At 35.5% G+C, this 72,089-nt stretch overlaps 6 protein-coding genes across 6 annotated transcripts in view; 2 read left to right on the top strand and 4 right to left on the bottom strand.

Annotated features, from left to right (window-relative positions):
* LOC133668636 (uncharacterized) overlaps positions 1–3,907 on the top strand; it is a 6,913-nt gene extending 3,006 nt beyond the window's left edge. Inside the window, exons 1-2 of the mRNA XM_062088588.1 lie at positions 1–245; positions 466–3,907. The exon at positions 1–245 is cut by the window's left edge and continues 3,006 nt beyond it. Of these exons, the coding sequence (XP_061944572.1) occupies positions 1–245; positions 466–3,907 (3,687 nt within the window). The remainder of the gene's footprint in view (positions 246–465) is intronic.
* A 5,393-nt stretch (positions 3,908–9,300) lies between these two features.
* Positions 9,301–12,055, bottom strand: LOC133668637 (ankyrin repeat-containing protein At5g02620-like). Its single transcript, XM_062088589.1, has 3 exons — positions 11,323–12,055; positions 10,514–11,067; positions 9,301–9,867 (listed from the first exon to the last, which is right to left on the bottom strand). The coding sequence occupies exons 1-3, from the start codon at positions 12,053–12,055 to the stop codon at positions 9,301–9,303; spliced, it is 1,854 nt and encodes a 617-aa protein (XP_061944573.1).
* Positions 12,056–26,557: 14,502 nt separating this feature from the next.
* Positions 26,558–29,905, bottom strand: LOC133668745 (ankyrin repeat-containing protein At5g02620-like). Its single transcript, XM_062088728.1, has 3 exons — positions 29,080–29,905; positions 28,268–28,818; positions 26,558–27,234 (listed from the first exon to the last, which is right to left on the bottom strand). Exons 1-3 carry the CDS (start codon positions 29,714–29,716, stop codon positions 26,662–26,664), a joined length of 1,761 nt encoding a protein of 586 aa, XP_061944712.1. The 5' UTR covers positions 29,717–29,905; the 3' UTR covers positions 26,558–26,661.
* Positions 29,906–30,921: 1,016 nt separating this feature from the next.
* On the bottom strand, positions 30,922–31,476 carry LOC133668638 (ankyrin repeat-containing protein ITN1-like). Its single transcript, XM_062088590.1, has one exon. The coding sequence runs from the start codon at positions 31,474–31,476 to the stop codon at positions 30,922–30,924; it is 555 nt and encodes a 184-aa protein (XP_061944574.1).
* Positions 31,477–61,091: 29,615 nt separating this feature from the next.
* On the bottom strand, positions 61,092–64,247 carry LOC133668344 (uncharacterized). Its single transcript, XM_062088122.1, has 3 exons — positions 62,650–64,247; positions 61,412–61,485; positions 61,092–61,321 (listed from the first exon to the last, which is right to left on the bottom strand). Exon 1 carries the CDS (start codon positions 64,223–64,225, stop codon positions 62,894–62,896), a length of 1,332 nt encoding a protein of 443 aa, XP_061944106.1. The 5' UTR covers positions 64,226–64,247; the 3' UTR covers positions 61,092–61,321; positions 61,412–61,485; positions 62,650–62,893.
* Positions 64,248–70,353: 6,106 nt separating this feature from the next.
* LOC133706170 (UPF0481 protein At3g47200-like) overlaps positions 70,354–72,089 on the top strand; it is a 1,964-nt gene continuing 228 nt past the window's right edge. The window contains exons 1-2 of the mRNA XM_062131647.1: positions 70,354–70,501; positions 70,788–72,089. The exon at positions 70,788–72,089 is cut by the window's right edge and continues 228 nt beyond it. Coding sequence (XP_061987631.1) covers positions 70,810–72,089 — 1,280 coding nt within the window. The 5' untranslated portion in view covers positions 70,354–70,501; positions 70,788–70,809. The remainder of the gene's footprint in view (positions 70,502–70,787) is intronic.

Here is a 72,089-nt window from a genome sequence, read left to right on the forward strand (position 1 = left end):
GTATCTTTCCCAAGGGCTGTAGAAGTGATTAGATCTGGCATAGTGGATCTTCACATCAATACCTTGGAGAGCCAAGAAGAAAAACGAACAGAGGAAGCGGATCTGGAGATAAAGGATGAGGTTTTGCCACAGCTCTCCATTCACACCATTGATGAACCTCCTGCCAGATTTTTCGTGCGAAGATTGGCTGAAGGGGAGGTGTACCAGAACTGGAAGATGGAGCCTGCTCCTATTGTGTTTAAAAAGTAATTGTTCTTGTTTGATAATGTTCGGACTTGTTTGCCTTGTTTTGACTTGTGCTGATCTTGTCGGTATTTTTAGCCCATAATACCGCAAGAATTTTCTATGTTAACCAAGCACTTTTGTTTTAATGAGATCATGCATTTTCTTGTGTCCAATCGCGTGCTTGCATTTTTTCTATCTTTTCATCAATCACTCTTACACGAGCACGCCTTACACTTTCAGGAATTCTGAAAGTTCCATCAATCCACAAAATCATTGCACTAAGAATAATTGGCCAAACTTTGATAATATGATTGCGATGGATGATGAAGAATGGGAAGAGGAAGATCTAAAAGAGTTTACTAAGCTGGTAGAAAATTCAGAAAAAGCCTGGGAACCGGCCAGTGAGAAACTAGAAGTCATTAATGTCGGAGATGAACAAGATAGTAAGGAATTAAAGATTGGCACTCTTGTCACAACTGAAGAAAGAAATAGATTAGTCTCTCTATTACACGAGTATGTAGACGTTTTTGCCTGGACTTATACCGACATGTCTGGTCTAGATACTGACATAGTTGTACACAAGATTCCTTTAATCGAAGGGAGCAAGCCAATTAAGCAGAAAACCAGACGAATGCGCCCGGACATGTTACTCAAGATAAAGTCCGAGATACAAAAACAGTGGGATGCAGGGTTTCTAGATGTAGTCCAATATCCACAATGGGTAGCTAATGTGGTCGTAGTCCCGAAAAAGGATGGGAAGATTCGGGTGTGTGTGGACTATAGAGATTTGAACAAGGCGAGCCCAAAAGATGATTTTCCTTTGCCCCATATAGACATTCTCGTTGATAATGCTGCAAGAAATGCTACATATTCTTTTATGGATGGATTCTCTGGTTATAATCAAATTAGAATGGTTGAAGAAGATAAAGAGAAGACCACTTTTGTCACACCGTGGGGAACGTTTTGCTATAAGGTAATGCCATTCGGATTGAAGAATGCTGGAGCCACATATCAAAGAGCAATGGTTACCCTATTCCACGATTTGATGCACCAAGAAGTGGAAGTTTATGTGGATGACATACTTGCAAAATCAAAGAAAGAGGAAGATCATGTGCAAGTGTTAAGAAGACTATTTGAAAGGCTTCGAAAATTCCAGCTAAAGTTGAACCCTGCAAAATGCTCATTCGGGGTGAAGACAGGAAAATTATTGGGCTTCATTGTGAGTGGTCGAGGAATAGAAGTTGATCCTGATAAAGCTAAAGCTATCCAGGAGATGCCTGTTCCTAGAACAGAAAAGGAAGTACGAAGTTTTCTCGGGCGCCTGAATTACATAGCTCGATTTATATCCCAGTTGACGGTGACTTGTGAACCAATCTTTCGTTTGCTCAGAAAGAAGAATCCTGGAGTATGGGATGACGATTGTCAAGAAGCCTTCGATAAAATAAAGAGGTACTTACAGAACCCACCATTACTAGTACCGCCAACACCGGGGAGGCCTTTGATCCTGTACTTGACAGTAACAGAAACAGCTATGGGCTGCGTGTTGGGGCAACATGACGAGTCAGGAAGGAAGGAGCAAGCTATCTATTACTTGAGTAAAAAATTCAATGACTGTGAGTCGAGATATACAACAATTGAGAGGTTGTGTTGTGCCTTGGTTTGGAGTGCCAAAAGATTCCGGCAGTATATGCTATACTACACAACCTGGTTGATTTCAAAGTTAGACCCGCTCAAGTATATTTGTGAAAAGCCTTACCTGTCAAGTAGAATAGCAAGGTGGCAAGTGTTGTTGGCGGAATATGACATTGTCTTTATGACAAGAAAAGCGGTAAAAGGAAGCATAATTGCCGATCATCTTGCAGATCATGCCATGGAGGACTATGAGCCACTAAACTTTGACCTCCCAGATGAAGATGTGATAGTAGTTGAGAATGAAAGTGGGGAAAACGATCAGTGGACCCTCTACTTTGATGGGGCAGTAAATGTATCGGGGAATGGAGCTGGAGCTATAGTGATTTCCCCAGAAAATAAGCAGTATCCCGTTTCAGCAAGGTTACTGTTTGAATGTACCAATAACACTGCCGAGTACGAAGCCTGCATCATTGGCCTGGAGGCTGCTCTAGAACTTAAAGCCAATAAGCTCGAGGTCTTTGGGGATTCCTTACTAATCATCTGCCAGGTCAAAGGTGAGTGGCAAACCAAGGATGAGAAGTTGAAGTTGTATCAAAGTTATCTCTTGAAGTTAGCCGATGAATTTGAAGAAATCAAATTCACCCATGTGAGCAGAGATAAGAATCAGTTTGCTGATGCCTTAGCAACCTTAGCTTCGATGACACAAGTCGATTCTAAAAGCAGGATACAACCAATAAATATCGAGGCCAGAAGCTTTCAAGCCCATTGTTGCTTCATTGAAGAATCTCCAGATGGGAAACCATGGTACAATGATATCAAAGAGTTTCTCCAGCATCGGGAATATCCTAAAGGGATTTCCAAAACAGATGAAAAGACTTTGAGAAGAATGACTATGGGTTTTTACTTGGATGGGGAAATCTTATATAAAAGGTCATTTGATGGGACTCTGCTCAGGTGTTTGAATGAAAATGAGATTGAACAAACATTAAAAGAGGTCCATGAGGGGATTTGTGCTACACATGCTAATGGGCATACAATGGCGAAACAAATTCAAAGGGCTGGATACTTTTGGTTGACCATGGAGAGAGATTGTGTAGACTATGTGAGGAAATGCCATAAGTGTCAAATATATGGCGACAAAATAAATGCACCTCCGGCACCTCTGTTCAATATGATCTCGCCTTGGCCTTTTGATATGTGGGGTTTAGATGTTATAGGGCCAATCCACCCTAAAGCAAGCAATGGGCATAGATTCATTTTGGTGGCCATCGACTACTTCACCAAATGGGTAGAAGCCAGCTCTTATGCCCATGTAACACATAAAGTAGTCAAGAGATTTATTGAAAAGGATTTGGTCTGTCGTTATGGTCTTCCAGCAATGGTGGTAACTGACAACGCCCAGAATTTCAATGGGAAGCTGATTGACGAATTGTGCACCAAATGGAAGATTAAGCATCTCAACTCTTCCCCTTATAGACCAAAGATGAATGGGGCAGTCGAAGCAGCTAACAAGAATCTCAAGAAGATTATCCAGAAAATGGTGGTCACCTACAAGGATTGGCATGAGATGCTCCCCTATGCACTTCATGCGTATCGTACCACTGTTAGAACTTCTACAAATGCCACCCCATACTCTTTAGTATATGGAATGGAAGCGGTTGTGCCCTTGGAAGTAGAAATCCCATCACTGCGGATTCTGAAGGATGCAGAACTGGACGAATCAGAATGGGCAAGGTCAAGATTTGAGCAACTAAACTTGATCACTGAGAGAAGGCTAGCAGCTATTTGCCATCACCAGTTATATCAAAGCAGGATGGCCAAAGCTTACAACAAGAAGGTCAAACCAAGGGTGTTCAAGGAAGGGGATTTGGTGTTAAGAAAGATCCCACTAGCATCAGGAGAAGATCAAAGCAAGTGGGCACCAAACTACGAAGGGCCATATGTGGTGAAAAAGGCTTTTTCTGGAGGGGCTTTAATTCTGACTAATATGGATGGAAGGGATCTACCAAGGCCTGTAAACTCAGATGTTGTAAAGAAGTACTATGCCTGATGTACTTACCTATATCAATCAATGAAATTGAAGTTTGGCCAAGATTTCTTTAGTGTGTTCCCCCCTAAGAAAATTATGCATGATCCCATGTTTTGATAGAGATTTTTGGGAATTCAAAGTCTTAGTACAAGACTAAAATCAAAGAGATGTTTGTTCTAACAAACAAGTTCTGAAAATTCAAGTGATATCCTAACACTCACCTGAAAGACAACCCAAACACCATGAAATAACTTCAAAGCTGAGTTCTGACCGCATGAATAATGAGAAATCATTTTGCATGTTCACATGTGAGAAAGCAAAGCTTGTCGATCCTAAATGCATGCATTTGAGATGAAGAAAGGCCATCTTTGATAATCCTCTCACAATGCTGAAATATATCATTTGCAGTCCCCTTTTGAACCTGGTAGTGTTTTTTGGAAATAACCTTGACTAGGATCACGCCCTACACTGGGGGGCAAGTGCCAAAAAAAATCCTCAATGATTGAAAGTGCCCCAAACAATACTGGGGGGCATAAAAGCAAATTCTCAATCAATCGAAGGTGCCCATACAAAGCTGGGGGGCATGAAAAAAAAAAAAGGGTCCAAATGATCCAAAAATTTGGAGCAAAAAAGAAAGCCAATGCAATGATGCTCTAAATCAAATGATGAAAAAAAAAAGAGAAAAGAGCCCAAGCCCAACACTAGGGAGCATCGTTGGACCATTTTACAAATCAATTCCAAGGTCCAGAAATCTATGAACAAAAGAGTTTGGGATACAAGCACTAGTGATCCTTAGTCTTAAAGTCCCTTAAACACCTTTTGAGCCTATGAATATCCTTTTCTTCATAGCCAATAGCCCAAGCCTACATTACGTGCCTAATCAAGCCCTTTCTGATCAAAGGCAAGCAATCTGGATCGGTAGGCAATGCTTTCTCATGCGAAGCAAAATCATTATTCATGTAAATAAAATGAATGCTTTAAACACGGTTCTCAATAACCCCCAAATCGAAATTTCAACCTTTTTTGACCAACCCGATGTCACTTCATATTTTTCAAAATAGAAACAAAAAGTTTCCATCATTTCTGAAAACCTCTCCATGGGGATCACTTGAATTTTGTCAGAATGAGTTCTGCTTTGAATCGATGTCAAAATGATTTCTGTGTCTGGAATAGCTTTGAAATTCCAAAAACTCTGCAAGAAAACAACTCCTTGTCAAAAACCAAACTTTTCTTCACCTAGCCTCATCCTCAAACCTGATTTGAATATTTGGGGGCATGATCAAGCTGGAGAGCAATTCACCAAAACACATAGGGTTGGCTCCATGATTCCCCTTCTAAGAAAATAGGAAATGTTGGGTTAAGCTGGAGATCTCTTCAGATAAAGGTTTGAGGGAAGGTGTATGTTGATGTCATATCCTGCCCGAGGGTCAAGACCACAAGATGTGACTCGAGTAAGCAAGAGCGAAAAGAGACATCAAAGCTTACTATCAGACACTCCAACTCTTGAGAGAAGAGAGGCACCATGAAGAAGAGGGGACCTATATTTCTCAGGTAAGTATACATGCATATTGATCACGATGCATCCTCGACATATCGGTGTCTTACCATCACCTCCTTTTTGAGCGAGCATTGAGCCCCCATCACTCAGATAGTATGCTTTCTAGCCCTACCTTCTTCCCTTTGAGTGCGCCTTAGAGCCTTTAACCATCTTAGGTAGTGTGTTTTCTAACCATACCTCCTTTTAATGTGCCTTAGAGCCAACAGACACCTTAGGTAGCGTGTTTTCCAACTCTACCTCCCTTTGAGTGCGCCTTAGAGCCTTTAACCATCTTAGGTAGTGTGTTTTCTAACCATACCTCCTTTTAGTGTGCTTTCGAGCCATAACACCTTAGGTAGCGTGTTTTCCAACTCTACCTCCCTTTGAGTGCGCCTTAGAGCCTTTAACCATCTTAGGTAGTGTGTTTTCTAACCATACCTCCTTTTAGTGTGCTTTCGAGCCATAACACCTTAGGTAGCGTGTCTTCCAACCGTACCTCCTTTTTAATGTGCCTTAGAGCCAACAAACACCTTAGGTAGCGTGTTTTCCAACTCTACCTCCCTTTAAGTGCGCCTTAGAGCCATCAACCATCTTAGGTAGTGCGTTGTCCAACCCTGCCTCTTTTTAAGAGCTCCTTCGAGTCCTAACCTTTTAGGTAGTGTGTTTTTCCAACCTTACCTCCTTTCGAGTGCGCTCTCTAACCCTCAAAGAGAATTCATCATTCCTCAACAAGATGAGTCAACCATATCTCATCCTTTTTTCTTTACAATGCTTATTATCTAAAGTCTCTTACGAGACTTTTTACCATAAGCATTGTAAAGAGGGGGGCAACTGTCATCGCCCAATTTTGGGTGATTCCCCAAAATTCGTTTTTTCCAAAAAAAAATAATAAAAAAAAAATCAAAAAAATCAAAATGAAAAAATAAAATAAAGGCTGACAATGTGGAGAAAGCTGATCAAGAAAAACTGCCAAAATAGGCCGGGAAACCAAGTCGCAATTTTTGAAGGAAATTCAAGACCTATTGGCGCCCCATTGCGCCCAAAAATAGAAAAGTGCTAATTTAAAGGTCAAATTAAATGAGTATTGGACGAATTTGCATAAAAATTAAGTCTAATGACATAATTAAATTTTTAATGGGCCAATTTGATTTAATCATGGGCCAAATTAAATTTTAATTATGTTTAAAAATTAATTTAGGTCCAGATGAAGGAATTAATTAAGTGCAAGGACTTAATTATACTTTAAATGGGTCAAATTAATTTTATTTGGGGCTTAATTGGTGAAAAATTAAGTTTGGGAGCCTAATTTGGGCTTAATGGAGAAGATTGGAATTTTAAGAGACCAAATTTAATTTTTACCAAGTTAATTGATTGGAATCAGGGGTCAAATTGCAAGAAAATTGAAGTTTTAGGGCCAATTAGGGACTTAATTGAAGCAATCCGAGACCAAGGACCAAAACGTAAGATGCGCACAAGAGGAAGGATTGATGTGAAATCTGGCGCTTTGGCGCCAGTTTTCATTTAAATGAAACGGCGCGTTTTGGGAAAAACGACACCGTTTCATGCGTTAAAAAAAAAAAAAGGGGGCAGGACCAGGCGACGCGTCGCCTGGTACTGTTCATCTTCTTCTCCACTAAGCTGCCCGAGTGGCCGACTTCAAGCCTTGTTTTCGGCCTCGTTTCTTCCTCCAAATCCGACAACGCGTGCACCAAAATGTCCACCTGAAACCCCTTTATCCTCGAGAATGGTCCGGTCGGGTCGAAAAACCTTGAAACGGCTTCGTTTATTGGCCCAAAGTGGCCACCTCGTTCAGTCTGCAGCCTTGGATTGCCAAAATTTGGCAGTTCGAGGTGCACACTTTGGACCAACGGTTTGGATTCCTCGAGTCGAATCAAGGGCTGAGAATTTTTCCCCGTTGAAGACAAGATTACCCTCTTTCCAGCCCTATAAATAGGAGCCAATTCCACGCTCAGGGGATAGAGAAAAGGGAGCTCAAAGTTGACAAAAAAAACCATATTTTCTGCCCCGGTTTACTGAAAAACAGCCTCCCTCTTTCGTTTCTCTCTCCACCGTGGTCTCCTGCCGCCACCACTGATTTCGCCACCGTCCTTCCCACGAGACACCACATCCCATCCATCACCCGGCGAACGCGCCACAGTCACAGTCCCTCTCTCTCTCTCTCTCCATCAAAACGGTGTCCATTCTCCCTCTCTCCACCGTAACTCCAGCCGGCACCAGTGCACGCCACCGTCCTCGCCGTCTCCAGTTGCACCGCGCACCACCAGCCAGGTCGCCGACTCTCTCCCCTCCACGCCAGGTAACTTCCTTATTCCCCTCTCTCGATTCTGCATAGCCACTGCATGCAGAATTCATTTCTGCATGCAGTGGCTAATTAATTAGCCACGTAAACGGGCTGGGCCAGACGGGCCGGGTCTGGCCCAGCCCAAAAAAAAAAAAAAAAAAGAGAATAGGACCTGTGGGCCGAGACCGGCCCAACCCAAGGGTCCTGGACAGGACCAAGGGCTTGGCCCGGTCCAGCCCACCTTTTTTTAATTTTAATTAATAAATAATTTTAATTAATAATTATTATATATTAAAAAATAATAAAAAAAATAAATTTTTTTTTTTAAAAAAAAAATGTGTTTTTCTTAAATTTGGTTTTACCAAGGTTGCTTGATATTGGCTTGTATACTTACATGTTAAGATACAAGTTCGATATTAAAATACCCGGTTTTCTCCAAAAAAAAAAAAAATTAAAAAATATTTTATGCATACGGCCAAGTCCTAAATAATTTTCCAAGCATGCTTGTTTTCAAAAACAAAACCAAAAAAAAATTGCATTTTTCTCATGTTTTAAAAATCCAAAAAATGGATATCATAACTAGTTTATGATCATCCGTTAGGGTTTGGCCAAAATGTCAAAAACTTTTATTTCAACTTTTTTTTTTTTTCTAGGATCCAGATGTAGACTTTAATATTTGTGGGGTGTAAAATTACACGATAAAGTACACCCTCAGGTATTAAAGATACAAGGAGTAAACAAATGCAATCCTAAAATTTAGACTTTAGAACGGTTAGGATTTAACCCAATAAGGTAGAAATTCCCTCACGAAGGGAGATCTGCCTTGAACCTTAGAAAAGACCAACAAATAGAAACTCGACCTAGAAAAAATAATCAAACAACAATGCAGCTTACCTTAGGTAGGGTGCACTGGGGGTGATGCGTCTTCCCCTTGCACAACCAGTCCCTTACTCAAACTCTCGCAGACCATAGGTTCCTAGTGACCATAATACTAGGTGGCGACTCCAAAGAACCAAGCAAGACACAAATAACAAAATAATGAAAAAATCGCCAGCCGATGCCGCGCGGATTTTGACGTGCGACAATCGGCAAAGATGTCAGTCTTTATTTTCATCTATCATGGACAAGATACAATTTTGAAACACGCTCTTGTATATCAAGACCAGTCTGGTTTGTCAGGTCTGACTTGTTATCCAATGGAGTTGATGAGATTCTGCCTGCCTTACATGCACTTCATGGAACAAGCTAGCTACGAGGCAGAGGAGCCAAAGTATAATACTTTGCAAGTGCAATCTTGATTAATAAACAAACCATCAAAGCAAATTGTACTTGGAAAATAAATTTAGTTGTCCCAACTACAATTTGTGTCACTAAATTTTGGTCATGAAAAGGAAAAAGAAAATAAATAAATAAATAGTATCAATTAAAAAAAAAATGAGAACTGATTTGGCAACCAACTACCTGATCTCTGAACATATGACATCATAATTTTTTTCAAAAACATTAAGAATTTTAAAAAATAGATCAGAGTTTTATTTGATAGAAAATTTAGGATTGCTTGTTTCACTAGTAAATCTAATCTCGTAAATCCTTGTAAATGAACCCACACACCACATTCCCAAGGATGAAGAAGTTCATACCAATGAGACAAGTGCAGATGGCAAGCCCCAAGGAAGGTTCTAGAACAGCGCATGTACCCGTGATGAATGCGATAATCATTGTACCCATGCCAATCATGGTCAACAACGTGGCAACCCCAAATAATTTCTCAATGGTTTCCTCATCTATCTCTTTATTCTTCTCCATTTCGAAACCTTGAATAAATGCCGTTAAAAAGTGGATAAAAACAGCTAAAATAGAAAGCACCATTGACATTGCATCTGAGATGACAAATACTATAAAAGCAGCTTTTTTAACTAAAATTGCAGTGCCTTCATTTGGACCTTGGTCGTTCTTGTAACCACCAGGTAGGGTAAATGCTGCTGCAAATGTTACCGTTGCTATCAGCGCCGCAACTACTAGATGAGACTCTCTTGCTTTACTCATAGCTTCTTTTTCCTCTTCATTCTGTCCTTTCAAAACCTTGATCCGGCTGCCAAGCGGTCCACTGCGAACATCTTCAAGGGATTCTAGGATCTCTTCCTGCAAAACGTTTAGGGTAAAATATTGTAGATATCCATCATTTTTAGCTATTTAATAAATATCATATATTAACTTCCGGGCCTTTGTTTTTGTTTCCACAACTAGTTTGTTTGCAATCAAATCCTTTCTGTTACTGTATCTATTAGCAGGTAACAAAAACTAATTTGGTTGAAATTAAACCGCATGCTTTACATTAATTAGCCCAATTATCCCCAAAAAGAAATTTTACATCATTTCATTCTAAAATTAATTTCCAATATATTATTGTTTATTGGTACTCTCCTTAATTGCTTGTATGATTATGTCAAGTTTCTATTTGATTTTTCAATTTTAATTTTCAGATTTTTAAAATTTTAATTAATTGTATTTTTTTTCGTTCATTTGTACTACTTTTCATTTATTTATTGAATAATACATGTTTTTTTTAAGCAGTTATATGCGATTCATGAGCATAATATGTTATTGTAGATGAAAAACTTAACAAATTAAATCAATAAAATGACTTGATTTCAAATAAAAAGGGAGAAATTCAGACCCAAATTGAGAAATCGAGAAATTGAATCCTTATATATATATATATATATATATTGGGGGATTAATGGATGCATTAATTATCACAACAGTTAATTCATAGAGGATTGATTACCTGTATCTCCCCAAAATCTCCAAAATCTCCGAAATATATGTCCTTGACGCTTAGCTTTCGCTTATTGAGACCACATACCTCCCTTTTATTATAACAATATTTATATAAAACACGTCTCCATTGCTTCTTCTCGTTCCCTAAAGCTGCAATTAGATGGAAGGGCGTGTTTCCTTTGTCATCCTTCTCGGTTTGAAGTCTTGCAAGTTCAGGAATCCTCAGACATTCCTCGAATACTTTTCTATCTTTACTTGCCACAGCATAGTGAAGGGCATTCCAACCTCTGTTATCAACTACCTCACAACAAGCTGGACATCGAGAAACAATCTCTTTCATTACGTCTACATGTCCTTGAATGGCAGCAATGTGAAGTGCTGTTCTCTTCTTCTTCGTTTCAGCAATGTAGGCCGCGGACGCATCATATTCTAGTAATACTTTCACAACTGAAATATTTAACCTAGTAGAGAAATAGGCAGCGTAGTGAAGTGGTGACCAGCCGTTCTCATCGGTTGTTTTTGTCAATTTCTTTTCTTTTTCTAACAATTTTCTTGCTGTCTCTGAAACCAACAAAACGAGTAATAAAAGTTTTCCTTCATGAACAACAGAGATTTCACATAGTCTGTCAATTACTATATATCCAACAGTTAAACTAACAAAGAATTTTAGTGGTATAATTAATTTTATTTTTTCAAAAAAGCTAATTATGAAGCAAACACGGATATATAAAATCAAATATACGTGGATTTTAAACTATAGTTTACACTATTATATATAAATTATTTAATTCTCCAGACTTGAGCACAAAATCCTACCATCATCTCCCACCGCGCTTGCCGCGTGTAGAGCAGTTCTACCATTAGGGCCGCCGTAGTCTACTGAGATGCAATTTCCTAAGATTCCATCGACTACCTTTCCTCGTTCTTCGCTCGACTTCGGGATAATGGAAGCAGCAATATAATGTTTGGCTGAAATGCAATTAGTTAGGATTTCATCGATCACCTTTTCACGTACTTGAACCCAACTGGAAGCAGCAATATAAAGTGGAGTTTCTCCATCAACATTGGCGGAATATGGAAACTCAGGGTCCTCTTTAGTCAATATTTCCACCACATGGCTCTGGTTATTTCGAGCTGCCTCGTGCAACGCTGTATCTCGCTCTCCATTGGTCATCCTCAACATCATTTTAGCTTTAGTTACTCTGCTCTCCGGATCTGAAGGTAGACCTTCTGCACGTTCAATGAGGAGTTTTACCACATTGGCATGGCCATATCTTGCTGCCAAATGCAGGGGGGTTTCTCCTTTTTTATTGGCTTGGAATAACAGTGGTGGACACCTTTCAAGAATTTTATAAACGAAATCAGTGGATTCCGGCACCGTCGTTTGGTTTCTTAAGTAGACAAGAAGAATGGTGTTCTCGTCTGGAGTCAATAACTGATCAAGGCAAGTTTGACAATTCTCAAAGGGATCGATATTGCCTTCTTCCGCAGCTTTGTACAAGACAGGATCCATATAGATGATGCTATTCATTTTCTCAGAAGAATCCATTATGTAGCTTGGAGAACTCACTAAATGAAATGTAAACAAATGAAGGGGAGAAATCACAGCGGCACAAATGTAAGAGGTTACATTCCTCAACTGATCACAAGCTGCTGATTTATTTGGTTTGTTGCTTCCCCGGAGTTAAATGGTATTTAAGAGTATGATAGGTTGTTTTTTTAAAATGTGTTTTATTTGAAAATATATTAAAATAATATTTTTTTATTTTTTAAAAATTATTTTTAATATCATTATATTAAAATTATTTAAAAATATAAAAACAAATTAACTCATAACAAAAAAAAAATCAAAAAAATTAGTACGTTTTGAGCAAAACACAGATTATACCACGATTGTCTATATTTTATTATAGTTGGAGTTTTATTTTTTCAATTGGAACCAGATATTTTAATTTTGAAGCGTTTTAAAATATCAGGTTGTACTATTACAAGTTACTATCAGGTAGATGGCTGTATTAACTAGCTAGTAGATAAAATTGCATGAGATTTCAGTTTATTATATTTTTAAAAAATATTTTTTATTTAAAAATATATTAAAATAATTTTTTTATAATTTTTTTTAAATCAATACATCAAAACTATTAAAAAACACTAATAAAAACATAAAATTAATTTTTTAAAAAATATATAAAAACAAAAGCAATCTCTTTGTTATGGTTAGAATTACGAAGGACAATGTAGTTAATTTTAAAGGCATGTTTAAAAGTGTAATAAAGATTATTTTTTAAAGTATTTTTTTATTTAAAAATATATTAAAATAATATTTTTTTTATTAATTTTTAAAATTAAATTTTATATCAGTATATCAAAATGATTTAAAAACATCAAATATAATTTAATTTCAAATTAAAAAAATTAAAAATTTTAGAAAAATGTTTCACACATCTAAGACTTGAGGATAAGGAGATTGTGGTCCAGCTCTAACCAGAAGAAAAACGAGTGAAGACAGAAAAGGTGCAAGTGGGGAAGAGACATGGACGTCGAGGAAGACAAGCTAGGACAATCATACTGAGTATGTTCATACTTCAGTACAAGAAACAAGAATTATCTCGACTGCTTATATCTGGGCAAAAGACATTTTAACTACACAATGGCATTTTAAGAGAAGGCAGCTTTCGTTTTATGGCAGGTTGAGGAAACAATTTTTTGCGCTTATATGAACCTAAGCTGCATATATTTAAGCCATAAGTCCCAAACTTCTTTTATTACCCCAACTAAAAACAATAAAAAAAATTATAGCATTCTTTCTTTCTTTTTTTATTAATATCGGTGTCTAGGACAGTTTACGAGCACCTCAACTAATCCAACAGACCCTAAAATTAACTTTCATATAAATCTCCAATAATCTTGAGATTTATAAAACTCGAATTAGTGATTTTTAAAAAACAAATCTAAAACTTAACTAGTTAAACTAAACGGACACCCAATAAAACCTTCAGCATCCATAAAATCAGATCTTGGCATTTTATTTTTTAAACTATAACAATATATTTTAATTTTAAAATGTTTGGATGTGTCGATTTGTGGTTGTACTACTAAAAGTTACTATCTGGTAGTTGATTGCATTAACTAGCTACCAGAAAAAACTGCATGTGACTTGGGGTTCCTTTGGAAACTAATTGAAATGATATTTTTTAAAAAATTAAATTTTTTTTATTAAAAATAATTTTTTATGTTTAATTTTGATGTGCTAATATTAAAAATAATTTTTTAAAAATAAAAAAAATAATTTTAATGTATTTCTAAGTAAGGATACTCTTTAGCAGAGACCGGACTTAAGATATGAGTCAAAGCACACGAAGCGTTTGTCGAACTCAACGCATTTGATAGTCGAACAAAGAGGCTTCGGTTCCGAAATTTAGACTCCAAGCATCTCTGCCATAACCTTACCATACAGATCAGCAATCCCTTAATGCTGCTTGCTGTTCCGCTGATAAAATCCATAAAATCAGATCTTGGCGTTTTATTTTTTAAATTGTAACAATATATTTTAATTTTGTAATTTTGAAATGTTTGGATGTGTAGATTTGTGGTTGTACTACTAAAAGTTACTATCTGGTAGTTGATTGCATTAACTAGCTACTAGAAAAAACTGCATATGGTTTCTTTGGAAATTAGTTTAAATTGTATTTTTATAAATTTTAAATTTTTTTATTTAAAATATTTTTTTATGTTTTCAAATATTTTGATGTATTGATCTAAAATTTTTTTTTTAAAATAAAAAAAATATATTATTTTAATGTATTTCTAACTATGAATCTTTTTTACGGAGACCAAACTTAGATATGAGTCCAAGCACACAAAGCGTTTGGCGAACTCAGCGCATCCGATAGTCGAACAAAGAGACTTCAGTTCCGAAATCTAAACTCCAAGCATCTCTGCCATAACCTTACAATACAGATCAGCGATCCCTTAATGCCGCTTGCTATTCCGCTGATAAAATCTCTCTCAGAAAGGTACTCAAAAGTTGTAAGGGATTTCTGTCTGCAGGAAAGATATTAAAAAGTTGGAACAAGTTGAGGTCAACAACTTCTTTGACTTCTTCGGAATAGGATGGAAACTCTTCCCAAAGCTCTATTGTGTAGTCCCCAATTAGCGGATGTTCCGGTGAAGTCATCGGATTCTCCAACTCAGCATTTAGTGAAGTAGCAGAAGAGATAAAGTAATTTGAACTAGAACTGCTAGTATAATTTTAAATAGACTCTTAGTATATATTTTACGTTACAGTTGATGATAATTTTAAAAAATATTTTTTATTTTAAAATATATTCAAATAATATTTTTTATGATTTTTTTATTTTTAAAATCAATACATCAAGACTATTAAAAATCACTAAAAAAAATTAATTTGATTTGTTTTTAAAAAATATATAAAAGCAAAAGCAATCTCTTTCTGATGGTTAGAATTATTGAGTACAATGTGACTTTAAATACTTGTTTGGAAGTTTGTTAAAAATTAGTTTTTAAAATATTTTTTATTTAAAAATATATTAAAATAATATTTTTGTTATTTTTTAAAATTTAATTTTAATTGAGCGTATCAAAATGATTCAAAAATATCAAATATAATTAAATTTCAAATTAAAAAAATAATATTTTTTAAAAAATATGGTTAAAACATAACAAGTAGACTGTGGTCCAGCTATAACCATAAGAAAAACGAGTGAAGACAGAAAAGATGCAAGTGGGGCAGAGAAATTGACCTCGAGGAAGACAAGCTAGGACAATTATCATACTGAGTATGTTCATGTTCAAGAGACGAAGAAGGTCAAGCTATTTTCAAAAATTGAATTTCCACGAAAGTTGTCAGACAAATTTAAATTTTAGACTTGGATCCAAGGCAAGAATTAAAGAAACGGTTGGTAATTTGGTGTGCATCAATGTCATGATAAATAGGGTTTACATTAGTACTTTCTTTGTTATTTGGAGATTTTTATTTATTTGATGCTCATAATAGTTTTTTTTAATTGTTGATATTATAATTGTTTTTTTAATTAAAACTCTTGGAATTTGTTTAACATTTGAACATAATTGTTAGTTTATTAAACTGATTATCATATCACACATAATATGTCACTTTAATATTATGCATCTAGTTGTCACCTTTTTTTCTCTAATTTATATCTATCAAAAAAATTTATTGCCAATTTTAAGAATTTTAATACGGGTTAAAATTTTCTAGCAGGCATCTCGAATTTTTCACGTTGGCTTACTTGGCGCAGGCTAGGCAATCTTGGATCCGAGTTTGAGCATTTTAAGAAACTGTAACCTTAAGTTAACAACAGGATCTCTCTTAGACACTTTTAACCATGTGACGTGAAACTTGGAAGAGTACTTTGTATATTGGTGGAGTGTAGGTACTGATGAGAAAAATACTCAGTAATTACTGCATTTCTTGTTCCGCGTACTGGAAATGTTGATGAAATTGTTGTTTTGTTCATTTTAATTGTAATATATATATATATATCATCTTAGATACTTGGACATTTTTTTTTATTTAATGCTGATAATATTTTCTTATGCTTCAATACTATCTTGATTTTTATTATGAATCAAGATAGAAAGTGAAATCAAAGAGAAAAACACTTCAATAAAGTTAACCTTCCTCTCAAATTTTTTTTTTTGTTTTATAGCTTTGTTCTTGAGTTATTTGATTTTGCATTACTTTTTTTTTATTTTCTACAACACCTATTACTTTCATCCAACAAATAGTATTGAAGCTTAAATTTGATTATTTGATATGATCAATCAAAACTTTTTACTTCAATATTCTAAGTTGACAAAAAACAATTATAAAACTTGAAGTATTTGAGTAAAAGCTTGGCTGGAAATAGTTGAAAATGGTTTTGAGAAGCCTATAAATAGAGTAATGTTAACTTCAATCCAAAACAAGAACGTGTAAAAAGAATAAAAAAAAATCAACAATTACTCACAATCATCCACTAATATTTAAATAATGTTATTTTTAAGATAATGGATAACGCATAAACTGCTAAGTATGCATTAGAAGGTTCGTAGGAATCAACTGACAATATAAGAAATGTATACTTATAAAGGCTATGCAGTCACTTTGAAAAGTTACAAATGCTAAAATCAAAGAATATTTCAAAATACTATACTCTACATTATTTGGTGGGTTATTGTTTTGTACATTTTTCTAACAGAACTCAAGTTACGGCAATTGCCTCTTTTCTATACTATTTTTTATATATTGCAGTCACCATGCACCAAAAGGTTCGTAGATTTTCAATAGATATGGAATACAAACATGAGTTCAAGTCAACTATCTATACACGGATTCATTTTTCTGTTAAAAGACTGGTTGAAGAGTGTTGGAGTTTGCTTCAAGTTGCTGCTACTACTCTGTTCTTCAGTTACGATTTTTATGCTTTAATAAATAATTGTTCTATTTTTTAGGAATCAATTGATCAGTTAGGTTGTTAACAGATCATGGCACGTTAAGCTGCTATAAGTTAGCATTTCTGTTGCTTTTATTTCAATAAATATGTAAACGATTGCTGTGAAATATAAGCAATTCTGTATTCAATCCTTTTCTGAATATTACTGCAGCATCAATAATATTGCAGTTTGCTTCAAGTTGCTGCTGCTACTCTGTTCTTCAGTTACGATTTTTATGCTTTAATAAATAATTGTCCTATTCTTTAGGAATCAATTGATCAGTTAGGTTGTTAACAGATCATGGCACGTTAAGCTGCTATAAGTTAGCATTTCTGTTGCTTTTATTTCAATAAATATGTAAACGATTGCTGTGAAATATAAGCAATTCTATATTCAATCCTTTTCTGAATATTACTGCAGCATCAATAATATTGCAGTTTTTTACAATTCTCTTCTATCTTCTTTTCTTACATAATACTCAAACACATAAACACTTTCAATTGGTATCAGAGCCTTTTATTTCTTGAAGGGACCTGTAATGGAGGCTGAATTAAGTTTTTCTCACATATCTTCTCCTATCTTTGATGGCGAGAACTATCAACTTTGGGCATTCAAAATGGAAACCTATTTGGATGCCTTGGATCTTTGGGAAGTTGTTGAAGACGATTATGAAGTTCATCCGCTGCCTACTAATCCAACAGTAGCTCAGATCAAAAATCACAAAGAAAGAAAAACAAGGAAATCAAAAGCAAAAGCCTGTCTATTTGCTGCTGTTTCCACAACAATCTTCACCAGGATTATGTCTCTTAAATCAGCGAAAGATGTTTGGGATTATTTGAAGAAGGAATATGCAGGAGATGAAAGAATTCGTGGCATGCAAAGTTTGAACCTGATAAGAGAGTTTGAACTGCAACGAATGAAGGATTCTGAGACTATAAAGGAGTACTCAGACAGATTGCTTGGGATTGTCAACAAGGTAAGGTTACTTGGCACAGATTTCTCTGATTGCAGAATTGTTGAGAAAATTCTTGTAACAGTGCCTGAGAGATATGAAGCATCCATAACCACCTTGGAGAATACAAAAGATTTGTCCAAGATAATCTTGGCAGAGCTGATAAATGCCTTGCAGGCTCAAGAGCAACGCAGGCTTATGAGGCAGGATCATATTTCTGAAGGAGCCTTGCCAGCCAAGCATCAAGAGTATGGCAAGAAGAAATATTTCAAGAAATATCAACTTTCAAGCAATGAAAACACTGCCAGCAGCATAAATCAGAGCAAGGGTAGAAATTCAAAAAGAAGCTATCCACCTTGTCAACATTGTGGAAGAACAGGTCATCCACCATTCAAATGCTGGAAGAGGACAGATGCAAAGTGCAATAAGTGTAATCAGCTTGGACATGAAGCTGTAATCTGCAAAAATAAGTTTCAGATACGAGAAGCAGATGCTCAAGTTGCTGATCAAGATGATGAAAATCAGATGTTTGTGGCAACCTGTTTTTCAACCAGGAGCTCTTCAGAATGTTGGCTGATCGACAGTGGTTGTACAAACCACATGACATATGACAGAACCCTTTTCAAAGTATTGCAGTCCACTGAAATCACAAAGGTTTGAATAGGAAATGGTGACTATATTTCAGCAAAGGGAAAAGGAACCATTTCAATTACAACAAACTCAGGTACAAAATCTATTTCAGATGTTCTTTACATACCTGATATTGATCAAAATTTGCTAAGTGTGGGTCAGCTAATAAAAAAGGGATTTTACATTTGAAGATCATTGCTGTCTCATATATGATGCTGCTGGCTAGAAAATTTTACAAGTCAAAATGAAAGGGAAAAGCTTTTCATTTTTTCCAACTGAGGAGGAGCATACAGCCTATTCCACAAATATAAGCATCACTAAAACTTGGCACAAGAGACTTGGGCATTGTCATCTCCAGCGAATGTTGACAATGAAGAAGAATGAAGTGATAAGAGGATTGCCTGCTCTTGCTGATCAAATGCCGAATTGTCATGCTTGTCAATTTGGCAAACAAAGGAGGCTGCCTTTTCCTAAATCTTCCTGGAAGGCATCTCAAAAGCTGCAACTCATTCATACAGATGTAGCAGGACCTCAAAGAACACCATCACTGAAAGGTAGTCTCTACTACGTTGTGTTCATTGACGATTTTTCAAGGATGTGCTGGATTTTTTTCTTGAAGTTCAAGTTAGAGGTTGCTGGAATCTTCTGGAAATTCAAGAAGATGGTGGAAAATCAGAGTGGCTGCAAGATTCAAAGCATAAGATCAGATAATGGGAAGGAGTATACTTCAGCAACATTTAATATATTCTATGAAGAAGCTGGAATTGAACATCAGCTCACTGCTCCTTACACTCCAGAGCAAAATAGGGTTAGTGAAAGGAGAAATAGATATGTAATGGAGATGGCTAGGTGTATGTTGCATGATAAGGAGTTGCCTAAAGAATTCTGGGCAGAGGCAACAAATACAGCAGTCTTTCTTCAAAATCGACTTCCAACCAAGTTTTTGAATGAAAGAACATCATTTGAAGTCTAGTATGGATATAAACCTTCACTAAACTTTCTTAAAGTATTTGGCAGTGTATGTTTTGTCCACATTCCTCAGGTCAAGCGTGACAAGCTTGATAAGAAAGCACTTCCAAGCATATTTATGGGATACAGCTTAGTCTCCAAAGCATACAAAGTGTATCATCCACAAACAAAGAAGATATCAATTACAAGGGATGTACACTTCAATGAAGATGAGCAATGGGACTGGAAGAACCTTCAACAGAGCACTAATTCTGAAGATCAAATAGATCCTCAGTGGCAGAATGAACTAGAAGATGATCTTCCAATTAGAGGCACAAGGCTGCTGTCAGACAACCATCAAAGATGCAACATTGCATTTTATGAACCTGCTGGATATGAAGAGGCACTCAAAGACAGCAAATGGAAGAAGGCCAAGGAGGGAGAGCTGTCAATGATTCAGAAGAACAATACCTGGACATTAGTTGATAGACCTGAAGACATAAAAGTTATAGGAGTGAAGTGGATATATCGAACGAAGCTGAATGCTAATAACTCCATCAACAAACACAAGGCCAGGCTTGTTGTTAAAGGGTATGCTCAGATTTTTGGTGTTGATTATTCTGACACGTTTGCACCTGTTGCTAGACTGGACACAATCAGATTGCTGCTAGCAATCTCAGCACAAAAGGGCTGGAAAGTGTTTCAGTTAGATGTAAAATCAGCCTTCTTGAATGGAGTTTTACAAGAAGAAATATATGTGGAGCAGCCTGATGGATTTGTGATTCAAGGAGCAGAGGATAAGGTCTATCTTTTGCAAAAGGCTCTCTATGGGCTGAAGCAAGCTCCTAGAGCTTGGTACAGCCGGATTGATGAGCATTTGCTAAATTTAGGCTTTGTAAAAAGCTTATCCGAGGCCACTCTGTATGTCAAACTGAAGGCTAATGATGTTCTTATAGTGTCCCTTTATGTAGATGATCTTTTGGTGACAGGAAGTAATGAATTGCTAGTTGAAGAATTCAAACAATAAATGATGAATGTGTTTGAAATGACCGATCTTTGTATTATGACTTATTTTCTTGGAATGGAGGTCAAGCAAAGCAAGAATGAAGTTTTCATCTGTCAAAAGAAATATGCAAAGAAGATACTGAAGAAATTTCAGATGGAGGAATGCAAAGCAACCAACATACCCATGAACCAAAAAGAAAAGCTGTGCAAGGATGACAGTGCTGATAAAATTGATGAGGGTTATTTCAGAAGCATAATTGGTTGCTTAATGTATCTTACTACAACAAGGCCTGACATTTTGTTTGTTGTAAGTCTCTTATCCCGTTTTATGCATGGAGCTAGTGAATTACATTTAAGAGCTGCAAAAAGAATATTGAGATATGTAAGAGGTACTGTAAGTTATGGTGTAAAGTATGAGAAGTGCCAAAGTTTTAAACTGCATGGATTCTCAGAAAGTGACTGGGCTGGTTCCATTGAAGATATGAAGAGCACTTCTGGATATTGCTTTAATCTTGGCTCAGGAGTCTTCTCATGGTGCTCAAAGAAGCAGGAGACTGTAGCACAATCTACTGCAGAAGCTGAATTCATTGCAGCTTCAGCAGCAGTAAATCAGGCATTGTGGCTCCAGAAAATTCTACGTGATTTGCACATGGAGAAAGAAGAACCAACAAAGATTTCAGTTGATAATCAAGCAGCAATTGCAATCTCTCATAATCCAGTGTTCCATGGGAAGACCAAGCACTTTAACATCAAGCTTTATTTTTTACATGAAGTGCAGAAAAATGGTGATGTTAAGTTAATCTATTGCAAATCTGAAGATCAACTTTCTGATTTATTCACCAAACCACTTCCAGTAAGCAGGTTTGAGTTTCGAAGGACAAGGTTAGGAGTATGCAGCCCTTAAAGCAAGGAGAAGTGTTGGAGTTTGCTTCAAGTTGTTGCTGCTACTCTGTTCTTCAGTTATGATTTTTATGCTTTAATAAACAATTGTCCTATTCTTTAGGAATTAGTTGATCAGTTAGGTTGTTAACAGATCATGGCATGTTAAGCTGCTATAAGTTAGCATTTTTGTTGCTTTTATTTCAATAAATATGTAAACGATTGCTATGAAATATAAGCAATTCTGTATTCGATCCTTTTCTGAATATTACTGCAGCATCATATTGCAGTTTTTTACAATTCTCTTCTATCTTCTTTTCTTACATAATACTCAAACACATAAACACTTTCAAAGAGTTTCATTTTACCATGTATAAAGATGACCTTCGCCGTGATTATCCACTCGAATTGCCTCTGTACTTTTACTGAAACTGGTATTTTTCTGTTTTTATAATATAAGGTCCGTTAATTGGCCCTCTCTTAGAAGCTTACCACTGAGAGAGATTTGATGTTATCTGTGATGAGAAATTGAATATAATTTTGTCTGGCAGTCCTTTGCTGGAGAAGTTGGTTATTTTGGAGTGTAATGATATGAAATCCGTGAACCTGAATGGGAAGAACGTGAAGAGTTTGTGCTTAGGTTATTTAAAACAGTATGGGTGGAATGGTAAGGATCTGAAGATTTGCGCTCCAAATGTACACTCATTGTGTCTTTGGGGAGAAATGGACTTTGAGGGCTACATGATTGAAGATAGGTCCTGCACTTTCCTGGAGAGAGTAGAGCTTGGATTTGAGCTTAAGATAGAAAATCTTGTAGATGATGAAGCTCTTAAAAAAATGTTGAGAATTGCTGGTGATCTGAGTGAAGTCAAAGTTCTTTCAGTGAAGTATTATTGTCTTCAGGTATGCTTATTAATTTGTGGAAAAGTCACACTTCACATACCTTGTATGCATTTTTTGTGTGTTTCTTTTTTAAGAACTGTTGCTGCTTGAATTTCATTCAGAAAATAGGTCAGTTAATTTTCCCTATCAATTTACGCGAGTGTGAATCTCTGAAACATATTTTGATATAGTAGTGTCTGGGAAAGTGTTGCAGCTCCTATATCGTGGCCTTGAGTTTTTGAAGGCCAAACCTGTGTTGGAGATCACAGGATTTTCAAATACACTTTTTTTTAACTGAAATCTGGGAACAGAACAGATCCTGGACACAATCCCAAATGTGCCTATAAATCTTTTCAATGGTATGTTAATTTTAATTTTAATTTGCTCTCACTGATAAGTTAGACTACACATTCATAATCATTGTAGAGGAACTCAAGACAATTGTTTGCATACCAACTTTCCAATCATAAATGTGTATCATATCAATGTATGGTCTTGATATTTCTTCTTCACTTCGTTCTTTCCTGTCCTGTGAGCAAAGATGTTTTCAGTGTGTGAGACGATTAATATGTAATCCTCCATCTCAAGTCGCAAATGTTTGACATTAGAAACTTGGCTAAGGAAATGGGAGCTTCCAGGGATATTTCACTTGTTGAGGATCTCACCAGAGCTTGAGACACTGACACTTGAAGTCACATCTTCCTCCTATATGTTTATGTGAGAGCTTGTAACTTTTCACAGTTTGTCCTTTTCATCCATCTTTCTTTCTACTGGTACTTTCCTTCATTACAAGTCTAGAAAATTCATGTAATGTAGCAAATTGAATTTTTAGATACATTAAAGGTTCCGGAAGAAGCATCAATTCAAGAAAGGAGACTCCTTGGAATCACAAAAAGCCACTTGACAGAGTCTGTCTCCCAAGCTGAAGACTATCAGACTACACAGCATTATTGGCGATAAGAACAGCATGGAATCAAAGTATGCAGGGAGGGACAAAGACTGGCTTCCTAAGAAGTGTCGGAAGGAAATGGAGCTGCTGAGGTTCTTGCTAAAGCATGTTTGAAATTCTTTTCCAATTCCCAAGAGCCTCTCCTGATGCCAAATTTAAATTCTTGTAGGAAACTCTGCGATTTGTTATGCTTAATGTATGCTTAAGTTCTTTGTTTAATATTACCTTTATCTTATATAAGTTCTTTGTTTAACGTTACCTTCATCGGCAAAGATGTCAGTCTTTACTTTCATCTATAATGGACAAGAAACATTTTTGAAACACGCTCTTGTTTATGATCAAGACCAGTCTGGTTTGTCAGGTCTGACTTCTTATCCAATGGAGTCGATGAGATTCGACCAGCCTTACATGCACTTCATGGAACAAGCTGGCTACGTGGCACAGGAGCCGAAGAAGAATAAAACATGGCATATCCCACTTAATACAGTATAATACTTTGCAAGGGCAATCTTGATTAATAAACAAACCACCAAAGCAAATTGTACTTGGAAAATAAATTTAATTGTGAAACTAGTATTTGTGTCAGTAAATTTTCCAAAGAAGAGATGTCTTGGAATGTTTTAGAAAGGGGATAATATTCTCATATTCGCACCCGACTTATTAGCTATTACCCTTTCGCAGTTGTCCCTAACCTACATATTTAAGCAATTGGGTCCAAAAAGTATCTAGGAATTATCAATCTGATCGTTCCATCCTCAAATATACTTTGTAGTCATCTTTAGGTGTGGGCTCAGTTGAGAAAATTCTTAAGCAAATTTTTTGATGGACAAATCCAATTGAGAATACTTGGGACCAGTTCGTTGAAAGTTATAGAGATTGGGGACCAAATTTGGAAACGAATTACAGATAGGACTAATGTTATGTTACCCAAGAACCCGTAATATTACATTACCCATCTGATTGAGATGGGTTTTAACCCAGTTTGAGTAGGATCCAACCTAGTGGGGATATAACTTCACTCGTTTTTGTTTTTTTTTTTTTTTTTAGCATACAAATGTGTGTGCTTCGCCCAATTAATATCCAATTGGTTTTTATTTTAATTTCCTAAATATTCTAAGATTTTTTGTAACTTATAGTTTTCAATTTTTTATTTCCTTAATATTATTATAAAAAAAAATTTCAAAAAATTAATTTTCAAATTTCTTTAAGTTTTCAAACATTTTAGTAGCTAAGAATTTTACAAATTATTTCATTCGGTCATTTAATCCTTGTAAAGGGGTGATGATGATAGGTATTCACATGTCACGTTTTGATATTATTTATATTCAAATTATTGTCGAATCAAAACTTGATGCATATAAATTTTGAATACTAAAATTTAATCTAATTAAGTTTTAGTTATCGATTTAGATACTTAAAATTGTCGAATCAAAACTGATACAGTTAGGTTTATAAAAACTAAAGGTTATGATATTCTATAGTAGCGGTTTAGAATAGAAATAACAAGAGATTTGATAATGGGTCGATATCAAATTTTTGGAAGAGGTTCTATAAGTTGTTTTCCTGTGGGAAGCCACTCCATCATTCATAGGACTGCTTGATTTTGGTTCAAAAAGTTACTGTTTGGGTTAATTTTATTATTTTTTTTTAGATTTTTTGGATTTATTATTTTATTTCACATTTTATATTAATTTGTTTTATGCTTTTGAATTCAAAATTGTTTTCTTATAGAGATAGGGTTTTCTAATTTATTTAAAACGTCTTGCAGACATTTTAAGGAAACACTTAGTATATATTTATTTTAAAAAAAATAAAACTGTGAATTTAAATTTTAAATCTGCAATACATTTCGCTTATCAAATTCTTGAAGTGGTGGGGGTAATGACTGGCTCATATTATGCAGCATAAGTGGACTCAGATAAGTGTTTTTTTTAAAAAAAAATCAAAATTGTTGTCTTCTTCGCTTTCACTTGCAAACTGAGCACTTATCTCCAAAACCCATGTTTGCAAACATGGATGCAAAGAGTCAAAAGATGGAATTTATGATTAGCAATTTACGTGATGCACTCCTCCTTCACACACTCTCTTTTGTGAGATGCCCTTTCTGCTTGTAATTATTAACTAGTCCAAGTTTGATACTTTCCCAGAAAATTTCATCTTGAGCTCGCCGTAACTAATGTCAGAACGTTGATTAAAATTCATTTTGGGAATCGATGGCAAAATTATTTATCACAGGGATTAAAGAAACTTTATTTAAGTGTTTCTTCTATTTTATTAAAATCTTCAAAGTAAGAAATTCTAAAATATATATGATTTTGATAAGTTTTAACTTAAAAGAACAATACTTCTTTAAAAAAACATGTTTTTGTAACAAAAAAAAACACTAATAAAAAAAAAGAAGTTTTGATTAGATATATACATTGTTCACTCTTTATTTCAAATCAATACAATTTTTCTAATTTCTATTTTAGTTTTCTTTTTTTTATCCAATATTAAACTTTATTGCTATTAGAAAAGATATGTTTTTCAAATTTTAAAAAAAATAATATGAAAAGAGAATTTTAACTAAAAATATATTTTTTTCCAGAGAATTCAAATAACTATTTTTATTACAAATATTTACTTTTATTTTCATACAATTAAATAAAAAAATAAAAAGCAACCATGTTACTAGGTTAAATATTTACACTTGCATTTATTTTTTTGTTTTTTACAAAAGAAAAACCCAACTGTTTTAACCGTTCTTTATGTGATTTATTAATTCAAATATTTTTAATTCGTTTTTTAAAAAATGCAAACAGTATCTTTTCAATTTTCAATTTAAAAATATTATACCATCTTTTTTTTTTTCAGTATCTTTTTTTTCTTGTCTGATTTGTCAGGTCTGACTTGTTATCCAGTGGAATCGATGAGATTATTCCAAACTTACATGCACTTCATGGAACAAGCTAGCTAGCTGGCACAGCAGCCAATGAAGAATGAAACTTGGCATATCCCACTTTTCTTATTTTAAAAAATTGATTTTAATATTAATATATTAAAACAATTTAAAATTATAAAAATTTAATTTAAAATTTAAAAAATCAAATAACACTTTTTAAACACAAAAACAAACACAGTAAGAGTACAATCTTGATTAATAAACAAACCATCAAGGCAAATTGTGCTTGGAAAATAAATTTAGTTGTCCCAGCTAGTAGTTGTGTCACTAAATTTTAGTCACGAATAAGAAACAGAAAATAAATAAATAAAAAATTGTGTCAGAGGTTTTTACTACTTGACTTGTGATGCGTATCAATTACAAAATAAAATATAAAAACTTGACAATTTGAGAACCAAACACATGATTTCGGAACATATGACGTCACAAATGTTTTTCAAAAACAATAAGAATGTTTTAAATAATACATTGATTGTTTTATTTGATAGGAAATTTGCATTGATTGTTTCACTAGTATATATAATATTTTAGATGCTTGAGAATAAACCTCAACACTAAATACACAAGGAAAAAGAAGCTCAGACCAAGGAGACAAGTGCTGATGGCAAGCACCAAGGAAGGCTCTAGAACCGCATATATACCCGTGATGAATGCAATAATCATTGTGCCCATGCCAATCATGGTCAACCACGTGGCAACCCCAAATAATTTCATAGCGGCTTCCTCATCTATCTCTTTATGCTTGACCCATTCTAAACCATGAATCACTGAAATCAAAACGTGGATAAAGACAGCGGAAACAGAGAGCATCATTGACATTGAATCTGAGACGACAAATACTATAAAAGCAGCTTTTTTAGCTAGAATCGCAGTGCCTCGGTCGCTCTTGTAACCGCCAGGTAGGGTGAATGCTGCTGCAAATGTTACCGTTGCTATCAGCGCCGCAACTACTAGATGAGACTCTCTTGCTTTACTCATAGCATCCTTTTCCTCTTTGTTTTCCTCATCATCTCCTTTCAGAAAAAAGGGACCGCGTCCAATCGGTCCACTACCAACATCTTTAAGAGATTCTAAGATCTCTTTCTGCAAAAATATATATTTTGAGTAAAATATGTTAAGATGGGAAAGAGGTTTTGAAAATAATTTTATATATTTTCTAGAATATGTTTTTTACCTTATTCATATTTAATTTTTATTAATTAAAATATAAATGATGAGATTTGAATTTATAAATGTTTAATCAATAAGATTCTAATACTATTTTTAAAAAACCATCTCAATCTAAAAATTTAAAATAAATAATTCATCATTTTTAGCTATTTAACATATATCAACTTCCGAGCCTTTGTTTTTGTTTCCACAACTAGTTTGTTTGCAATCAAATCCTTTCGGTGACTGTATATATTAGAAGGTAACAAACACTAATTTGGTTGAAATTAAACAACATGCTTTACATTAGCCCAATTATCCCCAGACAGAAAACTAAGATGTGGACTTAATTTTATATACCATTAATTCTACATCATTTCATTCTAAAATTAATTTCCTCGGAGGGGTAATATTCCAATAATATATTATTGTTTATTGTTACTCTCCTTAATTGCTTGTAAGATAATGTTAATTAGTTTCTATTAGATTTTTCAACTTTAATCTTCTTTCTAATTGTTTGTTCAGAAAGAATCGGGGTCTAAAGTAATGATTTTGGTGTTTTTCTTGTTGGGTAAATATAAGCTGTTTAATTATTTCATTTGATTTTATTTAAATTTTTATCCATTTTTTATTTGTATTTATATTTTCAAAATTCTCGGATTCTTTAAATTTTAATTAATTGTATTTTTTGTTTGTTCATTTGTACTTACTTTTTGTTTTTTTATTGAATAATATATGTTTTTTTTAAGCAGTTACATGCAATTCACATGCATAATCTGATATAATAGATGAAAAACTTAACAAAATTAATAAAATGACTTGATTTCAAATAAAAAAGGAGATATTGAAAACCCAGATTGAGAAATTGATTCTTCTATGACCATCCATGTTATAATTGACACACAAACACACGGTTTTAATGGATGCATTAATTGTCACAACCGTCAATTCGTAGAGGATTGATTACCTGTATCTCTCCAAAATTTCCTTTATAAATGTCGTCGACGCTTAGCTGTTGCTTATTAAGACCATATATCTCCCTTTTACCATAACCATATTCATCTAACATAACTCTCCATTGCTTCTGCTGGTGCGCTAAAGCAGCAATTAGATGGAAGGGCGTGTTTCCTTTGTCATCCTTCTTCGTTACAAGTCTTGCAAGCCCTGGAATATCCAGATATTTCTCGAACGCTTCTATATCCTTACTTGCCACAGCATAGTGAAGGGCATTCCAACCTCTGTTATCAACTAGCTCACAACAAGCTGGACATCGAGAAACAATCTCTTTCATTACGTCTACAAGTCCTCGAATGGCAGCAATGTGAAGAGCTGTTCTCTTCTTCTCTGTTTCAGCAATGTAGGCTGCGGACGCATCATATTTTAGTAATACTTTCACAACTGAAATATTTAACCAAGTAGAGAAATAGGCAGCGTAGTGAAGTGGTGACCAGCCGTTCTCATCGGTTGTTTTCGCCAACGTGTTTTCTTTTTCTTTTTCTAGTAATTTTCTTGCTGTCCCTGAAACCAACAAAACAAGCAATAAAAGTTCTCCTTCATGAACAAGAGAGATTTCACATAGTCTATGTGAATTACAAAGTATGTCCAATACTTCAACTCAAAGAATTTTAGTGGCTTAAAATTAAAAGAAAAAAGAAGAGCTAATTATGAACCAAACACAGAGATATATAAAATCAAATATATATGTGTGGCTTTTAAATTATAGTTTACACTATTATATATAAATTATTTAATTCTCCAGACTTGAGCACAAAATCCTACCATGATCTCCCAGCCTGCTTGCCGCATGTAGAGCAGTTCTACCCTTAGGGCCGCCATAGTCCACTGAAATGCAATTAGTTAGGATTTCATCGATCACCTTTCCTCGTTCTAATTCGCTCCACCTCGGCATAATGGAAGCAGCAATATAAAGTGGAGTTTCTCCATGAACATTGGCGGAATATGAAAACTCAGGGTCCTCTTTTGTCAATATTTCCACCACTTGGGCTTGGATATTTCGAGCTGCCACATGCAACGCTGTATCTTTCTCTTCATTCTTCATCCTCAACATCATTTTAGCTTCCGTTACTCTGCTCTCCGGATCTGCAGGTAGAGCTTTTGCATGGTCAATGAGGACGCTTACCACGTTGGAATGACCATATGCTGCTGCCAAATGGAGGGGGGTTTCTCCTCTCTTATTGGCTTGGAATAACAGAGGTGGACACCTTTCAAGAATTCTATCAACAAAATCAGTGGGTACGGTTTTACTGCTTTGGTTTGTTAAGTAGACATGAAGAATGGTGTTCTCGTCTGGAGTCAATAGCTGATCAAGGCAGGTTTGATAATTCTCGAAGGGACCGATATTGCCTGCTTCTGCAGCCTTGTACAAGACAGGATCCATATAGATGATGCTATCCATTTTGTAGCCTAGAGAAACTCACTAAATGAAATGTAAACAGATGAAAGGCTAGATAACAAAGGGAAGAGGTTGCACTCAGCTGATCACAAGACCTTTTTTATTTCTTCAGTTTTTAAAGAAAGAAAAAGCCTAGCTAGCAGCTAGCGTTGACATGATTACATTTATTTTCCTTTTTGATTTTTTGTTGCGATTTCATTTCTTTTGCCTGCTGGAAAGTTCTGCTTTTAAAAAAGAAAAAGAAAATTATTTGTTCTTCTTCAATGATCTCTACAATAATAGAATATAAATCTGCTATAGTTACTAACTAGTTTTGTTATCATGTGTAATAGATTCGTTGCGGGTCAAAATAAAATAAAATTGAAACTGTCGAGCTAAAAGTCAACGATTTTCCAAATCAACCAATCAGATCATATATATCATGTATTGTATCTATAGCCACCCTAACATTATATATTAATATCTAACTAAGTTCATCGGCGAGGCATAAAAGCTCTTAAGACTACCAGATTTTTTTCGTAAAAGCTTGATAATTAATATCTCGATGAATCATGTTTAGGATTATTATTTTTTAATCATTTCCACTCTATTATTAGAAAGGCTAATCCACGAATTGTGCACTACATTATTTTTTATCTAATGTACTTAGTTTTCTTGTTTGAAGACATGGGATTTGTTTGAAGATATGGGAAAATTCTTTAGTTTCTTCTGGAATCTGAGTTTCATATAACACGTACGTAGCTTTAATGATAGAGAATTTGATGTGATGGAACAACTAAGTTATTTTAAGATTCTTATTTACTTCCTATTATTAAGTAATTTTTCTCAAAGTTTTGTAATGAATCATTTTATCTTTTTATATTATTAATTTTTTTATTTAAATTATTTATCTCTCTTATTTTATTGACTCTCTTTATCAAATTACCATAATAATTTCTCTTCATTAATTATTAGCTTTAATTATAAAAAAAACCTAATATTTTGGTTTAAGTTGAAGTTTTTGAGTTAAAAAATTATTAAATTTTAAGAAACTATTATGAAATAAACTAATCAAAATCCTTAATTCATGGACTTGACAAAAAAATAGGATGGAAAAAAAAATCTTTATAGGTCAAAGAATTATAAATCTAAATCCAAGCCTATAATAGATTGTAAAAAAAATCTTTTATAGCCCAAATATTAATTTGTAATAAATTCAAATATATGCCTCAACTTGATCCTAAAAGACAATATACAACTTGATCCTTATTCAGAAGCTCCTTAATGTTATGCGGCTGGAGCACATCAACCATGGCTTTGAAAGCCTCAAACTGATTATTTCTCAAAGCAAGGTGAAATGCGGTTTCCCCTTTGAATGTCACAATGTCCTTGCTCGCAGGACAAAACTTGAGCAATTCCTTGATCACATGTACCATCCCATTTATAGCAGCACAATGAAGAGAAGTTCTACCATCACTGCTTTTAAGCCTGCCAAGCTCGCTGTTAACCATCAATAGCTCTCTCACTATCTCGACAAACCCATTTGCAGAAGCTATGTGTATTGGGCTAAACCCATCTGGGTTGAGCCTTGTAGCTAAATCTGCTTTCTTCTTCAGTAGCTCCTTCACGAATTCTGTTCGTCCGGCTAAGCAGGAAATATGTAGGATTGTCTCGGAGGAGTCATGGAGACAACTTCTTTCTAGAAGGTAATCGTTTACTCCGAGCAGCTCCTGTAGTTCAATGACATCTCCTCTCCGTGCTGCCTCCAACAATCTTGGATCCATGTTATTGATGGAAATAATCGCAAACTGAGCAAAGTTATTAATGACACGTGAAAATTACCAAACAAAAATTTATAGAAATGTAACTGTGAAAAAAAATGTTGTTCAAAGTTAGTAGACTAAATAGTGACAATATAGAAGTATAATTTATATACATGCAATATAATATCATCATTGTTGTCGCGGGGTGCGCGACGTCGCGGCGATCGTCCACCCTCAGGGGTGTGTGTAGGGGGGATAAATCTGGTAAATATGGAGAGACAAGGAGTTCTTTGTCTCTTAGCAATAAAAAAAAAAGTGTGGGAGTCGCCACCTAGTATTTTGGTTACTAGGAACCCTAACTGGTCTCAGAGATCGGGCACGGAGACTGGTTGCATAAAGGGAAGGTATTAGCACCCCAAATACGACCTACCTAAGGTAAGCTGCTTTGTTTGTTTGTCTGATAAAATTAAGGTCTCGTTGTGTTTCCTAGTTGTTGGTCCGTCTATGGTTCAAGAAAAGTCCTCCTTAATAAGGAGGTCCTTATCTTATCGGGTAAAACCTAACCGTTCTAAAAAAATCTATGTAAAAACCATATTTTTAATATCAGGAAAAACATTTTATGTATAAATTCGTAATCCCGAATACTAAAGAAAACAAAAAGAATTTTTTAGAATTTTTGAAATATTGGCCTAGTTCTCATGGCTTGAATAAACTGGTTATTAAAGCCAAAATGCATGCTAATACATATATCGTTTTGAAATTTTCTTTGTTGTATAAAAAATATGATGTTGTAATATTTATATATATATATATTGGAGAGACTAGGCCGTATTTTAAAACAAAAAAAAAATTAATTACGTATATTTTTTTTGATGTTTTGACGCAAATCGGGTATTTTAATACTGGGTTGGTATTCTTACGGTATAAAAAATATAACCAAATATTAATCCACTTTGATAAAAAAATGCAGAAAAATCAACAATATTTTTAAAAAATATTTAGGAAATTTTTGAAAGCAAAAAAAACATTTTTATTTTGAAAATCTTTGATGTTTTGACGAAAACCGGGTATTTTAAAACCGAATTTGTATTTCTATAACATAAAAATACAAACCAAAATTGATCAAAATACAATAATAAAATTACATAAAAATCACATATTTTCTGAAATAATTTTTGAAGAATTTTGGTAAATTTTTTTATATATATATATATATATCTATATATAAATAATCTAAAACAAAATAATATATAATATATATAATATTAAATGGGCTGGGCTGGTCCGGCCCAACCAACTGGGTTGGGCCGGACTCAGCCTTAAAATGGATTGGGCCGATTTCGGCCCAAAATGGATTGGGCCGATCTCGGCCCGCACAATTATCCTCTTCTGGGCCAGGCCCGGCCCAGAAGAGATGGCTGGGCCAGGATCCGCCTGGCCCAGCAGCCTAAACCGGGCGGGGGGAATTAATTTCCCCCCACCCCTGCATGCAGAACGCTATTCGTTCTGCATGCAGAGAAGGAAAAAAAAACTATAGATATAGGGGAAGAAAGGTTACCTGGCGGGGCTGTGGCGGAGCGTTGCTGGTCTGTCGGCTTCGCTGGCGGTGCTGCGGCGGAGGCCGGTGGCGGTGTCGTGGCTCACGGACGACGGCTCCAGGCAGCAGCGGCGGTGCTCTGTTTTTCGGTATTTTCCAGTGACCCTCCCCGGTTTGGTTTCCCTCAAGTTTTCAACTCTTCCTTTGCTCTTTCAATGTTTCGGTCTTTTTTCTTTCTTCCCTTCCCTCTCTTCTCTCGGTCTGTTTTCTTTTTTTTTTTTCTCTCTTTTTTTTTTCGCCTCTCTTGGTCCTCTCTCTCGGTCTTCCCTTTCTCTCCTCTGTTTTTTTCGTTTTTTCTCCCTCTTTCCCTCCTCCTCCTTCTTCCCTTTTCGGGTCCTTTTTATAGAGCCAAAGCCATGGCCTTTTTTACAGCTCACATGGGGGGGGGCAGCCGGCTGGTCGGCCATGGACGCGGCTGCCGAGGTTCGGCGGGTGGTGCGCGGTGGGTGGTCGGCCATTGTGCCCGGTCGGTGGGCTCCAGGCGAGAGAGTGGCCGGCAAAATTCAAACAAAAGGCATCCCTTTTTCCTTTTCTTCCCCGCTGCATGTTCGGGGGGGGGAAAGAAGGAAGATGAACAGTGTCGTTCAAAACGACACCGTTCTGCCCCTTTCCTTTTTTTTTTTTTTTTTTTTTTTGAATGGATGAAACGGCGTCGTTTTGGATAAAACGCGCCGTTTCATTTAAAACCTGCAAAACGCCAAAACGCGCCAAAGTCCAAATCAGCCCTCAATCATCTTTTGTCCCTTCAATTGCATCCCTGCCGAATTTCGGTCTTCGCCCCCATAGTTGGCCGTGTTTTTCACTTTGGTCCTTGGTCTCTGAATTATGCAATTGAGCCCTCAATTGATCAAATAACTTCCAATTTCTTCAATTAGGCCCCTGAATCAATTAATTCCAGCCCCTATACTTACGCGCCTTCTTCAATTTGGTCCCTGGTTTCGGATTTCTTCAATTAAGTCCCTAATTGGCCCTTAAACTTCAATATTTATGCAATTAAGCCCCTGATTTGACTTAATAAATTCCTAAAAAATATATTTTGGCCCCATAACTTAAATTTCTTCCAATTAAAGCCCAAATTGACTTAAAAATCAATTTTTCTTGCAATCAAATCCCCTATAAATTCATTTAAAAATCCAATTAAATCCAAAAACATCCAAATTTGGGCTTTTCTCCTCCAATCCAAATTTTCGTTCTCCACAGGGCTCTCCTCCTTCAATAATATACTGTCAAAAATTCAATCTTCATATTTTTAACCTCATTGAACAATTTTCCGATAATTTTCCGAGCGCTTCTGCCTCCTGTTATTTTTTCTTAACCTCCTTTGGCTATATATATATATTTATATATATATATTTTATGGGGGACCCAAAAATGGGTTACAACAGATGCCCCCTCTTTATAATGCTTACGGAGCAAGGATTTTGCGCAGTAAGTTTTATAAAGATAAACCCCAAAACAGAACTCCCGGAACTGATCTGGTTGAAGCTTGATTGATCTGATGCTTGTCTTTTATAGCAATCTCAACTTAGAATCTCATCTGGCGATTCCTTTATTTATCTTCTCCCTTTTTTTTTTACCAACATGAAAATACGAGGTCCCATCTGGCGACCCCCAAATAGTGAAACACGAGATCCCTTCTGGCGATCTTCTTTAACCAACTTGGAATCCCATCTGGCGATTCCTTGTAACCAACATGAAATATGAGGTCCCATCTGGCGACCTCCTGTGACGAATATCGAAATACGAGATCCCTTCTGGCGATCTCTTTTAATCAACTTGGAATCCCATCTGGCGATTCCCTTTTTTCTTTTTTTTCTTTTTTTTTCTTTTTTCTTTTTACGAGGTCCCATCTGGCGACCTCTAAATAAATGAAACACGAGATCCCTTCTGGCGATCTCCTTCAACTTGGAATCCCATCTGGCGATTCCTTTTTATTCAAACGAAAAATGGGGTCCCATCTAGCGACCTCCAAACAGTGAAATGCGAGATCCCTTCTGGCGATCTCCTTTATTCAACTTGGAATCCCATCTGGCGATTCCTTTTAACCAACATGTAATACGAGGTCCCATCTGGCGACCTCAAATAGCGAAACACGAGATCCCTTCTGGCGATCTCCTTTAACTTGGAATCCCATCTGGCGATTCCTTTTATTCAAAAATGAGGTCCCATCTGGCGACCTTCAAAATAGTGAAACACGAGATCCCTTCTGGCGATCTCTTTTAACTTGGAATCCCATCTGGCGATTCCTTTTATTCAAATGAAATACGAGGTCCCATCTGGCGACCTCCAAATAGCAAAACACAAGATCCCTTCTGGCGATCTCCTTCAATCTTGGAATCCCATCTGGCGATTCCTTTTATCTTTCCTTTTTTTTCTTTTTTCGAGGTCCCATCTGGCGACCTCCAAATAGCGAAACACAAGATCGCTTCTGGCGATCTCCTGCAATCTTGGAATCCCATCTGGCGATTCCTTTTATTCAAAGCTAACATACGAGGTCCCTTCTGGCGACCTCCTTTGACAAATATCGAAATACGAGATCCCTTCTGGCGATCTCAAACAACTTGGAATCCCGTCTGGCGATTCCTTATTACCAAAGCTGATGTCGATGTCGTTCTTCCTGATGGCAGGGTTCAAAACTTTTCGTTTTCTCTCTTTGTCTTGTTCTTCTTGTTGTCCCAGAATCCACTATAGTTCGAAATCGTGATTCTTTGCTATCGCCCACTATGATTCTTTCTTCGTCTCCAATCTTGCTGGAATGTATTAAGAACTCCTCCTGTAATGATCCAGAAAGCATATATGCAATGATTTATGATTAGATGTCATGCATGCATTCGTACCTGGTTTTGAAACATAGGCCCCATCTTCTTCTTCTTGTTCTCCTTGGCCGCTTGCTTTTGACGTCGTATGCTGGATTCATCTCTAGTGTTGTCTCTGACTTTCTTCAAGTAGTCCTTTTTTAAAAAAGTATGACTTGTCATTGCCTTTTTGTCATGCTTTTGTCAAATGCTTTAGCTTGGTTTTCAAATCTATAGGCTTCCGTACATTTTAAACACGGAAAAATTTCATGAAAACATCTCTTATTGCCCCCAGTGTAGGGGTGTGATTATAGCCTAGGCTTTTGTATGGAGAAGAAATTCGTTCAACCGATGCTAAACTTTTTAGGTGTGATAACAACAAGACATGCACTACTGGGATTAATGCAAAAATGATTGTTGTGAGATCAATGCAAAAGAGAAAGAAGTCAATGGCCAAACTTTGCTTTATTGATTTAGGAGCCTACATCAAGCATAATATCTTTTTACAGAGTCAGAATTCACAGGTCGAGCTAGGTCTTCTCCATCCATTCTAGCCAACTTCAGCGCTCCTCCTGAGAATGCCTTCTTTACTACGTAAGGACCCTCATAATTTGGTGCCCATTTGCTTTGATCGTCTCCAGGTAACGACAATATTTTCTTCAGTACTAGATCCCCTTCTTGAAACAACCGCGGTCTAACCCTTTTATCATATGCCTTGGCCATTCGTTTCTGGTAAAGTTGGTGATGACATATTGCAGCTATCCTCTTTTCGCTGATCAAGTTTAGTTGCTCATATCTTACTTTGGCCCACTCGGCCTCCTCTAATTCTGAATCTATCAACACTCTTAACGACGGGATCTCCACTTCCAAAGGCATCACTGCCTCCATACCGTACACCAGAGAATATGGGGTAGTCCCCGTCGAGGTCCTGACTGTAGTGCGGTATGCATGAAGAGCAAATGATAGCATCTCATGCCAATCTCTATACGTGACTACCATTTTCTGAATAATCTTCTTGATGTTCTTGTTGGCGGCTTCTACTGCTCCATTCATCTTTGGTCGGTATGGTGAAGAATTCGAATGCTTGATTTTCCATTTGGCACACAACTCTGCTATCATTTTGCCATTGAAATTCTGTGCATTGTCTGTCACTATCTTTTCCGGAGGACCGTATCGACAAATCAAGTCCTTCTCTATAAACCTTTTCACTACGTTCTGTGTTACGTGGGCATATGAACTGGCTTCCACCCACTTTGTGAAGTAGTCAATAGCTACGAGGATGAATCTATGACCATTGCTAGCTTTTGGGTTAACAGGACCGATCACGTCGATTCCCCACATTACAAATGGCCAAGGGGATATTAGATTAAATAGAGGAGCTGGCGGCATATTGACCTTGTCACTGTAAACTTGACATTTATGACATTTCCTGACATAGTCGATACAGTCTTTCTCTAGTGTCATCCAGAAATAACCAGCCCTTTGGATTTTCCTTGCTATCATATGTCCGCTAGCATGGGTTGAGCAAATCCCCTCATGGACCTCCCGTAATGCCTTTCCAGCATCTTCCTCATTCAAACACCTTAACAGGGTTCCATCAAATGATCTTTTGTACAAAATCTCTCCATCTAAATAGAAGTCTATAGCCAACCTTCTCAAGGTTTTCTTATCCGTTTTGGAAGCTCCCACCGGATATTCATGATTTTGCACAAGGTTCTTGATATCATAATACCAAGGTTGTCCGTCCATCTCTCCTTCAACTAAGCAACAATGAGCTGGGTCGTTTCTAATGTCAATGTGTACCGGTTGTACCTTGCATTTGAGATCAATGGTAGTCATAGCAGCTAACGTGGCCAAAGCATCCGCAAAATGGTTCCCTTCCCTTCCCAAATGGGTGAATCTAATTTCTTCAAATTCCTTTGCTAACATGGATAGGTATTCCTGGTACGGCCTCAACTTTTCCTCCTTGGTTTGCCATTCCCCTTTAACCTGACAAATAATCAACATTGAATCTCCATATACATCTATCTTCTTTATCTTCAACTCTAATGCTGCTTCTAAACCGAGGATACAAGCTTCATACTCAGCTGTATTGTTGGTGCACTCGAAATGCAGTTTAACCGAAACTGGATATTGTTTCTTATCGGGAGAGATTATTACTGCACCGGCCCCATTACCATATACATTCACTGCACCGTCAAAAAACATCGTCCACCAATCTGTCTTCTCTTCTTCTTTCTCTATTGACAATATATCTTCATCAGGGAAGTCAAAATCCAAAGGTTCGTAGTCTTCAACAGCATTATCGGCCAGATGGTCCGCGATTGCACTTCCTTTCACGGCTTTCCTTGTCATATATACTATGTCATATTCTGCCAATAAAACTTGCCACCTTGCAATTCGACTTGAGAGAAAGGGCTTGTTACAAATATACCTCAGAGGATCCACTTTTAAAATTAACCAAGTGGTATAGTATAACATATAATGTCGCAACCTCTTTGCTGCCCATACCAATGCACAACAAAGCCTTTCTATCTCCGTGTATCTAGACTCACATTCAGTGAATTTCTTGCTTAAGTAATAAATGGCTCTTTCCTTCCTTCCGGTTTCATCATGCTGTCCTAATACACATCCCATGGCTGCTTCAGTTACTGTGAGATATAATACTAAAGGCTTTCCTGATACCGGAGGAATTAGTAAAGGTGGATTTTGTAAATAATGCTTGATTTTATTGAATGCCTCCTCACACTCCTCATTCCAGGTTCCAGGATTCTTTTTCCTTAGTAGTCGGAATATAGGTTCACACGTTGTTGTTAGCTGAGCTATAAACCGAGCAATGTAATTTAACCTTCCCAAGAATCCTCTTACTTCTTTCTCCGTCTTGGGTGATGACATGGCTTGGATGACCCTTACTTTATCTGGATCCACCTCTATTCCTCTGTCACTTACCACAAATCCTAACAGCTTGCCCGACTTAACTCCGAATGAACATTTTGCAGGATTAAGCCTTAGTTCATATTTCCTCAACCTCTCAAACAACTTCCTCAAAATTTCAACATGATCCTCTCCCCTTTTAGACTTGGCAATCATGTCGTCTACATACACCTCAATTTCCTTGTGCATCATGTCGTGGAATAAAGTCACCATTGCTCTTTGATAGGTTGCTCCTGCATTCTTCAATCCAAATGGCATGACCTTGTAGCAGAATGTACCCCAAGGTGTGACAAAAGTTGTTTTCGCCTTATCCTCTGGAGCCATTTTTATCTGGTTGTATCCTGAAAAACCATCCATAAAGGAATATGTCGAACTCCGGGCAGCGTTGTCCACTAAAACATCTATGTGTGGTAGCGGAAAATCATCCTTAGGGCTAGCTTTATTCAAATTCCGAAAGTCCACGCACACTCTAATCTTCCCCTCTTTCTTAGGCACCACAACAATGTTAGATACCCATTGTGGATACCTAACTACTTCAAGAAAACCAGCATCCCATTGCTTCTCGAGTTCTGTCTTGACCTTCATCCAAACATCTGGGTGGGCCCTCCTCAGCTTCTGCTTGACTGGCCTACAACCTTCCTCCAACGGTATCTTGTGTACTACAATATTTGTATCCAAACCAGGCATATCTTCATAGGACCAAGCAAAGACATCTGAATATTCTTGTAATAGGGCGATCATTTTTATCCTTTGTTCAGAATTAATTAGGGTACCTATTTTCAACTCCTTCTTGACCTGATCACTACCTACATTGATGGTTTCGAGTTCCTCTGCAGCAGGTTTCCAAGTCTGTTCCTGTTGTTCTACTAGCCTGGTGAATTCACTGATATTGCTTTTATCCCACTCTTCTTCTTCCATAGCTATCACATGTAAGTTTGGCCATTTATTCTTGATGCTAAATGTATGTGATGTTGTAGGAGATCCGCTTTCAGGATTCCTGAAAGCGGGAAGTGTTTGGTGTAAATGCATAAGAAAAGAAGGCAATTTGCGAAAAGTGCATGATCTCATAATTTATTTGAAGAAAAGGTAGGCTCCATGACAAACACGGAATCTAGCTGACAATTGAGCCTTGATTGTCGACTAGAGAGAAAAAACCAAACAAAGCAATGACAAAAGCATGTTAAGACAACCAAAGTGGGTTTACATTTTAAAAACTACTGGAGCTTCTTGGATCACCCAGTTCTGAAACTTCTCGTCCGGAGCCAACTTGCGCACAAAGGTCTTGGCGGAGACGTCTTCTATGGTGTAGACCGTTAGTTGTGGGAGTGCTTCATCTCCCTTTCTTGCTACTGCCTTCTTGTTATCTCCTTCCACCTTGTTTTCTCCCAAGGTATTTATGCTCATGTTTGACAGCTCTTGATCAAGGCTTTTAGCTTCTCTATCATGTTGCATTATGTATGCAGCTTTTGGGAATGACACGCTAAGAGGAGGGATTTCTAGCTTTTCTTCCTCAGGCTCTCTTCCTTTAATTCTAGTCATCCTTCTTGCCCTTCTTCGACCAGCAGCCCACCGATAATCCTCTTGGCTGGGTTGATACCCTAACCCAAATCTTTGAGCAGTATTTTTCATCATTGTCGGACTAACCCCTTCTGGTATCCCGATAATGAGGTTATACTGAAATGGGATCCCGCGGTCCAAAAAGCATAGACTTGCCATCCTTGCTGCTTCTGAGATCCTTGGCCTTCTTAGCACTGTGTTCTCCGGCACCCAGTCAGTGTTCACAATCTCAAAGGCATGGATATTGTTATCCTTGCAATCATCTGCTTCGATAAAAGGCACAGCCACATTCTTTATCATGGATACTGTCTCCTCGGCCTTGACAGTTACCAACATCCCGTTCATGATATACTTCAGGCATTGGTGCAATGACGAAGCTACTGCCCCTGCTGCGTGAATCCAAGGTCTTCCTAACAACATACTATAGGAAGGGTGGATATCCATAACCTGAAGTGTTACTAGGAACAATTGTGGTCCCACATATAGCTCCACTTCTAAAGTCCCAATTATTGGCCTAGGCGAGCCATCATACGCTCTAGCCATCATAGTACTTGGCTTTATATGGGATTCATCGATCGGCATTTCTTCCAGAATGTGCTTTGGCAACACGTTAAGGGCCGAGCCATTATCAATGAGTACTTTTCCTATGAGGCAGTCCTTGCACCTAACCGTAATGTATAAGGGCTTGTTATCATCAAGTTCATCAGCCGTGAAGTAGAGGTAGTTAGTTGCATGGATCCTCCCTACTAGATGTTCCATGGTTTTATGCTCAATGTCTTGGGGTACATATGCCTCATTCAATACCTTTTGCAAGGCGTTTCGATGCGGCTCAGAGCTGAGTATTAAGGACATCAGGGAGATCCTAGCTGGAGTCTTCTTTAGTTGATCTACGATGCAATATTCGCTGTGCTTGATCAACTTCAGGAATTCATTCGACTCCTCTTCCGTTACCGGCTTATTAACTTCTAGTGTCTTGTCCAGATCTACCACTTCTTTGCCCTTTGCCTTCCTCAAATCTTCGGGCGTAAAGCAACGACCACTCCTGGTCAAACCACTTATCTCAGTCTGGAACAAAGGAAGAGGGGCTCGAACGTTGGAGGTATAACCATAATTATAAGGCATGGCATTGTGATTCCCTTTGGTGTAGGATGGTTTAACCAAGATTAGCCTTGGGGGCCCACTAGCCGTTTGTTGGATCCTGCATACTCTTGTCATCTCATCTTGACCTTCCATCATGCTTACCTCACCCCTACTCTCCATGGGTTCAATTCTCAATTGCCCCATTTTTAACATTTTGGCAATCTTTTCACGAAACTCGATGCAATCTTCAATATGGTGTCCATCTCTTCCATGGAACTCACAATAATCACCTCCCGCCGGATGGCTTCCCACATTCGCCTCTAGAAATCCTGATCGTACTAACATGTCGTACATCTTTTCCATAGACACCTTCAACATCTTGCATTGATTTCCCACCTCTATCATGCATATTCCACTACTGCTTGAGGCATGTTTAGGCAACGGGTTTGAATTAATATTGGGCTTGTCTTCAAAGGATACCCATCCTATCTTAATAAGCTCCAACAATCTTTTCTTGAAAGCGTAACATGTTTCAATCCCATGCCCGGGATTACCCGCATGATACTCACAAGTCAACTCGGGCTTGTACCAAATTGGGAATGGTGGTTGTAATGGTAGTGTAGGGATAGGAGCGATGTGCCCAATGCTCAATAGTTTGGCGTACATGTCCTTCAAAGGCATGGGTAGTGGCGGTAGTTGTTCTGAAGGGTATCTTATATAGGGTCTTTGGTAGTGATTTTGGTTGTTTGACTGGTTATTTGTTCGATTGGGGGAAAAAGGTTGGTTAAAGTTCATGTGTGAGAATTGAGAGGTAGGTACTTGTGGATTGTGGGAATCTACTTTCTTGCCCCTATACCCGCCTTCCAAGTGGTTAATATCACCTTCCCTCTTTCTTCCAATAAAACCCTTCTTTTCTACTGGCATTGCTATTCGCCCAGCTTTAATCCCTTGTTCTATCCTCTCAGCTATGCGTACCGCATCATAAAAATGTTGAAAGGAGCTACCCATTAGGTGCTCATAATAAGGTGCCTTGAAGGTATTGGCAAACAAGCTCACCATTTCTGTTTCTATCAAAGGGGGTTGGACATGCATGGCCTCATCCCTCCATCTTTGCGCATAAGCCCTTACCGACTCCTGGCTCCTTTTCTCCATTGCCATTAGACTTGTTCGATCAGGAGCGATTTCCATGTTGAACTTGTACTGTTTGAGGAAAGCCTCCACCAAGTCTCTCCAGCTTTTGATCTTGACACTATCCAACCTCATGTACCAACTCAATGCGGACCCTGAGAGACTATCCTGAAAGAAATAGATTAGCAGCTTATCATCGCGGATCACTTCTGCCATTTTATTGCAGTAGGAACGAAGGTGGGTGTTTGGACATTCCAAACCAGTGTACTTAATGAACTCTGGTATCCTGAAATCTTTTGGTACCACGATGTTTGGTACCAGACACACTTCAGCTGCTCGCATAGGGTCAAACCAATCATTACCCTCAACTGCCCTTAATCTTTCTTCCAAAGCAAATAACTTGTTCTGGTCCATCAGACTGGGAGACCTATTATCTGGGGTTCCTTCCGCTGTTAAGTCAACAGTGACTGGAGCATGAGTTGGTAGAATAGGAGTAACAGGTACAAACTACTGCTCATTGGCCGAGTTTGCCCCCTGATTTTGAGATGTTTGAGGAATGTGAACTGCTGGTACTCCTTCAAGCTGTTGTGCTGATGTTCCCTCCCCATTCTTAGCTCTTAGAAGTTGCTCCAGTAAGTCGGTTAGCCGAGAAACTTCATTCTTTACGGACTCCAACTCGGTCTGATAATGTGACTCTAAGTGAGCTCTCTCTTCGTTCTCCATTCTTGCTCGAGACCGGGTGTTGTGGATTTTGGATGTGGGACCTATGTTTCACGGTCTGGCGTGTATGGAGAAATGTAAATGAATGTATGATAAAGAAACAATGTATGAATGCATATGAATTTTTTCAAAAAAAAACGATCGATGGCCAACATTCCTCTTGTATAATGGGCATGGACTCTTTTTGTCGCATTCCTTATCAAGAGTAATTTCTGCTCAAGCTGCTGCTTTGGTAGGCTTATATTTTTTACAAAAGATGGGTCAAAGCCCCTTTTCATTAATATTGGCTAATACATCTCTTAAAAAGATGGTACAAAATAAAAAAGAAAAATACATCAATCTTCCTCTTCATTCATATCTCTAGCCACTGGTAGAAAAGCGAGACCTCGATTCTCAATTTTCTCTAAGAAGGCGTCCGTCTCAGCCAAGCTTCGTCGATAACGAAAAATGTCCCTTCCTACCCTTCGAGCATTGGCTCTAATAATCCGTGCGTGAATGGCAGCTTCATCCATTTGCTCATCTACTTTGGCCATCTTCTCTATAAGCAACATGTTGTTACGATTCAAGGTATGGTTGTTGGTGTCGATCTGTTCTTTATGTTTTTCTGAAACTTCCAACTTTTTGGTCAACTGTTTCACCTTTTCTCGTTCTTTGTCAAACTTCATCTTCAGCGTTCTAATTTCAATTTTCTTAGCTGCCAAATCTGCCTTCAAAACCTCCTCTTCATTCCCCTTTCTTCCGAACTCTTGCAATTCAGCTAGGTGACTCTCTCTCATCACGTATTTCTTGTTTAACTCATCATACTTCTCAATTCGGTCCAACAACTCCGCTTGAACATGCAAGAATTTGTCCTCGACATTCTCTTGATATCCGTTGAAGTCGGCTTTCAATGCTTCCAATTCAGAGCTGCTTTGCATCCAATCTAAAATCAGTTTTCCTTTTTCTTTCTCAGATTCTTCTATTACAGCCTTTCTTTTGCTCAATTGCAACTCCAACACCCCTATTTTCGCATCTCTGGATTCGAGCTGTTCGTTTAGAAACACTCTGCTTTTATCTCCTTCCATCATCATCCTTTCTAATGCTGCTTTATCTCCCTTGCTCTTTCCCAATTCTATTTGGAGCCTTTCTAATTGCTCCATAAGGTCTTCCTCATTACTGACCTTTTTTCTTTTCAATGTCCCTTCTTCAATTCGTGAAGACCCATCTTCTGGACATGGCTTTTTCGGAGCGGCAATCGGGGTCAAATTCCTCCACCTTTCATATCCTTCACTTGAGCTCGGGTCTCTCAAACTTTCTGACTCCTTTTGAATCATAGTCAAATGGCACCAATCTTGTTTGATGGTTTCAAGAACTTCTCTCGCGGATTGATCCTTGAAAAACCCAAAAAATTCAGCAAGTCCCACAGTTCTTGGGATGTGTTGTATGCCACCTAACTGTCTTATCACCAGAGCCGGAGCGTAGCTGACATAACCTGTGATCCCAATTAAAGGTACCCAACATTTTTGTCCACAACTTACTATGACATCAACTGATTTAACCCAAGGGGCCTTCCAACTAAAGCTGCTACTAGGTAACTCTTGCAGTTTTTCCATCCAACCTTGATCACCCAGGATTCCCCATTCTTCTTCCTCCACTATCTTCAAGGGTTTTTGGTTAAACCACCAAAAATTATTAAAGATCGGCTTCTTGGTTTCAACATGGCTCACCATCCAGATGTATAATAACTGAGTACAACATCTTACTGCGCCTTTCCCTGTCTTTCTAAAATGGTTGAGGGTCAGCAAAGTCTCAGCTAATATGGCAGTTGTAGGGTTGACATGAGTATTTTCATATTCCACGAATGCAGCAGCAGCTTCTAGACTTATAACCCCTTTTAAGCTTGGAAACAACACAAGACCATAGATCCCCAGAGCGATTAACCTGTCTCTTTCCAGCACTGAGTCGTATTGTTCTTTTTTCCTTTCTAATTCAACTTCCAAAAATTTCCACTTTAAACCGCTGCCATTCTTCTCTAAAAATCTGCTCAGATGTGGAATCTTCAATAATTTCGACAATTCAGGAATCACCTTTTCATTTCTCAAAGGAAAGTAAACCCGGTGTAGGTGTTTGGGAAACTCCATCAACATTCCATACTCCTCTATAGTGGGACATAAATCCACATTTCCAAAGGAAAAACATCTGTAATCGGGATCCCAAAAATTAATCAAGGCTTTGATTGCTGGGTTCAATACTTCTATCCTTGCAATTTCTAACAATCGCCCATACTTCCCAAAAAATGCTGCCTCATCAATGTTCTGACTATGGCCTAATATTTTCTTCATCTCATATGTTATGCAATTCAGATCTTTGACTACTGGAAGCTTCCTTGCATCATATCTAGAGCAGTTTCCTTCTGATAGTTGTGACAATTCAGAATTCTGCCCATATTCCACAGTAGAAAATTTGGTAATGATGGCCATCTTTTCGTTTCAAAAGACCTGAAAACCAAATGCTTTATGGTTTAGATGGTTTTATGCAAAATGCATTTTGTGGAGCATACACCCTATAGTCAGTTCTAAAATTTTTTTTTGTGCTTTGACGAGGGTAGGTTGGCTATTCAGTCTCTAAAAAGGGTCTCTTGTTGTCCCAGTGATTGCCCTCGTGGAGGCAATATGGGGGCTTGTAGGCAATGAGATGGCACATGTACCAACCATTACTAGTCTAAGCACTCAGCGAAGAGTTGGGGTTTACACAAACTTAAACCTTGACTAAAAGTCGTAAGGTAAGCTGCTAGTTCCCCACTTAACTTAAAGTTTGTGTGTGCTCTCAATAATCAAAATATGTGATGCATGTGACAGTTCTATACAAATGCATGAAACAGTTCTATACAAATGTATGAACAATATTGCGTAAAAAAATTTAAAGCATATAAGCAAATAACCAAAGGAAAGGTAAATTAACAATAACGCATGAAGACACAAATAAATCAGACAAAAAAACAAAGCTTAGTCCACTTTTTCCCCAGTGGAGTCGCCATTCTGTCGCGGGGTGCGCGACGTCGCGGCGATCGTCCACCCTCAGGGGTGTGTGTAGGGGGGATAAATCTGGTAAATATGGAGAGACAAGGAGTTCTTTGTCTCTTAGCAATAAAAAAAAAGTGTGGGAGTCGCCACCTAGTATTTTGGTTACTAGGAACCCTAACTGGTCTCAGAGATCGGGCACGGAGACTGGTTGCGTAAAGGGAAGGTATTAGCACCCCAAATACGCCCTACCTAAGGTAAGCTGCTTTGTTTGTTTGTCTGATAAAATTAAGGTCTCGTTGTGTTTCCTAGTTGTTGGTCCGTCTATGGTTCAAGAAAAGTCCTCCTTAATAAGGAGGTCCTTATCTTATCGGGTAAAATCTAACCGTTCTAAAAAAATCTATGTAAAAACCATATTTTTAATATCAGGAAAAACATTTTATGTATAAATTCGTAATCCCGAATACTAAAGAAAACAAAAAGAATTTTTTAGAATTTTTGAAATATTGGCCTAGTTCTCATGGCTTGAATAAACTGGTTATTAAAGCCAAAATGCATGCTAATACATATATCGTTTTGAAATTTTCTTTGTTGTATAAAAAATATGATGTTGTAATATTTATATATATATATTGGAGAGACTAGGCCGTATTTTAAAACAAAAAAAAAATTAATTACGTATATTTTTTTTGATGTTTTGACGCAAATCGGGTATTTTAATACTGGGTTGGTATTCTTACGGTATAAAAAATATAACCAAATATTAATCCACTTTGATAAAAAAATGCAGAAAAATCAACAATATTTTTAAAAAATATTTAGGAAATTTTTGAAAGCAAAAAAAACATTTTTATTTTGAAAATCTTTGATGTTTTGACGAAAACCGGGTATTTTAAAACCGAATTTGTATTTCTATAACATAAAAATACAAACCAAAATTGATCAAAATACAATAATAAAATTACATAAAAATCACATATTTTCTGAAATAATTTTTGAAGAATTTTGGTAAATTTTTTTATATATATATCTATATATAAATAATCTAAAACAAAATAATATATAATATATATAATATTAAATGGGCTGGGCTGGTCCGGCCCAACCAACTGGGTTGGGCCGGACTCAGCCTTAAAATGGATTGGGCCGATCTCGGCCCGCACAATTATCCTCTTCTGGGCCAGGCCCGGCCCAGAAGAGATGGCCGGGCCAGGATCCGCCTGGCCCAGCAGCCTAAACCGGGCGGGGGGAATTAATTTCCCCCCACCCCTGCATGCAGAACGATATTCGTTCTGCATGCAGAGAAGGAAAAAAAAACTATAGATATAGGGGAAGAAAGGTTACCTGGCGGGGCTGTGGCGGAGCGTTGCTGGTCTGTCGGCTTCGCTGGCGGTGCTGCGGCGGAGGCCGGTGGCGGTGTCGTGGCTCACGGACGGCGGCTCCAGGCAGCAGCGGCGGTGCTCTGTTTTTCAGTATTTTCCAGTGACCCTCCCCGGTTTGGTTTCCCTCAAGTTTTCAACTCTTCCTTTGCTCTTTCAATGTTTCGGTCTTTTTTCTTTCTTCCCTTCCCTCTCTTCTCTCGGTCTGTTTTCTTTTTTTTTTTTCTCTTTTTTTTTTTCGCCTCTCTTGGTCCTCTCTCTCGGTCTTCCCTTTCTCTCCTCTGTTTTTTTCGTTTTTTCTCCCTCTTTCCCTCCTCCTCCTTCTTCCCTTTTCGGGTCCTTTTTATAGAGCCAAAGCCATGGCCTTTTTTACAGCTCACATGGGGGGGGGCAGCCGGCTGGTCGGCCATGGACGCGGCTGCCGAGGTTCGGCGGGTGGTGCGCGGTGGGTGGTCGGCCATTGTGCCCGGTCGGTGGGCTCCAGGCGAGAGAGTGGCCGGCAAAATTCAAACAAAAGGCATCCCTTTTTCCTTTTCTTCCCCGCTGCATGTTCGGGGGGGGAAAGAAGGAAGATGAACAGTGTCGTTCAAAACGACACCGTTCTGCCCCTTTCCTTTTTTTTTTTTTTTTTTGAATGGATGAAACGGCGTCGTTTTGGATAAAACGCGCCGTTTCATTTAAAACCTGCAAAACGCCAAAACGCGCCAAAGTCCAAATCAGCCCTCAATCATCTTTTGTCCCTTCAATTGCATCCCTGCCGAATTTCGGTCTTCGCCCCCATAGTTGGCCGTGTTTTTCACTTTGGTCCTTGGTCTCTGAATTATGCAATTGAGCCCTCAATTGATCAAATAACTTCCAATTTCTTCAATTAGGCCCCTGAATCAATTAATTCCAGCCCCTATACTTACGCGCCTTCTTCAATTTGGTCCCTGGTTTCGGATTTCTTCAATTAAGTCCCTAATTGGCCCTTAAACTTCAATATTTATGCAATTAACCCCCTGATTTGACTTAATAAATTCCTAAAAAATATATTTTGGCCCCATAACTTAAATTTCTTCCAATTAAAGCCCAAATTGACTTAAAAATCAAATTTTCTTGCAATCAAATCCCCTATAAATTCATTTAAAAATCCAATTAAATCCAAAAACATCCAAATTTGGGCTTTTCTCCTCCAATCCAAATTTTCGTTCTCCACAGGGCTCTCCTCCTTCAATAATATACTGTCAAAAATTCAATCTTCATATTTTTAACCTCATTGAACAATTTTCCGATAATTTTCTGAGCGCTTCTGCCTCCTGTTATTTTTTCTTAACCTCCTTTGGCTATATATATATATTTATATATATATATTTTATGGGGGACCCAAAAATGGGTTACAACAATTGTAAGATTGCAATAAAAGACAATATACAACTTTCATATTAAGCATGTATTTAAATAAAAACATGTATAGGATATTTACTTGTAGAAATACTTAAAAAAATATTTATCTAAAAATTTATTGTTGTGAATGATCAATCTTTTGTATTTAAAATTTTATTACTTTTCACTAAATACAAAAAAGTTGATTTTAATAAGTTTCTTACGATTTCAATAAAAATTATTTTGTTTAAATACACTCCTAAATAAAATCAAACAAACTCACTAATTGTATTCAAATATCTCTCATTGAATCTAAGCTTTTGTGTAGAAAAAAAAACCTAAAAAATAACACAAAGCTTAAAACTGAGTAAATTATGCTGAAAATTAAGGTGAGAAAGAGTATTAAAAATTTACAATTTTTTCTGAACACTATCCAAAAACAATTAGTAAAAAATATTATTCTTCAGTCCATTTTTACTAAGGATTTTGAAATGAAAATTTTTATAGAGTTAATTTTAATAATTACCATAATAATTTCTCATAAAAAAATTTATTAACGTAGGTGTCCGGGTTAGCTTGTGTGCACTTCAACTACTCTCATGGGTCGTGAAGTTAACGACCATGTAAGCCACCAGTGGCCTTCAGAGAACTTTAACTCGTGATCATTGAGGAGCAAATTCAAGACCTGACGAGTTGAACTACCTCTCAGGGTTCATAATAATTTCTCAAAATTGATTTTTAGAGTCGATGTGGAGTCAGTTTTATTGACTTGAATTATAATAAACATTTCTTAATTAGCTAGCGTGGACTCTAAGTCTACAGTCATATTTTAATTCTCATACTTAGTGTTAGAAAATAATATAAATAATATATTAGGTCCTTACCTAACAGCTTAAACTTTTAGGTTGAGATGGTTCTTTGATATGGTATCAGAGCTTTGATGACTAAGTGGTCATGAGTTTGAATCTCATCACCTTCATTTATTTGATAAAAATCAAGCACAAGGTAATGTGAGACTGTGCAAGTTTTAAGTACAAAGGCCTTTCACTCGAGGGGATATGTTAGAGAATAATATAAATCATATCTTTGGACCTTACGTAACGGTTTAAGCTTTTAGGTTGAGATGGTTTTTTGACATGGTATCGGAGTCTTGATGACTAAACAGTCATGAGTTTGAATCTCACCAACCTCATTTAAGTGATAAAAATTAAGCACGAGGTAGTATGAGCATGTGCAAGTTTCAAACCCAAAAGGCTTACACTTAAAGGTGTGTGTTAGAAAAAAAAAATATAAATTATATCTTAGAACCTCACTCAATAACTTAAGTTATTGGGTTGAAATGGTTTATTTCAAGCAAGTTAAGAATTCTTTAATTAATAATTCCTATTTATACAAGGGTCTGCATTGATTTTTTGGAGTCATTTTTAATCTCTTAAATTGGAGTAAAGCTTTCATAATTAACTGGCGAGGAATCTGTCTGGATTCGTTATTTATTATAATAAAATTGTGATGTTTTGAAAATAAATTAGTAGGAAATGGCAACCAAGCCCTTGGTGGCTTAAAGAGTAAGTATTATTAAACGAGGGGTATTGTGGTAATTGAATAATAATTGATAAATATAAATAGGAAGAAAAAAAACACAAAGAACAAAAAGAGGGAGCTGTGTTTTTTAGAGCAAACCGTGAGAGAGAAAGGAGAAGGAAGAAAAAGAAGAAGAAGAGAAAAGAGGGAAATATAAGGAAAGGAGAAGAGAATTGGAGGAAATAAGTTTAAAGGTAAGATTATGTATAAATGTGTGTTAATTAAGTTTTTAATTTCTGTTTTGATAAATGTTAGGGTTTTGAAGATTGTGTTTTGGGTTTGATTGATGAATTAATTGGAATGTTATGGGTTGATTGTTCTGGGTAATTGGTTAATTAGTTGATTGTGAGAGATTGAAGGTAAATATGATGATTTTGAGTTATGATTTTGTTTGAATGGTGAAATTGTGTTAGGAATCAGAAGATGACAGTAGGTAATCTGTGAAATTCTGGGTTTGAGGTTGAAGATGACAAAAATTCAAGGCATTTGAGATTAATGCTTCAAACTCTAAGAGATCATCAGTTGTATGGAAAGTTCTCAAAGAGTGAGTTCTGGTTAGGGAGTGTTGGGTTTTTTGGGACATGTGGTGTCCAAAAATGGGATAGAGGTTGATCCACAGAAAATGGAGGCAGTTAAGCAGTGGCCTAGACCAGTTACAATATCTGAGATTAGGAGTTTCTTGGGTTTAGCAGGATATTACAGAATAAATGAGTACTTAGAAAATAAGTAACATATATAATTATTCAAGAAATTAACGAGTTGTACTCATTATATAATCAACATACATATTTACTTATCATATATGCATATTAAAGATTATCCCACTCACCTGGAAATATAGAACTAAAAGGAATGTCAGACGAAAAGACCCGAAATCCTATTGAGGATTGTTAGAACCTACAATAAATATAGGAAATATACTCAAAAGCAACTCAAAGCAACACAAATAAAAGATTCCAATGCATAAATGAAAACCAGGTTTAGTCTCCTAGGTTTAGGGACTAAAACGACAATTTTCCAAAACAGGGACCAAAACGTAATTTTACCAAAATTGGACCAATCTGGAAAATACATAACTATACTGAATTTTCACCCATAAACCATCCTTAATTCTGTCTAGAACGAACTAGGGACCTAATTGTAATTTTCATAAAGTTCAGGGACTAAAATGTAATTTCCCGAAATTGAGGGACCAAACTGAAAATATTCCAAATCAATTATCAAACTCAGATTCATCATCCTTAACCTCATAATAACATTGTCCAGAATCTCAAAATAAAATTAAGGGTCAAATTATAATTTCCCCAAAGTTTATGGACTAAACTGTAATTTCACAAATTGAGGGACCAAATTGAATTTTCGTCATCTTCAACCTCAAACCCAGAATTTCACAGATTACCTACTGTCATCTTCTGATTCCTAACACAATTTCAATATTCAAACAAAATCATCATCTTTACCTTCAATCTCTCACAATCAACTAATTAACCAATTACCCACAACAATCAACCCATAACATTCCAATTAATTCATCAATCAAACCCAAAACACAATCTTCAAAACCCTAACATTTATCAAAACAGAAATTAAAAACTTAATTAACACACATTTATACATAATCTTACCTTTAAACTTATTTCCTCCAATTCTATATACATATACATACTAAACATATCAAAACTTCTCATAGTTATGTTGATTATATGTAAATGCATTCTTTTAGGAAATATGCCGAGAGCTAAACATGTGGTTAATACCGATTATGTTGGTAATGATCAAGAGGACATTCCTATCGCTCAGCTTAGGAAGGAGAGGCACAAAAAGAGGGTTAGGACCCCTTCACCTCAACCAATGGAAGCAGAAGTTCAGGATGAGGTGGAGTTTGAGGGAGACTATAGTCTGGATGTTGGTAAGAATCAGGAGCAAGGATCCCAGGATAGGGTGTCTTATACTGATAGTGCTTTGGATAAGATTGGACAGGCAATGCAGACCCTAACTGACCTTTTAACTGAGAGAGAGAAAAAGAAGGATAAGAATGCATCTTCGACTTCCCATACTGTGCATGGGGTGAAAGTGCCATTGTCAGAGTTCCTTAAGCTAGCACCTCCTACATTTAAGGGTGTTGATAACTCTGAGGACCCACAACAGTTTTTAGATGCAGTATGGCGTAGGTGTGAGGCCATGGGGTGCACGGAGCATCGTGCAGTGACTTTAGTATCTTTCAGGCTAGAATGAGAGGTGGTTGTGAACTGGTATGAGTCCAAGAGGGGTGAAAGGGCAGTTAGTTCGCCACCGATGGAGTGGAAGGAATTTTCTGAGATGTTTTTGGAACGTTTTCTACCTGAAAGTGTGAGGGAAGCCGGATCATATGAGTTTGAGAAGCTGGTTCAGGGTGACTTGACTGTGACAGAGTATGAAGTGGAATTCACGCGGTTGTCCAGATTTGCTGGGTATTTGGTACCGACTGAGGAAATGAAGATTAAGAGGTTTGTTCAGGGTCTTAATAGCTACTTATTCAAAGCTATTGGGGCTCATGAGTTTAAGATGTACTCGGCCATAGTGGATCGTGCCCGAGCTACTGAGGCACGAGAGTTAGAGGATGAATTATCAGTGGGTTCGGTCAAGAGGCCCAAAGTGGCAAATCAGTTCTCTTTTCAGCAGCGGTTTGATACAGGTCCTAACAGGGGACATGGAGGCCGGCAGGGCCAATTAAATCAGTCAAGGAATTTCTTATCGAGGTCTACTGTCAGGGGAAATAGTAGACATAGCATGAGCGGAGCTGGTTCGACTCAAAGTCATATTATTCAGTTAACACCACAAGGTTCGGATGGGAGGCCTCAATGTCAGTCTTATGGGTCTAGGCATTATGGCACAGTTTGTTATAGGTAGACAGGAGCTTGTTCCGGTTGCGGGCAGACTGATCACTTATTGAGGGATTGTCCGAACAAGCGGTGGTCCAAGCCTGATGCTTCTATACCGATTACATCTCCCACTCAGACTCAGTCAGCTAGCCATTTTATGTTTCAGGGTGCTCGTGGAGCTGGTGGGCGTGGCCAGCGGGGCCGTGGAGTAGGCGGTAGAGGTTTTACGCCAACAAGTCAGAGACAGGCACGAGTTTTTGCCATTACTCAGCAGGATGCCCAGACATCCAATACTGTTGTCTCAGGTACACTCTTAATATGTTCCTTTGAGGCTAGAGTGTTATTTGATACGGGGGCAACTCATTCTTTCGTGTCGTCATATTTTGCTTTAAGGTTTACTAAACAACCCATTTTGTTAGAGAGTCCTTTGTGTGTGAATACCCCTTCGGATGAGGTTATGTTTGGGGAATATGTTTGTGTTGATTGTGAGGTTCAAGTGCAAGGTAGAAACCTATTAGGCGATTTGGTAATTTTAGAAATAGTAGGTTTTGATGTGATACTAGGTATGGATTGGTTATCAAGGCATCATGCCTCAGTTGATTGTTGGAATAAGACAGTGGTTTTCAAACCTGATGAGGAGACAAAGTTTGCTTTTCATGAAGATGGGTTATCATCTCATCTAGTATTCTCTCAGCCATCACGAGAAGGATGGTACGAAAGGGTATGCAAGGGTTTTTGGCTTATGTGCATGATGTGAACATGGAGGTCCCGAGGATGGAACAAGTTTCGATAGTTAAGGAATTCATCGATGTTTTTCCCGATGACTTACCTGGATGTTGGTATGAGGTTGGTGAGAGGAGATTAATGGGTCCCGAGTTAATACAGATTACTTTGGATAAGATTAAGGTGATCCGAGATAAGCTTCAAACAGCTCAAAGTAGGCAAAAGAATTATGCGGATAAGAGGAGGTGTAATCTAGAATTTTCAGTGGGTGACAACGTGTTCCTAAAAGTCTCCCCGACTAAAGGGATATTCAGATTTGGGAAGAAAGGGAAGTTGAGTCCTAGGTTTCTGATAGCAGGTGAACCTTGTTGAGTGTTCCTGCTTCTTCAGTTTTGGGTCGGTATGCCTTGCTTATCTTTCAAGGCTATTTGATTTGATGTCTTAGGCGCTCCACTATTACCTTATTTTAATTAAGTTTGAACTTTTGACAATGTAATGAGTATTATGGATTATTGTTTTTGTTTTAATTACTGATGAGGAGTTTTAAACTATCTTTTGGTTTTATCAGTTTTGAATAATATAATATTTCTGAAGATTATGAAATGTTGCGTATTTTTGAATAAATTATGCTTTTGATATGTCCGTTTTGAGGCTTAGCGTAGGCGGTGTGTCCTTCCGGCACCGCTCCTGCGTTGCCGGTTAAGGACCCGGGATTCGGGTCGTGACAAAAATAGCATGCAATTTAGTCTTTTTCAACCAAGTTGCAAATTGGGTCTGATTTTTCTATACTTTTTGGCGTTGTCCATCCTTTAGATTATAAACTAGCTATTTTACTCGGCAATTCATTGCGGATCAGATATTTTTTTAATTAAAAAAATTATTTATATTATTTTTTTAATATGTTTTTATATTATATATATATATATATGAAAATATTCATGCATTTATATTATTAAATAAATTGAGAATTATATGTGTTAATAAACAGAAAAAAATCATTAACATTAATTAAAAATAAAATAAAATAAATAAGAAACAAGTATAGATCAATAAATTTAATATTGCAAGACGAGATATTTATCTGATTGTGTTTATTAAATTAATTTATTAAAATTAATTTTTTATTCAATCAAATGATATTAAAAATAATCAAATTAAATTTATTGAATAAAACAAAATAAAAAAATATCATGCAATGCTTCACATATTAAAAATATTTTTTATTTTAAAAAATAAATTTCATCTATATAAAAGATTACAAAAATAGATGAATTAGAATAATCTTTCCAAAAACTAAATACACACAATACCATTAAAAAAATCTATATTCAAAAAAGGCTAAGTAAGAAAAAAATCACAAATAAGAGATATTAATTGAATCATAAATTTAAAAATTATTTAAGAAAAAATACATTCAAAGAAGGTATCAATTAAAAAAAAAGATTAAAAGAAGAAGAAGAAGAAGCTTAAATATTGTTGCTTAACTCATCAAACATGTATTTTAGGTAAATTAAGCTAAAAATTATGGTGAGGAAAAGTGTAAAAAATTTTACAAATTCTTTCTACACATTGTCCACAAAAAACCACAAAAAACATTATTCTTCAGTCCATTTTTACCGAGGATTTTGAAACCAAAACTTATATCGAGTTAATTTTTATAATTACCATAATAATTTCTCTTCTTTAATTATTAGCTTTAATTATAAAAAAAACTTAATATTTTGGTTTAAGTTCAAGTTTTTTAGTTGAAAAAATTATTAAGTTTCAAGAAACTATTATTTAATAAACTAATCAAAATCCTTAATTCATGGACTTGACAAAAGAATAGGATGGGAAAAAAAATTCTTTATAAGTCAAATAATTATAAATCTAAATCCAAGTCTATAACAGGTTGTAAAAAAAATCTTTTATAGCCCAAAGATTAATTTGTAGTAAATTCAAATATATGCCTCAACTTGGGCCTAAACAATCTCTTATTAATGGATATAATTAAAAACTAAAAATTATTTAAGAAATATCTAACAAGTCCCGTATATGAAGGATCTGCATTCATTTTTAGGAGTCAATGTGAATTGTTTAATATCTTAAATTATAATAAACTTTTCTTAATTAGTTGGCGTGGACTCTGTGTCTAGATCAGTCATTTTTAATTCTCATACTTAGCTGGCGTGGACTTTGTGTCTAGAATTGATGTGTGGAGTCATTTTTATTGACTTAAATTATAATAAAATGCATTAATCTCAAGCAAGTTAAGAATTCTGTAATTAATAATTCCTATTTATAAAGGGAGCTGCATTGATTTTCTGGAGTCATTTTTAATCTCTTAAATTGTAGTAAAGCTTTCTTAATTAGCTGGCGAGGAATCTGTATGTCGGGATTCATTATTTATTCTGATAAAATAGCATGCAATTTAGTCTTTGTCAACCAAGTTGCAAATTGGCTCTGACTTTTCTAAACTAATTTAGATTATAAACTAGCTATCTGATGCAGGCATTATAGGTTAGATATTTTTTCCTATAAAAATTGTTTATACTGAATTTTTTGACATATATATATATTGAGAAGTTCATGCAGACATGAAAACAAATAAATTAAGAATTATATGTGTTAATAAATAAAAAAATTATTAATAATAACTAAAAATAAAATTAAAATAATAAAAAAGCAGATATAAACCGATACATTTAATCTGATAAAACAAAATATTTACTTGATTGTACTTGTTGAATTTGTTTATTAAAATTAATTTTTTATTCAATCAAACAATAATAGAAATAGACATGCAAATTAAACTGATTGAATAAAATATAAGAAAACAATTATGCATTGTTGTACATATTAAAAATATTATCTGAAAATAAATATTTTTTATTTTAAAAAATAAAGTTTATCTATAGGAAAATTAAAAAATAAATATAGATGAATTAGAATATTCTTTCCAGAAACTAAATACACACAACACCATTAAAAAAATCTTTATCCAAAAAAAGTTAAATAAAAAAATCACAAAGGAGTGATATTAATTGAATTAAAATTTAAAAATTATTTAAGAAATATTGTAGCTTAAATCATCAAACATGTATTTCGAGTTATGAAATCAACTGGGTTCAATAATTGTTTTTTTTAATTTCTATTTAACCCTTAATTAAAAAAAAAAACCAAAAAACAGCTCAGGCTCTCTTGGGTCCATGGTCGAGCACGCTTGAGTCATTGCAAGGAAAAACCCAAGCGTATGGGTGGGCTTTCTAGCCCAACCCAGCGTGCTTGGGTTTGATTCTATTTTTAAAAAAGAAAAAAACACAAATGACGTGTTGTCTGTGAGTCTAGATTTTGACCACCATAGTGGTACCCCGAAAATTAGGGCAGTGCCTCTTTTGGTTAAAAAAACTTGATTTTTAAGTCATTTCATCCACAAAACACCTCACCAACACCCTTATAACACCCAAAAACCATTCTATCAACTTTACATACCCCAAAAATAACCTAAAAATCTGAAATTTCGTTTTGATTCTCTCGACTTAGATCTAGTTTTTTATGTGAAATTGAGGTTCTAAACAATGACTATGAAGCCCCTCTCATATCTAGGAACTTGTGGACACCAATAAAATCTATTTTGGTGGTCGAAAATAAACTAAACGATGATGTTTTCTTTAATTGTTAGAATTCAACAACACTTCTCCCACTTTCTAACCCTGAATTGAAAAATAACACAAATAAAATTGTGTATCAAAAATAATTTTTTAAAATTTCAAGAGACCTAAATTATATGAATGATATTATTTTTAAAAATTAAAGACACAAGTGCATTTTATTTGAAGTCTCTTGTAGCTACTTATATTTGATGTCTTTTTTATTTTAGTACTCATTCTTTCAGTTCTACTCTTAACTAAAAAATCATAAATAATTAGCCTTCGATTATGATTAAATCATAGAAAATAAAACTTCAAAGATCAAAATAAATTATTATTAAAAAACAATAAATCTACAGTGTTTTATGAATGTATATAATAAACAATACCCAATTATAGCGTGTGTGTGTGTGTATATATATATATATAAAACCACACGGTTTTAGAGTTTTTTAAATCCCTCATTTAGACTCTAATTAAAACCTCACAGAAGAGGACAGATTTATCACTGGATTTCTGTCTCTCTCACAAAACAACTAATTATGACCTCTCTCATATTGTCTAGTCAAGTTTCATCTAGTTTTTACTCACTAAAGCCATGCACACCAAAATAGAATTTCAACGGTTATTGATTACCTTTGAAAGGAGGCACGCATATACAGATGGTTTTTTCTTATTGGGCAAGTGTCTAGCTAGGTGTACTTATACGAGTAATAAAAAATAAGATTTAATTAAAAAAATATGGATTTACACATCATTTATACGAGTAATGAGTCGCTGTGAAAAATTTGACAGCATTCAGGATCTCACTAGCTAGGTGTATTTATATACTATATATCTCTCTCGTTAAAAAATAATTTATCCTGAAATTAATAAGAAACTTTTCAATATTAAGTTAGTATTTATAGAGAAGAAACAAATAATATATAGAAAAGAAAAGTATAGGTATGTTGTGTGCAATATCTCTGGATTTAGCCTATGTTTGGCTGTGAAGAAAATGGGTCCCTCCTCTACTAGGTGTATTTATATAATATATATCTCTCTAGTTAAAAATGTTATTATCCTGATAAAGTAATGTTGGTTCTAATTGAAAATCTCTGTTCGTGAACAAAAATCATAGTCACAAGTTAATTGGCTATCAAATTATGGTATCCCAATTTTTGAATTTTCAAAAGAATAATAATAAATAAATAAAATTTTATAATTAAATTAAAACAATACGAATTGAAAGTTTGAGAACTAATAATGATGGAATTATAAATTTAAAAGTCAATTTGATCAAAGAATTGATAAGTTTGGGAACTTAATTAATATTAAAATTTGTTTAATTAATGAAATCAGAGGCTTAATTGAAGAAGTATCAAATTTTGGGGTTGATTTGGGTTGACATTGCAAAAACTTAAAGTTCAAGGATCAAAGTGAATAGGTGGTGATACCATGAGAGGTTAATTGATTTTTCTGGGGATAATTTTGAAAGAATTAAAAGTTGAAAAGCCAATTAAAAATTGAATTGATTAAATTGAAAACCAGTGACTGTTTTGTAAATGGCACCAAAATCCAGGGGTTCAATTCTAGGGTTCAACTTAGGGGAGCAAATTGAAAATAGCCATTTCAGTTGAAAACGACGTTGTTTCTAAGCAACTGTTCATTCACCTTCTTCATTCCACCGATTCAGCAGAAACTGCAGCAAAACCATTCGGGTCACGTCTCCTACCAGCTGCCCACCTCGCCCCCACGATGCCATATTCAAATGCCAAGATGTCGTAACCAATAGTCTTGTAATGGCAGGACTGTTGGTCCCTGTTTCTTCTCAAAACAGAGACGAACATGCCTCATTATCTTGAGGCACGAACGCACAACATTCTCTAGCTTTATAAAAGCCAGAGAAAGGCTAGATGAGTAGGGGATTGAACGAACGAGTAGAAGAGAACAAGAGTGGAGGAAAGAACAAAGAAAACCAGGAAGACAGAAAAAACAAACAGAGACTTAGAAACGAAAAACAAAGACATAAAAAAAAAGACTATAGAGGATGAAGAACAAAAACACAAAGGACAAACAAGAAACAGAGAGTAGAGGAGAGAGGTAGAAGGGGAGAGAGCCGAGAGAGAATTAAAAGAAGTAAGACCAGAAAAGAAGCGCACGAAAAACAGAAGTAGAGGGAAGAAAGTAGCTTTGGTCAGCCAGTACACCTTCGTCATCGTCTTCGTCCCCATGCACCAGAAAAACATAGAGGACAAACAAGAAACAGAGAGCAGAAGAGAGAGGCAGAAGGGGAAAGAACCCAGAGAGAAAAGAAGCAAGACCAGAAGAGAAGCGCACGAAAAACAGAAGCAGAGGCGAGAAAGTAGCTTTGGCCAGCCAGTACACCTTCGCCATCATCTTCGTCCCCAAGCACCAGGTATGCTACGTTTTCCCTCCCCTTACATTTTAATTACCCTTTGACTGTAGCAAGCGTGCGTGAACTATTCACGCACGACTGCGGGTAAAAACCAAGCCTAAAAAATAAAGAATAGCTGAGGCCATGCTGGGTCTGGATCTGGGCATTCCAGCCCAATTTGTTTTGGGGCAAAGATTTTTTCCATTTTATTTCACTCATTTTATTTTGATATGTAGTCAAATAAGTTTTTTTTAGATATAAACAAATTTTAAAAAAAATCATGGATTCTTTTAAATTTATTTGTGGGTCTCTCATACTTTTTTTTTCTGATAATTTCACTGTATATTTGATTAGTATATTTTTATTGTGAAATATGAATCTGATATGCTTGTTTATCTTTTTTTCATAAAAAAATTAGTTCAATTCAAATTTTACTAGTTTATTCACTAGTATCAAAGTCAGGAATACCATGTTTTTTTATGTTGCATAATATTTATCAATGCTAGAGTTAAAAATATTCATATATTAGAGCTAAAGTTAAGAATATTATAAGCAGATTATCAGTAATATAATACAACAAATCCTTAACAATTTAAAATAAAATTAGCAATGCAACCCGTCTCAGGTATGTTGTTTAAGGGGTGATAATATTTTTTTTTTACGTAACTAGTCTCGTATTATAAACGTTTTGTTAACCAATTAGAATTTCTAATAACCATAATATTAGATGATTTCTGATAGACCTTTTAACATGTAAAATATTTATTTTTTTCATAATTAGAATTTTAAAGATTATTGTGATATCATTTGCGATAAAAGACAGCTTTTCTATTTACACTACAAAGAAGGTTATGTCTCGCTAAATCAACTCATAATTAAAAAAATAAAAAAACCTTAGGCCACAAGCTACGAAGCACCAAACCAAAAATAAAATGCTAATAATTAATATGAATATATGACAATTAGCTCTTTTGTCTATTGAAGGCAAGAGGCCCTTTAATTTCCTTAATTGAAGCATCATTTAATTTGTAGTTGATTTCTTGTGCTCTTGTCAGGTGTGAGTTCCGGTCGCCGTTAGACTCTAAGCTCTAAAGCAAAATTACTGCGACCCCTTCTGGATGCAATCGGTTGATTTATGGCCCAACTGCAGTGGAACAAAAGCAATGTGTTAATTAATATATTGGGAGAGGAGGGATAGGCTGAGTAGCCGAGAGAGACATTAACACACACGTACAGCAGCAAGTACACTTTGCCGACAACAATCCTTCACATGATTATGGCAGGAACGACATTTCAACTCATGATCACCTGTAATTGCAGTCGATGAGTTAGTACGAGTTCATATTTACACTACATATTCTAAGTTTAATACCTGCCTAGAAAATTTCATCTTCAACTCGCAGGAACTAATTAATGGCAGAAAGTTAATACTAACACGACGCCCATCAATAACTAATGCATCAAGTCTTGGTCTAAAACACAAATTCTTTTTAGCAAAAATTGCTAGGATTTATAAATGTTTTGTTTGGAAATGGGCATTTTATATTTCTCTATTTTTCTAAAAAAACTGAAGAGGACTAGAAGCTGTTTCCAACTTCTCAACTGTAAGAGAAAATTTTGAAAAAAAGATGTTAAGAGAATAAGAATTAAAAGTGAATTATCATATTTGAAGAAATTTTAATTGAAAATCGATTAACATGCTAATTTCAATTGTATTATATGTGATAAGGTTGGACCTAAATTTGATTCATACGTAAGTGTTATTGACCGGAACAGTTTGATTGAATTAAAACCAAATATGTGAAAGTAAACACGACTAAACTTAAATTAAATTAACTAAGAAAAAATATTTTATGGATAATAGTAAATACTAATATAAATCAAATCAAAATTTAAATTAAACATAATTATAAAAATAGCCTAAAAATACTTATAAAAAAATATATTTATGGTTTTAGGCGAGAAATGGAATAAAAAGGGAGGGAAATATACCAAAACAAAGAATTTTTCCCCTTCAAAATTTCTTTATCCCCTTACCCTTCCTCCACGAAATGAGGGTTAAATGTTAACTTCCTTAAAATGATTCTCTTTCTAAATTTGTACCAAACATGAGAAAAAAAATAGAAACACAAAATACAAAAAAAATAATCAAGTAAAGGCATCCTAGAAGTCAAAACCTCAAGAACAACAACGCTAACAGGAAGAGCAATAATTAAAGAGCCTATTTGCTGACTACGTACAGAGATGATCACATAAAAAAAAAGATGTATACTTTTTGTAGTACTTTAAATAAATCTATGTATAACTCCTCCTTTTTTTTAACATACATCAAACCAAGAGTTATTAAAATTCTAGCTTTGATTTAATTATTTTTTGTTCAGAGATAATGATGTATAAATTGAAGTAGCTGTAAATGAAGAGGGAATCACTCCAGATATTTCACCATCTCAGATTTTATACATGGGATCGTACCATTTGCTGTATCACCAGGCAATTGGGATGGCCGACTGGTAGATGTTGTAGACAATGTTGCTGGTGAAGAAGTTTTCGCTGTTGCTGCTGTTAGCGGCCGCGTCAGTGATGATGGATTTGTCGTTTCAACAAGTGGAGGAATGGTACCAGAACTAATTAGAAAACCTGCAGTACTACTCGAAGATGCTGAAGGGTCTGAAATATTAGTTGACGTTTTCGTTCCATTGTTATTAGAAAGTTGAGTTTATGAAGATGAGAATATGTCTGGGGTTACAGATGGTTGAATTTGTGATGTTGGTGACAGTGGCAGCAGCAGTTGTGAAGGTTGAGATGGCGGCTGTTTTGACGGTTGAGATGCATTGTTGTTCATCGACTCTTTGTTATCAAACGTATCACATAAGGATGAGAATCTGTCTGCTTTTTCTCTCTGATGATCAGGGGTTACAGATGGTTGAATTTGTGATGTTGGTGGCAGTGGCAGCAGCAGTTGTGAAGGTTGAGATGGCGGCTGTTTTGAAGGTTGAGATGCATTGTTGTTCATCGACTCTTTGTTATGCAACGCATCCCGTAAGGATGAGCATATGTCTGATTTTTCTCTCTGATGATCAGGGGTTACAGATGGTTGAATTTGTGATGTTGGTGGCAGTGGCAGCAGCTGTTGTGAAGGTTGAGATGGCGGCTGTTTTGAAGGTTGAGATGCATTGTTGTTCATCGACTCTTTGTTATGCAACGCATCCCGTAAGGATGAGCATATGTCTGATTTTTCTCTCTGATGATCAGGGGTTGCAGATGGTTGAATTTGTGATGTTGGTGGCAGTGGCAGCAGCTGTTGTGAAGGTTGAGATGGCGGCTGTTTTGACGGTTGAGATGCATTGTTGTTCATCGACTCTTTGTTATCAAACGTATCACATAAGGATGAGAATCTGTCTGCTTTTTCTCTCTGATGATCAGGGGTTACAGATGGTTGAATTTGTGATGTTGGTGGCAGTGGCAGCAGCAGTTGTGAAGGTTGAGATGGCGGCTGTTTTGAAGGTTGAGATGCATTGTTGTTCATCGACTCTTTGTTGTGAAACGGATCACATAAGGATGAGAATCTGTCTGCTTTTTCTCTCTGATGATCAGGGGTTACAGATGGTTGAATTTGTGATGTTGGTGGCAGTGGCAGCAACTGTTGTGAAGGTTGAGATGGCGGCTGTATTGAAGGTTGAGATGCATTGTTGTTCATCGACTCTTTGTTATCAAACGTATCACATAAGGTTGAGAATATGTCTGCTTTTTCTCTCTGATGATCAGGGGTTACAGATGGTTGAATTTGTGATGTTGGTGGCAGTGGCAGCAGCTGTTGTGAAGGTTGAGATGCGGCGTTGTTCATCGACTCTTTGCTATCACGCTTATCCCGGAAGGAATTGGGTGGAAGATCAGAAGGAGAGTCTCGTGGAGACTCGATATCATAATTTTTATATGGAAGCTTCCTAACAAAGTTATCATGGTGGGAAGACACTTCTGATCTTGAAGATGGATTATTGTTACACCAATTTGTGTTAGGAGCGTAATTGGTAGCATCCTCGCGCACCATTATGACCACGTCCTCGTCTCGATGGCTTTCTCCCTTCTCACCCCTGTAAAACAAGCCTCTTATAGTACAAACTTGAGAAAGATGGACTTCTTTTTTCTTTTTCCTTTTTCCTTTTTCAGAAATAAATAAATAAATAAAAATCTCTCATGCATTTTAGCATACAACTTAAAAAGATATTATTAAAACATGTAGTTTACATTAAAAAATCATCTTAACTTTCTTCGTTTTTCTTCATTGCTCGTAACCTAATGGGAAACTATTACTTCAAGTGATTTTTTCATGAAAACACTGTTGTTCCCTCCATGATTTGGGTACTGCAAACCATAGTTATCAAACTTGAACTGGGGTGGGGTTGATCTGGTCAAGAAGTCGAGTTTCGGGTTACATGGATTGACCAGAGTCAACTCGAATTAATTGGAAAAAATTTAAAAAATATATATATGAATTTTTAATATTTCACATGAAAAAATTAAGAAACAATCCATGTGATTTTTTATTTCATATTAAAAAAATACTTTGTTATCATTTTAAGTTTAAGTATTTAAACCAAAAAATTTATTTATCCCACATTGAAAAAACATAACTTTTTTCTTGTAAACATAAAGTATATTTATTAAAGGACTCAAATTGTACATTCAAAAAATATTTTTTTTCTTGTGAACATAGAATATATATATTAAAAAATTTCAAATCTCACATTGAAAAAATAAAATATTCTTCTAATATTTATATAGTGAACTTTAAAAAAAATTAATAACTAATTAAAAAGTATATAAAAAAGGTGTCTTTGTCTAGTAGAAAAAAACACATTTTAAAAAAAAAGTTTTTATCAAGTTTTACTGGGTTATCTAGGTCACAGATCGACCTGGTGGGTCAACTAGATTTTTCCTCATGCTGGTCTTTCACCTTATCTGGACCGGTCTAACTATTAAGTTAATTGGATCTTGGATCAACCAGTCATGTTTAATAACTGTTCTTCAAACACATATAGAATGTATCAATCGATACAAAAAAAAAAAGATTCTAATGAACAAATTTGTTAACGGAATATGAGCTTCAAAATTTAGATAGAGGAAAATAACAATTCTATGACCTTGAAATAATTTAGTATTTGTCCCTTGGTGCCTGCAATATTGTTTCTTAGGACTACACAATCACTTACTTTAACCAGCACAAACAAAAATAATAAATAAATTAAAAACAATCAAGAAAAACTAGGAAAAAATCTAACAGCAGGAGAAATAAAATAACAGAGATTTAAATAGTCAATTGTTGTTGTAAACGTTAAGAAAAGTTTAATTTGGAATTGTCTGTTTGTATAGACAATTCTGAGAGTTAATTTATTACTTTTTATTTGAAAGTAAACAAATTTTTTATTTTAACGGTCCTTTTTTCTTTTTCTACCTTTTTCACTAGTGACTTGTTCAATAGGTTTATAATGTTATACTGCTAAAGCATGTTTAATTCTATCCTTCTATTCAAAATAGATTAATTTAACTGAGTTTCTCTATTACTCTATTACTATTACTGTTACATAATATATTTTTTAATCTCAATCTTGGTATTTAAAAATTCACTAGACCTCAACTCTTCCTATAATAATATATATTTCATTCATTAACTTTTTTTTATTTAAACATGTTTCTTAAGTTTCAATTTTCTTTTATTTTTAAAACTAATTTAAATAATAATAATAATAATAATAATAATAATAATAATAATAATAATAATAATAATAAGAAAATAATTACAAAGACAATTCTCATGTCATAGAAATGTATAAAAAAGTTATACATAAATTTGTGTGATGGGATAAGCAAAAAATTGCAATAAGAATGTTTCTCTATTTATATTAAATATTAATCACAAAGAGTTGGTTAGGTGATTCAAGAGAGATTTTTTTTTTATTTCCTTAAAAACAATTTCAGGGCCAGCATCAGGATGAATTTATTTATATTTCTTTTTTACACAAGATTGATATACGTCTATAAGATCGTTCAAAAAAATTATTTAATCTCAACCGACGAACAAGCTAACTCTAGGATATTAATTACCATAGACAAAAAAGTTATATAGAAATATTGACTCAATCTCTAAATAATAAGCTAACCAAAAGAAGAATATAAATCCTCCTAAATTAATATTTCATAAATAAACATTAATTCTAAAGTAATGAAACTTTAAAAATATATAATCTAGATAAATTAATAATTTTGATTAAATAATATTTAATGTATAAATTAATTAATAATCTTTTATAGTCCAAAGAGTATTAATTTATAGATATTTAACTGTATTGTTTTTTGTGATGTTGAATCTGTGTTTAAAGTCTCCATCATTGCCATTTCCTCTTTTCTACGATTTTTCTCATAATAGAAAACCAAACAAACTTCTCTCCACTCGCAAGGAAGTCCAGCCAGAGGGTTCATAATTGAAATAAAGTTGGTTTTTCTTTAACTTTACTTTGTCCCTATTGTTCCTTAAAGTATCATATTTGATATACTTGATTCATGACAACAAAAACCTTGTAATTTGTTCCAATTATTGATTAATTGCAGACAAAAATTAAAAACAGCACAAATATAGAACACAAAAAATTAATGAGTAAATGGAATTGCAATCTGAACTCTAAATTCACAACTTTATTCTCTCTATCATAACCTATTTTTAGGTTATTTTCTCTAATTTTTCTTCTAAGATAAGATTAAAAAAAAACAACAACTTGGTAAAAGGAAGTTGGAGAGGATTTCAAATATGTGGAAAAATCAAGCTGGAAATTTTAGACAAACTTGGAAGCCTGATCATACCCCGTTGTATCTAAGACTGAGAAAACAATATAGATCCAAAGTCAAATTAAATGATTATTAGACGAATCTACATAAAAGTCCAAGAACGTAATTAGATTTTTAAAATGTCAATTTAATTGAATCATAAGAAGAAAATAAGAGTTTAATTATATTTAAGAATTAATATGGGTTCAATTAAAGGATTTAATTAGGTGCAAGGGCTTAATTATTCTTTAAATGGGTCAAATTAATTTTATTAGGGATTTAATTGGTGACAAATTAAGTTTGGGAGCCCAATTTGAGCTTAATTAGGAAGATTAATTAAGATTTTAGAAGACCAAACATAATTTTTATAAAGTCAAGTGATTGTAATCAAGGATAAAATCATAGGAAAATAAAATTTTAGGGTTAATGGAGGGCTAAATTGAAGAAATTCGCTATCAAGAACTTTTTTGAAAAAGGCACTAAACTTCAGGGATCCAATTTGACCCAAGATAAGGGTGAAATTGAAAACAATTGAAAGTAATGGTCAAATGAGGGTCAATTTACATAAATTCAAAATCAAGAACCACAATGACCAAAATTGGGTTCCAACAAAATTGGTGTCACTTATTTGTCTGTGAATCCTGTTTTTCATGCTCGCACAAAACATGTTGAGGTTGATTATCATTTTGTTCGAGATAGAGTTGTGAAGAAGGAGATTCAAATTCGTTTTATTTCCTCTCAAGATCAACTTGCAGATATCTTTACTAAGTCATTTCCTACTGCTTCGTTTATTGCTTTTTGTTTCAAGTTTCGAGTTGATCCTCCACTCTCGGCTTGAAGGGACATATTATAGAATATACCTATATAAAAAATATTATAAACATACTATATAGGAAGTATTGTAGTCATACTCTTGTATTGTAATTTTCACCATTACTATTGTATATTGCCCTGCACATATATATATAAGATTAGCTAACCAATGGGTTAACCCTCCTAATTATTCTCAACGATTGTCAATTCCTCTTTTCTATTATTTTTCTCATAATATAAAACCAAACAAACCTTCTCTCCACTCGCTAAGACTCCAACCAGAGGGTACATAATTGAAATAAAATTGGTTTTTCTTGAACTTTACTTTGTTCATGTTGTTCCTTAAAGTATCATATTTGATATACTTGATTCATGGAAACAAAACCTTGTAATTTGATCCAATTATTGATGCACACAAAAACTAAAAACAGCAAATAAACATTAAACACAAAAATTTATTAAGTAGAAGGAGTTGTAGATGTGAACTTTAAATTCACAACTTTATTCTCTTTATCATAACCTATTTTTTGGTTATTCTCTCAAATTTTCCTTCCAAAATAAAAATAAAAAATAAAATAATAATAAGAAGAAGAAAATTGGCAACTTGGCAAAAACAAACTGGGGAAGATTTCAAATATGTGAAAAAATCAAGCTGAAACTTTTTGATGAAGTCAGAAGCCTAATCATACATTGTTGTACCAAAGACTAAGGAGACAATGCATATTCAAAATCAAATTAAATAATTATTAGACATAATTAAGTCCAATGGTGTAATTAGATTTTTAATATACCAATTTCATTTAATCATAGGAAGAAAATAAAAAGTTTAATTATATTGAAGAATTAATTTGGGTTTAATTAAAGGATTTAATTAGATGTAAGAACTTAATTATACTTTAAATGGGTCAAATTAATTTTATTATGGACTTAATTGGTGAAATATTAAGTTTGGGAGCCCAACTCGAATTCAACTGAGAAGATTGAAACTTCAGAGGACCAAACATAATTTTTACAAAGTCAATTGATTGTAATCAGGGGTAAAATTGCAAGAAAGTCAAAGTTTAAGATCAATTAAGAGCTAAATTAAAGAAATTCGCAGTCAAAGATTTTTTTTTAATAAGCGCTAAACTTCAGGGATCCAATTTGGCTGAACACAAAGGTGAAATTAAAGATAATTGAATGTTTAATAGTCAAATGATGGTCAATTTGCATAAATCCAAAATCAATGACCATAATAAAAAAAAGACATTGAAATTCAGGGTTGGTATTGAAGTTCGGCAAATGCAAAATTGCATGAGATTAAAAATATAAAATCAATTAGGGATATAATTAAAAGAAATCAACAGTTTTAGGACTAAATTAAACTTTGATCAAATTCCTAAATTAAAACCCTTAAAGCCAAAACGACATTGTTATTTGAACTTACTCCAACAGTCGAATAAAAAGTTAAAGCTTTTTTAAGCCATCATTATGGTTTGGAGTGATCAGACCATCTTTTGGGCTTAAATATTTTTTATTGGTCTATAAATGTAACTATTATACCATCTAAATAATCTGTTTGACACATATTCTCATCTAATTATGAAAATCCACACCTAACCACTTAAAATTATCTATCATCTCAAGACCGATTGCATCAATTATTCATGTAGAATTGAAAGTGTTTGTTTTGATATAAACTCTGAGTTATGATCTATTATACAATTTAAAAAAAAAAGTTGTTTGAGAGGAAATGCAAGAGTGTTGACAGTGCAAAACTACTTGATCTTTAGATATATCAAAGCTTTAACAATGATAAAACGACTTTGAACTCTTGTTAAATGCAAATTAAGGAAAAACAAAAAAAAATCTTTTGTCTTATATATCATAAACATATAAGATCCATATTTACTTGTCGGGGTTATTATAGATTTTTAATGTTGTAGATCATTGTGTAAAAATTTCTATATATGTTTCTCAAATTCTTTATTTCTTCTAGAATAAATAAATGTCAACTAATATTAAAGGAGTTATTGATGACTTGAGCAATAGAGGGCTGACATTAAAAAAATTACTGATGTAGAGGGACTTAATTAACTATTATACCAATAAAGGGACTGATTAAAACATGTTTTAATAGTTCAGGGATAAATGACATCTTTAACACCCTTTATTCATCTTTTGAATCTTAACATGATGAGACCCTTGCTTTGTATAAAAGCGTGGAGTAAACTTCTCCTTGTGTGGAATTCTTCCCCAACTTTATAACCTTGTCAAGAAATTTTATGGTATTTCAATTCTAATTATTAATAGATATTTACAATACAATAGAGATAGAGAGATAGATACACATAAAAAAGAAAAAGAAAAAGAAAAAAGAGAGACATGTATAAGGGAATTAAAAAATATTTTTTAATAAATGAGAGAATTTTTATTATTTTTTAGTAAAACCGAGCATGATTTTCTCTTTCTATTTGATCCATCTCTTTTATAACTATTAGTGACAGCATAATTGACAACATGTTGTCAACCAATTCTTTCCCGTATTTTCTTCTTTTAACCTCTACTTTCTTGGTGAGATTGAGAGAACCAACAGCTGAGCTAGCCACCTCACTTTTTGCTAACTAGTCTACAACAACGGGGTGAGAAAGTGGCCTCGGCATATTATTCCAAGTTCCGAGCTTGTTCTTCCTGCAATCGTGCAGCTGTATTGGTTATTCCCGCCACTCTTTCTTCAATGCTTGATGTACTCTGTGGTTTTCTGATTGAAGTTGCTGACTTAGAGAGATTATTTACTAGGCTCTATTTTCATATCTAACTAAGAATAATTAGCCGTTCTTGGGCGTTTCTGTTCGAGTTTCTTGTTTCTTCTTAACCGGCTTGTTCCTTTTTATTTTTTTCGTTTGTAATATTTTTATTTCTGAATTATCAAAGAAGATTTCTCATTAAACACACAAAATTGTGGTTAGAAATCTAAAATTAAGTTCATTCTTTTCCAGGATTTCAATCAATTTGTAAGAAATGGCGGGAGCAAATCCAATTGATCAACAAGAAGGCGGTCGTCAATGGCTGATTAACATCAAAACACGCTTTGCAGACTTAACTTCACTGTCCACAGGTTGGAGCATTTGCAAGGTTCCATGTAAGCTTCGGGATATGAATGTTGGTGCATACAATCCTCAAATTATCTCCATTGGTCCTCTTCACCATGGAACAGACAATGTGCTGGACATGGAGGAACACAAATGGCACTATGCTCTATCCTTGCTTGAACGAACACGTGAGGCAGAAAAGACATTAGATGAATGTGGTGAGACCATTCTAATAAATCATGATGCAATTGTTCGAGCATACTACCCAGGGTCAATCAAATATAACAGAACTGATCTTGCTAAAATGTTATTATTCGATGGTTTCTTTATCCTTGAACTTTTTTTAAGGTTTTCCAATAATGATGCGAAAAGGCAATATGATCCCATCTTCACGACTTCTTGGATGATCTCAACCCTCCAACGTGACTTGGCGTTGCTAGAAAATCAGATTCCAATTATTGTTCTTACGGAACTGTACAAAAATATTGTGAGGCATACTGCTACTGCTCAACCGCGGCTCGAGGAGCTGGCTCTTCGTTTCTTCAGACCAGAGTTGAATACCAATGAAGGAATAGGTGCCGGAATCAGGTGTGGGGATTTATGTCATTTGCTTGATCTCTTACACAGAAGCTACCTACCCTCTTCTCTGAGAGTAGAATATCTAAGAGGCGGGGCCGGGAAATGGAAACTAATATCTTGTGCAACAGAACTTTGTGCGGCTGGAATCAAGTTCCAAAAGGATACAACACAACATCAACTGGATTTGAGTTTCGAAAATGGTGTTTTCAAAATCCCACCACTGCAAATCCACGACTCAACAGATTCACTCTTCCGGAACCTCATAGCTTTTGAGCAAAGCATGCCAGATTGTGGACAATACATGACGTCTTATGCACTATTTATGGATCGTCTTGTTGATACATCAAGTGATGTCGAATTGCTTGCGAAAAAGAGAATCATACAAAATGATTTAGGTGGCTATGAAGATGTTACAGATCTGTTTAACAACATCTGCAAGCAGGTAGTTGTGCGAGAATTTTATTTTACCCAATTATGCGAACAAGTGGATGCGTACTATAACAAAAGCTGGCATGGATACAAGGCATCTTTGAAACAAGACTATTTCAAAAACCCATGGGCAATTATATCTTTCATTGCTGCGATTCTACTTCTCTCGCTTACTACATTACAAACCATGTACTCAGTGTT

Source organism: Populus nigra, chromosome 11, assembly GCF_951802175.1.
Source record: "Populus nigra chromosome 11, ddPopNigr1.1, whole genome shotgun sequence".
Lineage (NCBI taxonomy): Eukaryota > Viridiplantae > Streptophyta > Magnoliopsida > Malpighiales > Salicaceae > Populus > Populus nigra.

Coding starts and splice junctions, on each gene's coding strand:
- LOC133668637 (XM_062088589.1), bottom strand. CDS start 12,055: ATGGATTCTTCTGAGAAAATGAATAGCATCATCTATATGGATCCTGTC. Junction 11,068..11,322: donor AAGCGCGGTGGGAGATGATG/GTAGGATTTTGT, acceptor TGTTGGTTTCAG/AGACAGCAAGAAAATTGTTA. Junction 9,868..10,513: donor GAGATTTTGGGGAGATACAG/GTAATCAATCCT, acceptor AACGTTTTGCAG/GAAGAGATCCTAGAATCCCT.
- LOC133668745 (XM_062088728.1), bottom strand. CDS start 29,716: ATGGATAGCATCATCTATATGGATCCTGTCTTGTACAAGGCTGCAGAA. Junction 28,819..29,079: donor AAGCAGGCTGGGAGATCATG/GTAGGATTTTGT, acceptor TGTTGGTTTCAG/GGACAGCAAGAAAATTACTA. Junction 27,235..28,267: donor GAAATTTTGGAGAGATACAG/GTAATCAATCCT, acceptor ATATTTTTGCAG/AAAGAGATCTTAGAATCTCT.
- LOC133668638 (XM_062088590.1), bottom strand. CDS start 31,476: ATGGATCCAAGATTGTTGGAGGCAGCACGGAGAGGAGATGTCATTGAA.
- LOC133668344 (XM_062088122.1), bottom strand. CDS start 64,225: ATGGTGCGCGAGGATGCTACCAATTACGCTCCTAACACAAATTGGTGT.